The sequence below is a fragment of the Musa acuminata genome, chromosome BXJ3-6, assembly GCF_036884655.1.
Source record: "Musa acuminata AAA Group cultivar baxijiao chromosome BXJ3-6, Cavendish_Baxijiao_AAA, whole genome shotgun sequence".
NCBI classification, from domain to species: Eukaryota; Viridiplantae; Streptophyta; class Magnoliopsida; order Zingiberales; family Musaceae; genus Musa; species Musa acuminata.
Genome location: NC_088354.1, coordinates 16,472,893 through 16,544,981, shown reverse-complemented (window position 1 = coordinate 16,544,981; position 72,089 = coordinate 16,472,893). Strand labels below are relative to the sequence as shown.

General features: G+C 35.5%; 3 protein-coding genes and 1 long non-coding RNA gene across 12 annotated transcripts; 2 read left to right on the top strand and 2 right to left on the bottom strand.

The window, feature by feature from the left end:
- The first annotated feature begins 6,038 nt into the window (after positions 1–6,038).
- LOC135584707 (RNA pseudouridine synthase 7-like) lies at positions 6,039–22,155 on the top strand. Of its 6 annotated transcripts, none has more exons than XM_065153322.1 (13): positions 6,039–6,209; positions 6,321–6,364; positions 6,453–6,530; positions 6,806–6,906; positions 7,550–7,637; positions 8,593–8,653; positions 8,820–8,902; positions 11,310–11,375; positions 17,028–17,084; positions 18,593–18,718; positions 20,530–20,765; positions 21,438–21,556; positions 21,654–22,155. In XM_065153322.1, the coding sequence occupies exons 1-12, from the start codon at positions 6,095–6,097 to the stop codon at positions 21,538–21,540; spliced, it is 1,158 nt and encodes a 385-aa protein (XP_065009394.1). In that variant the 5' UTR covers positions 6,039–6,094; the 3' UTR covers positions 21,541–21,556; positions 21,654–22,155. The 6 variants fall into 6 exon arrangements, with proteins under 6 accessions (XP_065009394.1, XP_065009393.1, XP_065009391.1 ...); XM_065153321.1 differs by having other exon boundaries at positions 6,040–6,209; positions 8,593–8,671; positions 21,869–22,155; XM_065153319.1 differs by having other exon boundaries at positions 6,040–6,209; positions 8,593–8,671; positions 21,633–22,155.
- Positions 22,156–29,763: 7,608 nt separating this feature from the next.
- Positions 29,764–36,863, top strand: LOC135641250 (serine/threonine-protein kinase PBS1-like). The gene is made up of 5 exons (XM_065156494.1): positions 29,764–30,147; positions 30,575–30,780; positions 31,039–31,228; positions 33,730–34,121; positions 36,146–36,863. Exons 1-5 carry the CDS (start codon positions 30,027–30,029, stop codon positions 36,629–36,631), a joined length of 1,395 nt encoding a protein of 464 aa, XP_065012566.1. The 5' UTR covers positions 29,764–30,026; the 3' UTR covers positions 36,632–36,863.
- A 1,129-nt stretch (positions 36,864–37,992) lies between these two features.
- LOC135639976 (uncharacterized) lies at positions 37,993–39,976 on the bottom strand. Its single transcript, XR_010497119.1, has 2 exons — positions 39,750–39,976; positions 37,993–38,386 (listed from the first exon to the last, which is right to left on the bottom strand). It is a non-coding gene; the product is annotated as an uncharacterized LOC135639976 (long non-coding RNA).
- A 2,014-nt stretch (positions 39,977–41,990) lies between these two features.
- Positions 41,991–44,063, bottom strand: LOC103988645 (NAC domain-containing protein 83). Of its 4 annotated transcripts, XR_010497682.1 has the most exons (5): positions 43,611–44,062; positions 43,235–43,527; positions 42,928–43,168; positions 42,484–42,674; positions 41,991–42,324 (listed from the first exon to the last, which is right to left on the bottom strand). XR_010497682.1 is itself a non-coding variant. In XM_065156495.1 (4 exons), exons 1-3 carry the CDS (start codon positions 43,792–43,794, stop codon positions 42,929–42,931), a joined length of 717 nt encoding a protein of 238 aa, XP_065012567.1. In that variant the 5' UTR covers positions 43,795–44,062; the 3' UTR covers positions 42,389–42,674; position 42,928. The 4 variants fall into 4 exon arrangements, 3 of the variants coding, with proteins under 3 accessions (XP_065012568.1, XP_065012567.1, XP_009405516.2); XM_065156495.1 differs by lacking the exon at positions 41,991–42,324 and having other exon boundaries at positions 42,389–42,674; XM_065156496.1 differs by lacking the exons at positions 41,991–42,324; positions 42,928–43,168 and having other exon boundaries at positions 42,386–42,674; positions 43,611–44,063.
- Positions 44,064–72,089: the final 28,026 nt, after the last annotated feature.

Sequence of the window (72,089 nt, the reverse complement as noted above, 5' to 3'; positions counted from 1 at the left end):
GAATGATGCATGTTTTTATTTGACATAAATGAAAAAGGCATGCTTCTATGAAATCAATCTTATGAATTGAATCACTAAAACGAAGAAAGCTTTCTCCTTTGAAAAATTTCTCTACTTTATCGATTTTTCAAAGAGAGATTAATGAATTTATCTATGTTTATTTTTGAATCTCTTGAAAATAATTTTGATTTGACGATTTGAATTTGAATAAGCTTTATCTTGATTTCTTGGAATTACTTGAGATTTTTTTTTCAAGATATCTTCTTTATACTCCTATGATTTTTCTTGGTATTTTACTAAAGAGGAGATTTTCTATATGAATCATAAGATTTCTTATGCATGAATTGAAATCTTTTTCTCCCATCTTAATGATCTCCTATGCAATAAAATGTTTTATGACTTATGAAATCATGCTTGATGAAATTATGTAATGATGATTTGAGATCATGCTTAGTTAGTTTATCTGTCGAAATTATGCATGATGATTCTTGCGATTTATGGATTATCGATTTTTACCATAATGAAAGTGACTTTTTCGATTTTAAAAATGATGCATATTTTTGTTTGATAAAAAGATAAAGGCATACTTGTACAAAACTAACAACTTAAAATAAAACATCTCTATCTTATGTTTCTTTTTGCTATTTATAAAAATAAGAGATTTGATGAAATAAATCATGTCTTATGGCATTCATGATTTGATATTAATATCTTTCATTTTTTATGATTAAAATAATGATAGAAACATTGATGATATGAATGCATGAAATACTCATGATATTGTTTTGATACTCTAAAATGATATAAATTTACTAGTTTATGAGTATCATGTATGACATAATGATTGATTTATTTTTAATATCATGCATAGAGTAAGGATGATATGTAAAGTTTTAAAATTGTGCATGTTGTAAATTGAAACTATAATGATGTACAAGCATATTGAAATAATGATTGAAACATTGATGTAATTATGAATGATGATTTGATATTATGCATGCAATACTTCAACTTATGATAATGATGCATGCAATGATAAAATATTCATGATAAAAAATTATTTTGACATTTATAACTTAATTTTTCATCTTTGTTATTTATCCTTTATCATGATTTAAAAATTATTGTAAAGGGAAAAAGAGATACAAAATTATATTCTTTCCTTCTTTTTGACAATGACAAAGGGGGAGATAGCTAGCTTACGCAAGTCTAGGAAGATGCTAAAACTTGCTTACTTGCTTGCACATCTAAAGAGAAGATGCAAACGTACTTCATGTAGCTTGCTTCATGTAAAACATTGTATCTTGCTAGCTTGTTATCTTGCATTATTTTTTAAAAACTTGCTAGCCTTCATACTTCAAAGAGAAGTAACACTTGCCAAATTGCTAGCTTGAATGTTGTAAAATAATGTAAAATTTTGCTAACTTACACTTTACAAAGGAAGCAAAAATGATACTTCTCAAAAGAGAAGAAAGAGCTTGCTATCTTGAACATCACTATCTTGCCAATCTCAAGAAGCAAAACTTGCAACTTGCACATTTTAATAGGAAGCAAGAATCGCTAGCTTACACACTTCAACAAGAAAGCTATCTTGTATTTTCTTTCGAAATTTTTGATAGCTTGTATATTGTAAACTTGCTACCTTACTACCTTGCATATCTAAAACTTGATAGCTTGCATAATGTAACACTTGCTAAATTTTCTAGCTTATAAATTGTATGATGATAAAACTTGATATTATATTTTTTATGCAATGATTTGAACTTGGATGTTTAAAAACACTTGCTAGTTGCACTTCTCCTTTTCGTTGATGACAAAGGGGGAGAAGTATGATGCTATGCATAAGTTTATGATAACATGTTACTTGGATTTTTGAATCCAAGAGTCTCTATCAATATGGCATATTGATAGGGGGAGTTTGTTTAAACTCTAGGAGTTTGTTTAAACTCCGTCATCAATTGGTTATCATCATAAAAAAGGGGAAGATTGTTGAATCTCAAATTTTGATAATAAAATCAATTCATAAGTATTTATGAATTGATCTGTGTTTTGAGTGACGATGGATGCTTCGATTAGGATGAGACAATTAAAGCAGGAAGAATCATGTTGGGCCGGTGGAACATGTCAGAAGATTGGACGTCAAGCCGGAGGATCGATCGAAGTATCGACAGAAGGCTTCGGGTCATGGATTTGGACATTAGACCAAGAAGAGCAGATATTGCACCAAGAATATCGGAGTTGCGGAGTCAACTGGCCGATTGGGCAGTAGGCCGCAAGAGAGGATGATGCGCCGAAGAATCGGACAAAACGTTGATGGACCAATGACATACCGGATAACATGATTCAAACTTAGTAATAATTGTCTAGATCGAAGTATGTTTTTACATATGTAGGATTAACTACAATAGCAAGACATAAAGCAAAATGAAGTCCCGGAGTCAAAAACATTATTTCGTTGGGAGTTTGAGAGTTCATCGGAAGTCCAAATGTTCGCTGGAAGTTCTGCTGAAACCAACCGAGAAGTCCACGAGCTTGCTAAAGAAGCTTGTCAGAACTCGCCAAGAAGATCATCGTGAAGTCCAGGAGCTTGCCGAGAGTCCGCCGGAACATTGCCGAGAGATCGTTAGAAGTTCGCCGGAAGAAACTAAACTTATGGACTTGTTTAGCTCAGGAAATGTCTTAGAATTCGTAGTTAGCACATAATTGGGATTGAAATTGGGCCAACCCAATTAGGGGCTAGTTGGGCCCATGTAAGAACTGTGTTGGGCCCAATGAAAAGGCTCAAATAGTGACCTAAGAGGTGGCACTATCATGGCATAGTCTCCGAGACTGTGTCAGGCTGTGGTACCACCCAGACATAGCCTTCGAGAGGCTATAGCAGTGGTACTACTAGTCTGGGCAATGATACTGCCCAGCACAACCTCCCAGGCAGTGGTACCGCCCAATGCAGTGTTAGTGTCAAACTGACACTGGTGGTGGTACCGCCCAGCATAGGCGGTGGTACTGCTCGAACCTAGGAAACCCGAGATTAGATGTTTTTAGGCTCCAAGTTTGAATCAACTTGAGGCCTATAAATACCCCTCTCATCCCTGGTTAAACTACACAAGACTTGAGAGTAAAAATAGAAAGAAACGCTATTGCAATCTTGTGTGAACTCCTCTCAAAAGTTCTAAGTGTTAGAATAGTTTGAGAGAGGAGTCAGTGGGGGTGTAAAGGTTATCTCCTAAACCCGATAAAAGGAGAATCGAGTTGTAAAAGGTGGTTAGTCTTCGCTTATTGAAGGAAGATCGATAGTGGATGTCGGTGGCCTCGACGGAAGAGGAATCGATAGAGTGGATGTAGGTCACGACGACCGAACCACTATAAAAATCTGGTTTACTTTACTTTGAGTAATTTACTTTAAACTGCAAACTACCTTCTCATTACTTGCTATGCTCTTCTTATTGCTTTCAAAGTTAAGCATTTCCGAAATCGGTTTTATCGTACGAAATGAAGAAATTTTCGTAACCGACGTGATTTTTATCGCTGCACTAATTCACCCCCCCTCTTAGTGCTGACTCTTTTCCTAATATGAGTATGGGCGGTACCACTACCTAGATCGACGGTACCACCACCTGACATAGTCTCGAAGACTATGCCACCAACGGTTCCACTTGTCGGGTCACTATTTGGGCCTTTCACTTGGCCCAACATAACCCAAACATGGGCCTAATTGGCCCCTAATTGAGTTGGCTCAGTTCCAACCCAATTACGTCTAAAACCTACTTCAATCTATACAATTATTATAAAGCTAAATCAAATGTTGTCTAGCATGTCATTGGTTCATCGACGCTTCGTTTGAATCTTCGACGCATCGTCCTCTCTTGCAACCTATTGCCCAATCGGCTAGTTGACCTCTACAACTCCGATTTTCTTAGCGTAATTACTCATCTTGGCCCGATGCCCGAACCTATGGCCCAAAGCCTTCTATCGATACGTCGATCGATCATCCGGCTCGACGTCCAATCTTTTGACATATTCCACTTCGACACAACATGATTCTTTCTGCTTTAATTGTCTCTATCTGATCGAAGCTTCCTACGTCACTCAATGCGAATATCAGATCATAAACATATCAATTGGTTTTATCATCAAAATTCGAGATTCAATATCCAATCGAAAGGAGCCCTTATTAAACATAAGTATGTTATGTTTATCGTTAACAGAAAAAATTAAAAAATAAAATTACAATGGAAAAAATAAAAAAGAAATTTTTTGCCAAATTTTGAATGTAATATAATCATGATTTAAAAATAGTTTAAGTGGAAAGCTGAAAAGGTTTTGGCATAAATCATTTTAAAAAATATTAGGTGATGAATTTGAGAGTCAAGTAGAATTAAAGAAAATTTTGGAATAATTAGATACCATGTTCACACAACTTATGTTTAAAAAATATCATAAACGTGGAATATTAATTTAATTATAGACACAGTTATTACATATTTGTGTTAGTACTATCCATAAATGCTTTTCAAGCCTTTATCATAATATCATATTAAATGTAAGATTATTCGGTCAATGAATGTTGTTGCCTTGATTCCATTACCATTTTGAAAATTTATCATACGTTTTTATTGGTCATTATAATAAATATATTTCAATCCTATTAGTTTTTAATATAATATTAATTTATAATTTTGATTTGGAAATCATTTATCTTTTTAAAATCATATGAATTTAATTATGTTTACCATCGCTATTTCTTATATTTTTATTATTTTTAATTTGTGATATTTATTCTTTTATCTTAAAATCAATTTTATGATTTTTGGTTTCAGTGGGCTAATAATTTTTTACTTTGAATCAATTTTGAACCAAATCTAAAAGTGAAACAAACAATGAACGGGAATAATCTGACGTATCAGAGGAATTTTGATTTTTTTTTTTTTTAAGGATAAGTGGTGAAATCGAAAGGGGGATTTTTCTTTAAAAAAAACCTTCTTTTTTGTGTTTCCCATCCCAAATGGTGCCTCTAATTGAATAAGACTTAAAATACCTCTCACCAACTCGAATGATGCTTTTCATACTAATTTGTTTCATTAATTTTTTTTGTCAGCCTTAAACCAATTATAGTATTTTTATTTGGCTCATTTATAGTATTTTTTTAATGACATTAAAATATTTTTATTAAGGTGATGAAAATATTATAAGGTAATTAAAAAAATACTACAAGTGATATTATATTGTGTCTTTTTAATTATCATTACTTGTGAACTATAATGATATTATATTTTTAAGTTGGTAGTTGGTTTAGTTGAGGTTAGGAGTCCATTACAATGTTTTCAAGTAGGTTTTATAGTATTATTTTTTGTGGTGGCAAAATCACTATATCAGACAAATTTTTTATTCCTATTTAGATGATATTTTTTCCTAAGTTATTATAAATAATATTTGAATCTTAATATATTAAATAGATTCTAGTATGTTTTGATTTTATTTTTGCTCATTTATAGTGCTTTTCAATAATAATATTATTATTTGTGTTGAGAAAATAAAAATATTATAAAATTATTAAAAAAATACTGTAAGCGATATGATATTGTCTCTTTGGTTGTCATTGTTAACAAACCATTATAGTATTAAATTTTTAGCCTTAGAATTGATTTAGTTGAGATTATAAGTTTCCTTGTATTATTTATATTTTTAAGTGAACTTTAGTTTTTGTGTAGCTAAAAAAAAATCCATTGGAGTTGGTGAGTTTAATTATTATTTTCAATATAAACACAATTTAATTAAAAACAGAGATATTTTAGAAAAAAAGAGAGAAAAAAAAGAGCTTTTTTAAGAAAATCGCCCAATCAAAATTTGATTCAAGATCTTGCTATTATTATAGGAAGATATAGTAAAAAGAAAATGATCTTATAAATAAAATGAAGCGAAAAATAAAAAATGCATTTTACCCGAAAATAAAAGGGAAAAAAACAACACGTGGGTATTTTCCAATGAGAAATTTTCCATAGCTCCAACGGTAAAAAAAATGTTGGACCGTCGGAACCGGTTATGTGGGTGGTGGCCGACACCCGATACTGGCTGTGCACAGCCAGGGGGATGAGTCATGAGCGGTAGCGGGAAGCGAAAGCGAGACGACGGCGAAGAGGCGGGGATGGAGGCGATCGTGTGGCAAACCCCAGCCAATCCTCCCGAGCCCCGCGATTACATCTTCCGCAACGGTAAACCTTAATCCCCATCTTCACCTAAACCCTAATCTGGCTTTTCTTTCTCTCTTCTTTTTCTCTCTTGCTGAAATAGCCAACTTAATAAAATGGTGAACTACGTTCCAGGAAGGCGGTACGTGAGGCCCTACTACTTCGAGTTCATCTCCCACGTAATCAGATTGATTCCTGTCCCCTTTTGTTTGCTTCGTTCATGTCGATGTTTCATGCGAGTTTGCGTTGACGTCTATGTTTATGTAGGCTAAGAAAAGATGGGCCGGAAAGACCATTGTTGATCTTTTCGCCGAAGAGTTCAAAGGACGTTCTTATGACTACTATGTAAGAGTGACGCTTCCTTTTTCCTTCTTCTCCCTTTCCCAGTTCTAGTCTTGTTGATTACGAAAAGTTCAATCTTTTTGTGCTCTCGTGCTTGGAAAGGCACTGCGTTTCGGATTTGACTGGAAAATTTATGTTTTCCCTCTTCTTTTTCATTTGTTGATTAGGCTTCGTTGCTTTCTTTTGTGGAGCTTGATTAGTTTGGACTTAATTTTTGGTTGGTTGAGTGTGTGCTCTGCTCTCTGCTATTTTCTTAGGTTCTCTGTTGCTTTTGGTAGGTCAGTGCTGTGAGGTGTGGAAGAATCCGAGTGGATGACAAGATGGTTCACACATCATATGTTGTTCAGTCATCTCAAAAGATCAGCCACTTTCTTCATAGGTGTGCCTGCTTGGTAGTAGTTTAAAGAACATACTTATTTTACTTAATTGTTCATGCCTCAGTTTCTCGTTGCATTTTATTTTGGTCACATTGTCTGGAGGCTAAAAGAAAGGAGAGGAGCAATTCTGAGCTTCACTTTTTAACTCATGAATGAGGTGAAAAAGGTGCTGCAGAATCAATTCCCAGTAAAAGAAAAAAAAAACAATTGGAAGATTGCAATAGTCAGCAAAAAATAGGAGAAACAATGAGACAATAGAAGCAAGCAAATCAAATTATGTGCTTAGAAGATATTGCAACCATATTCTATGACCAATTTCCCTTGATTTAAGATGAATGCTTTGTACTGATCATAACTTTGATACAATATGATGGTTTATGCTGCACTGTATGATAAGCTTCAATAGTCAGTTTTGGGGCTGATTTTCACCTAGACTAACAGAAACTTAGAACTGGAAGAGATGTAAAAATAATTAAGACAGATGGAGATAAAAAGATGAGATAGGTTTGGCCGTGCAAAGGCTTAGTTAAGCTCTTTGTCATGGGTTGCCTTTTTTTCTTGTTAGTTGCTCCAAGAAGAAACTCAACATTTTGTTTTGTCATATTTTCACAATCTAGCATTTAGAGAGAGAATTTACTCATGTAGGCATGAACCACCAGTATTGGCTGGAGATGTGTTGGTCCTGCAGAATGAAGCTGATATATTGACAGTCTACAAGCCAGCATCTGTTCCAGTAAGTATGTCTGGTGCTGCAAACTTTTCTTGATGAAAATTTTTTAACACAATGTGGTAGCATTGTGATAGATAGTTTTCCAACATTTTCCCTGTGTAGTCCTTTTATATGAATTATCTTACTGTACCTATATAGGATAATATTTTCCACCCTATTTTATTTTAGAGCAATTAATTATTTGGTCTTGTGTTCTAAAGTAATATAAATATGAGTTTACTTATATGAATCTGAGGTGTAGTTAGGAGAGATAAAGCAAAAGATATACATGATATGCCTGTCATCAATTATAAATTCTCTGTTAAAGATGCATCCATGAATCATAACTGTCATGAGATCCAGATGCTTTATTGGCACGAAGAATTTTTGCCTCTGCATATTGCAGCAAGGGTCTGTTTTCGCCATTTATCACCTTGTTTTCTACTAATGGAGGCGTCAGAATACCATGATCTATTTCGATTTATCTTCCTAAAGTTCTGCTTCTTATTAATAACGAATAAAGCAATTGTAAAAATTGCATTTCTGAAGTTATCATATAAAGTTAAATACAATTAATTATTTGCTCTTGTTTTTAAAAAGTTTCTAGGTGCTTCGAATAATATTATTTGTAAGTTTATTTACCTTAATTGTAGGTCTAGATAGGAGGAATGAAACAAAATATATGAATGACATGAATGATAGGCTTGTTGTAAAAGTATAAATTTTCAGTTAAAGTTGCATTTATGACTCAGAAATGTCACAGAAACTAGATGCTTTATTGGATTGAACAATCTTTGCTGTTCCATCTTGCAGCAAGATTCTGTTTTTATTATTTATCACTTTGTTTTCTACTTCTGTAGGAGTCAGAAAACTATGAGGTTTTTGGAGTTATCTTCCTAAAGTTCTGTTTATTGATTACCAATAGTTTGACTGCCAAAACAATTGCAGGAAATTTATTTCTGAAGGTGATTATGTGCAGGTGCATCCATGTGGTCAATATCGTAAGAACACTGTTGTTGGCATTCTGCAGGCTGAGCATGGTTTGGCACCTTTATACCGTATCCTGTAATTGAAGATTTTATATTGTTTGTGTACAAATTTGATTTGCAATCCTCTTCAGTGTTGTATATAGCTCCATGGTTATGTTATTTTTGTGAGCTAATTCTATATTTCTGTCTTCCTTGACTTGCTAACTTATTTTGACAGCTGTGCATCGGCTAGATCGTCTTGTTTCTGGTCTTCTTATCTTTGCAAAAAGTGCTGACAAAGCAGACTTCTTAAGACAGCAGGTGCTCTGTAGAGCTTTATTGTTTTCTTTAATGATTCTTAGAAAAAAAACACAACTTCTTATCTTTGGAGTTGTGACATAAATTAGAATTTGAACTATTTAATGTTCTTTTACCTATGAAGCACAGGTTCCTTGAAATGCTTCCGTTGTTTGTCTCATGACTTCGATACTGACATTTGTGAGATACTTTCTGACACATGCTGGGTAGTTCAGAACATACCGCTTGTGTATATGTAGGACATGTGAATCTTTTGCATAAGGTTTTAGAAAGTGTTGAATGTATACGTGCAACTTGGACTTTTGAACTTGCTAATTGATGCTATATGTTATGCTGCTCAACCTTATCATCTTTCCTAACATACCTGACATGGCATGGGTGCTGGTGTTGGATTTGCATCAAACTCAGCTGATAATCATATTGAGTCATCCAAAAATGGGTCAACTATGTTAATTAAGTCCAAGATATTTTAATTCTGGTCAATGTCTTGCAAGTCAATAATGAGAAGTGGTCGGGTCTTGCAACAGTGCCTTGGCCCTCTGCCTTTGCTGTGCTGCTATCACTGTCACTTTGTTGTCTCCACCATTGATTTGTGCAGTCGACCATTGTTATTGCAGCCATAACCAGAGAGAAAGAGGTGACTGCAATAAATTTGTGAATAGGTGACTGCAATTATTTGTGCCTCAGGGACATGAAGATATTTGAAATCTGATGAAGCCCCATCCAAGATATCTTCTAAACTGTATCTTACAATATGCATCTTGGTTGTCCATTGAAAAAAATAGATAACAAGCCATGAGAAGAGAGAAGGAAACAAAAGAGGAGATACAAGAGAACAAAAATTAGAAACAATAAAAAGTATATGCTATGTTTAGATTAAAGTACTGTAACTTCAGAAATATTCAAATATATATATATATATATATATATATATATATATATATATATATATATATATATATATAAAATAGCAAAATATTTTTCATAATTTTAAGTGTTCTAATAATTGTATATGATCATTTTATATTCTCTAAATATTTTAAAACATACAATTCTATACATTTTAATTTGGTCTTATTTTGGTCCATATCTTAAATTTGAACTTCTTTAATTGTATTTTTGCATGCTTAATTACAATGATAGTCATGTCAGACATTGAGATCTCTTAACTATATGACACTTGTATCTGAGTTTTGGCAAAATAGGTTATATGTTTGTGTCTGAAGTTTTATTAACAACTGCTACTTCTAATAAGTTCCCTATATGATGCTTATAGATTGTTTATGTAATAGAAAGCACAAAATCATATTAGCATATGAAAATATAGACATATTTACCATGTGTGCTACTTCTGTAAGATGTCATTGGAGGTATATCTGTTTTAGTTGTCCCATGTTTGTATGTGTGTTATATATCCTCTTATCTTTCTTGTTTACTTGTATATGTATCATACCAACTATTTATTCCAAGTTCAGTACTAGTATGTTCATAACTAATTGAACTCTAGAGTTAGTGTTCAAACTTATTTTATCACTTAATCAGTTAGACAATCAATAAGCAACTTCCAAACAGAAATATCGATTATGTTTCAACAGGCCAATCTTAACCTCTTTCTGCACTATCACGTTGGCCCATGGATGTGTTATTTTTAGTTGCCTGATATGTAATTTGGGTGCCATTAACATGTTTTCAAACCATTTCTTAGAGTTCTCTACTCTGAAATTGAAAGGCTAGCTTTCAATTGGGCTCAGCTACATTTCACCTTTAAATTTTCTTTACTATTTAGATGGTGTTTGGGACTTTAGCAAAGGTTGATGGTCAAATTGTTTTTTTGCAGGTTTTGGATCTAACATGTATTTCACCTTTATTATGCAGATATTTGTATACATGCTGGAAATTACTTGCAGATGATGTTTCACAATTATCCTCCTTGAATGTGTTGCTTTTGCATTTTGACTGTTGAGTTCCTTTTTTCATTTCTAGGTCTCATATAAGCATCCATGTGAGTTTGGTTGGTTTTTGGACCTAACAGGATGATATTGAAGTTATTATGAATGATTAAGATGTTAAAAATCAAACTAATTATCCTCGCTGGGAGCATTATTTTCTGTGTTTTAATAGCCAACTTCCCTTTTTTTCCCTTGAGGTGTGTCAAAAGATTCCATATGACTTTGGGATTTCCTGTTGAACCTAACATGGTGATGGTGAAGTTATTATGCATGAATGGTCAGGCTAATTCCTTAAGTTTTTCTTAGGTGGAATATGTAACCTAATCTTGTTATCATTTTTACCATCATAATCAACTCTTAATTGATATGAAATTACAAACTAGGCATTGTTAAGAACACGTTACACCTTTATTTAAAATGTTTCTCTCTTTTAATATTTAACAATGTTGATTCTGCTGCAGGTTGAGGCTGGGTTGCTGCAAAAAGAGTATATTGCTAAGGTTATTGGGGTATTTCCTGAGAAAGAGGTACCTAATACTTTACTATCAAAATGAGATACCATTATTGATATTGACAACTTAGGTCACAATCCTCTGCTTCATCAAGGGTGTTAAGATATAACCTTTTCTTTTCTTATTATCATATGCCTGTTGCTTGAATCTAATGTGTTCTCTATTATTGTGATTTCCAATATTTTATGATGTATTAAGCAAGGTTCGTTGTACCGTACCGTACCGGCATTTCGACCCGAGCTCGGTACGGTATGGTACGGTGTACCGAGCGGTACACTGAGGTGTACCGAGCGGTACACCTGATTTCACTGATTTAACCCTCCGAAAATACTTGAAAATTAAAAAAAAAGTTAGGATAGGGTTTTCAAGATACGAATAAATATAATAATAGTATAAGTTTAGGTAAGAATAGTATCACGGATCTTTTTCGGGCTTTGAGGTAGTCTTGTTCGAGGTTCGTATTTCAGCCCGTTATAGATTGAAATATCTACAGAAAAATAAGTTGAATTGTTAGATTATTTTGTTACAATATAAACTCTAAAATTCAAATGAATTAAATAATCACATATCTAGATATACCTGATTGTTGATTCTACCACCAAAATGAACAACGGGCCTCCACGGGTGGTGGATCGGGGTCCTCGATCCGATACATATCAATATGATACGTTTGTTGGACCCAATCATAAAATTGATCCCATGACATAGTGTATTGATACACCGTATGCCATTGATGCTTCAATGTGGTGCTGATCGTAGATTGATCGTCATGAATCATATTTGTCCGAGGCAGCTCTTAAGGCATATATTGGTGTTGTTCTGTATCATGCTGTTGCTCAGAGAAGGATGACCAATTATCACTATACTGTTGTTGCCCGTATGATTCTCCATAATACGATGGCTATGAATACGATGAGCCTCTTTCTGTGTCTATATCATGTATGCTCTATCGCATTTGTTCATATTCATCCACTACCTTCCCCTTCCCCTTCCCCTTCCGCGCATAAACTTAACCAGTACCTTGTTGAGTTCCATGATCTGTGTAAAATATTACTCCTCAGTCCATTCACCACCCTCAAGTTGCGTAGACGAGACCAACGATTGCCCGACATCACCGCCATCATCTGTCGAGGCACTACTGTCCGTGTTGTTGTCATGTCTCTGGACCGAGCGAGAAAGAGAATGTGATTGTGAAGGTGTCTCGTCGCCCGACTTGATTCTTTCCAACGATGCTACTGCCTTCCCTTTTGCCTTTGCACGTTAGGCGGACGAGTGTGACCGTTGGGTGTCGGTATTTCCTCGAGCAGTTTGACTCCTACTATGTTGTAATCGAGGGGGATTTTTCACCTGTTGGGGTTGTGCTTCTTCTTCTTCTATTGTCTCGGTGATAAAACGTGAAGGATGCTGAGGATCTCCCGCCTCATCAAGTAGAGGATCCTCTTGGTTCTCTGCTGCTTCAACCCAATCTAACATTAGCTCTGAATGAATCAATGCAAACGTTGACTAATTACGTTCGCAACCACTAGATGTTGTTGTCTGTAAAAGTACACGAACGGTAACCTTCCTTAAATGTGGTGCATCGCCTCCAAATTGTAGCCACCACTCGAGTGCAAAAAGATATAAATAAGATTTTATTAGCATAACAAATAATTAACATTAAATATAATTGATAATCAATATGCATAACTTTTCCTTACCAGGATCCATAGTGTAATGGCACGATACAGCTACAACGTTGGAGAATGAACCAACTGTTTCTCGAAATAATCGACCCTCCATAAGAGCATCGGCTGCCTCGGTAGTGTTTGGCAAGAGTCGATATATAACATTTCGTAGTGTCGTTAGGAAATTATTTTGCGTTCCGAGAGCATATCGATATTGAATTACCGGGTTTAGATAATACGCTGCAAAACATAATTTTGTTAGTATGATTTTTTATTATCTAAATAATAATAAATTAAATTATTCTGAATATGAATTTACCTGCATTATGGATATCTTGATCCATATGAACTTCGGTCCGACGATCAATGATTCGTACATATTGGTCGACTTTAAAATCATATTTGAATGCTTTCCTGACCTCCTCTCTTGCTGAAATCAGCATATATTTAAGATACGGCATCTGTGGACGCTTGTCCATATCGACCTTACGGAGGACAATATAAAGTGGTTCTACACCTTTTATGATTTCTGCTATAGTCTCCCAAAATCTAGAGGAAAGAATGACCTTTTCTATCTTCTTTCCATCGCTCAATTTGGAATATCTGGATTTAGACCACTCTTGTGAGCTAGCCATTGCCTTCAAGCCATGCTTTTTTTGTTATAATGACTTTAATGCAATAAAATTGGTAGCAAACCAAGTAATTCTAAGTCGAAGTATCTTATCGTTTACATACTTTTGCATTAATGCGTGGACCCAATGATGATTATATATAAACTTTGTAATTGATTATGCTCGAGCTACACATTTCTTGACCGCATCCAACTCACCAATATCCTTCAGCATTAGATCTATGCAATGAGCTGCACATGGAGTCCAAAACAAAGTTTTTCTTTTTTCCATCAATTGTAAACCGGCCTTTTTGAAATTCGCTCCATTGTCGATTATTATTTGGACAATATATTGTGGTCCAATCTCCTCTACCATAGTGTCCATTAAGCTCTTAATGTAGTTTGCATCTTGGATCTTTTCAGAAGCATTAACGGACTTATGAAACACCACTCTTCTATTGCAATAAACAAGAAAGTTGATGATACTCATTCTTGTTGGTCCTGTCCAACTGTCACACATCAATGTCACCCCATATTCGTCCCATTGCCTCTTGAAGGATTTGATCCAATCCTTTAGTTCTGCCACCTCCTTATCTAAGTACACGCCGTAAATCTCCTTCGGTGTTGGAGGTTGGATCCCCGTACTAGACTTTTGAATAGAAGAGACCATGCTCTGATAATATGGACCTTGGGCTGTGTTGGCTGGAATCCTATGAAAGTTGATTCATTTTGAGATTGCCTTCCCAATATCCTTTTTTTTTTCTTTTGTGTATGCATCGTCAATCCGTGTTTGTTTCGCTGTTTGTGGGGGATAGGCTTGCGGATCAATATCAACAATATTTGGTGCGGACCTCCTGCCAAGATCTCTCATAAAACCACGAAGTCCACCATACCTCATGCTACTAGTTCGGCCTAACTGAGAAGGAGCAGTTGGTTGCCTCATGTTGGTTGACCTCTGGATTCCACTACCACTGCCATGCTCCAATTGTGAGTCAGGTCATCGATGTCTCATTGCTTCATCGACCGTATACTGATGCTCCAATGATGCACGAATCCCAACTGTGAGATCCGGGTCGACTTCATCGCCGTAACCCTCATACTGATCATAAACTGGTTCCTGTGTAGCCCTTTGATATTCTTCCTCAACTCTTGTCTTCTATTTTAATGTATCTTCCTTTGCTTGTTTAAGCTTGTTTTGAAATAATTTACGGATCTCCGTTGGAACATTCTTGCATTTTACAACATCAGGATACCCACCAGCCAAATGCATTTTCACTCGAGTTATTCCTCCACCCTTGCCAATGTAGTCACAATAAATACATTGCCAATGATGATGGTTTCCATCTAGCTTTCGGGTATGAACCCATGCATCATCATGTGGCTGTTCCTTTGGTGTCATGATCCTAGCAAATTTAAATCAAATAAACTATAAAGTATAAACATATTAAATTAACCAAATATCGATCATAAATCACTAATCGCAATATTAAGTAATTTTATTAAAACATAATTAATCATATTTTATCATCATAAATATGTTATATTCATAAATGAAGTATTAAAATCATTAGATACACTAATTACGTGATTAACATAGTTAATTTTTCACTAATTACTTCTCTTTCAACACTATAAATATGACAAACACCCTAATAGGTATTAAAGATATTGGATTGACATAAAAACGAACAAATTTCGATTAAATCATCATTAAAATGACTAATCATAGTATTAAATAACTTTAATAAAACATAATTAAACTTATTTTACCATCATATATATGTTAAACACATAAAAGAAACATTAAATTTATAATTTTAATCCAATATTATTCGAATTATGATAAAATCATCATTTATCTACACTAATTATACGATTAATATAGCTAATTTTTTCACTAATTACTTCTCTTTTACCACTATAAACATGACAAATACCTTAATAGGTATTAAAGACATTGAATTGATATAAAATCGAACAATTTTGATTAAATCATCATTAAAATGACTAATCGTAGCATTAAATAACTTTAATAAAACTTAATTAAACTTATTTTACTATCATAAATATTATTCAATATTTACTATGCATGGAACACACTAATCATAATCTTAAATATCTTAATTACTCTCTAATTAAAGAAAACGAATACATATCTCTTGATTAGAAAGTTCTTCCTCTTAATCTTCCCAAATTAGCTTCGATTGAATTCACGAATCGTTGTTTTATGGAGTTTAGGAGAGAAAAAAAAAGTTTGAGAGAGAGTTTAAGAGAGTCTAATGAAATAGGGGAGAGAAGAATGGTTTAAATAGGAGGAGAAAGGGCTCCAACGGTCAATTTGATTGTTGGAGCACTGTAGCACTGCTATAGTGTGGTAACGATCGATTTCGATCGTTACCGAGTGGTACCGGGCAGTAACGGTCGAAATCGACCGTTACCAAGTGGTGCCGGGTGATAACGGTCGAAATTTTGACCGTTACCGCCCAATATTACCCCGTATCGTCCGATACAGGGTTTTTTTGGCGTACCACCCGGTAGCGGGCGGTCCGCGTACTGGTAGCCTGTCGGACCGGTACATACTGCCCGGTACGGGCGGTACGATCAGTATGGCTTGGTATGAAGTAACTATAGTTCCCGTTTAGTTTTTCTAGATAACTACCTTATAGAAGTAGATTTCGTTTAAGTTTTTTTACCCAGTTTTAGTGAGATCTTTACTTCCAGCCCCGGTTGATGGGGTATTTCATGGATGAATTTGTTTACACCTACAATATGTGTATGCATCACAATCTTATGTTACACATTGAAGGTGACTTTTTTGCATATGATTGGTCACTGCAAACTACAAATGTTCTGCAAACAGTCAGAAAGTAAAAGTATGCCGCAGGGGTCATGTCCCCTGTTCTTATATCATGATGGCATAGTTACACATGAGTTAGTGTATTATAAGAATGATGGGTGTGTTTATTGAATATTTCTGCATAAATATGCAGGGGCCAATTAATTGCACAAACATTTTGCAAGGGTCATTTTCTAAAGTTTAAATAGAAATAGGTGGCAGGCATCATGTTCCCTGGTCTGTATCATGTTGAACTGCATATGATTGTCAACATGTTATATTTTGGGCCTTCCAATGCTCTGATTGACAGAACTGGTCTTGACTCGACTCTAACTTAAACATTGGTTTCTGTTTCTTTTTGCATTGTAAGTAGCTTGATAAGCTTGAAAGCCTCAAACAACTATAATTGAATTACCTTAGAGAAAGGATTTTGTTCTTTGATGATTTCTTATATCAGGACCCTTCATTATAGGAATAGGAATCCTTAGTTGCTATCCTTTTTATGTCATTAGTACCAATATTCACTTTTTAATTGGATCATTTTTTTTCTCTTCCAGGTAGTTATTGATGCAAATATTTGCTATAACGCACGTGAAGGGAGGAGCTTTGTGGAGGTATGGAAATATTATTTTCTGTATAATAGTTTTGTTTGACCCTGTACATTCTTTTTGTTTGATCTGATGTCCATCGAATTCTGTGCTGTAGTGCACATTCACTGAATCACTGGTCATTGTAAGCTCTTTGTTTGTGTTTCTTTTGATTGCTGATACCATATAGTTTTTGACATAGTACAATACTTCCAAATTGATTTTTTATAGTAGCAGTTAATAGATAATTAAATAATTATCTACTTAACTTAATTAGACAATTAAATAAACAAGTAAACTCAATATATTGAATACTAAGATTATTTATCAGTTTGTTCATCTTTATTAGTCCTTAATAAAACGAATAAAAAGCAATTGATATGCATTTTGCTAGCATTGTTGATTGTGCACAAAGTGTTTGTTATTGTTTTCATAGAAACATGATATGTAAACAAAAATGACGTGGGTTCTTTTTCATTGAGATTCAAATAAATAATGTGGATATGCAATCCAATTTTTTAAGCAAGAATATTGGTATGGATATAACTGACACATATGTTTAAGGTTAAAGTGAAACTTTATATAATGGGGTATAATAAGGAGAATGCAGAAGATAGCCATGGAGAGGATAGCAATGGAGAAGATGGCTGGACAAAGGAGAGCAATCAAAGGAAGAGGAGTGGATCAAGGGGAGACCTCGTCAGAGAGAATAGCAATCGATGGTAGGAGAGAGGCTGAAGGAAGATAAATAGAGTGTGAGAGAAGACCAAAGGGAAAGGGGTGATTGGAGGAAGAGGAGGCGGAGATAGAACCTTTGAGAGGAGGGGTGGAGAGAGAATGGTAGCTGGAGGGAGATGAAGTAGAGAGAGGGAAATGAGAGCGGAGGGGATGGAGAGAGAGGGTGGTTGAATGGAGAGAAGATGGACAAAGGACATTGGAGATGAGGGGCGGGAAAGGGGGTGGTCAGAGGGAGAGGAGGGGTGGAGAGGATGGACAGCTGGAGGGAGATGCAGAAGCGGAGAGGTGGGGATACAGGAGAGGAGGGCATGGAGAGGAGACAAGAGGGAGATGAGGGGCAGAGAGGATGGGGAAGGGGTGGAAAGAGGGTGGTTGGGTGAAAAGGTGCACTTCCTTTCTCCCCTCAATTCTAATTTGAAATTGACGTATATATGCTCCAAATAATAAGAAATGTTTAAGTGGAGGGTATCTTAGTAATCTTTATCATGCTGTCAAAATTGAGCAATTTTATTTAACTTGGCCGGCTTGAGCAAAATTATCCACGAACGGGGTGGGCCAGCTTTTCCATTTGGCTCTTTTAATGAAATTGATGCAATAAGTTGAGTGGACCAGTCAGTGGTCTGGTTCTAAGTTTTCTATTACGTTTCTAGCCACACTTTTTGTACTTTTGTATCTTTTATAGTTTCTAGATTGTGCCTTGTGAATGATCGTTCAGTGCTCTGGTTTCACTTTCATTTTAACTAAAACAGTGCCATTGTTAATAGAAATTTCAAATGTCGTAATATTCTATTGTGCAGATTAATGAGAGTTGCATTGATAAAGCCTTCAAAGGAAAGACTGCATGCACAAAGTTTACTCGGATTAATACCAATGGAAAGTACAGTCTAGTTTTGTGTAAACCAGTCACCGGACGCACTCATCAGGTACAGGGTGTTTTGTTCAATGAATAGGATTTTCTTCTCATTGATAACTGAAATCTGGTATATGTATACCTTTCTGGATGCTATTTAAAGAAGTTTCTTAACATTCCCACAAGCATGATTTTTTGTTTCTTTTGTGGCTGATAATTTTGTAAAAAACTTGTTATGAGAATATTATGTAGCTATTTGATATTCTCCTTTGACCATTTTTTTCTATTTGGTTTGATCCAGTTCTAGGTTTAGATTTTTGGTTCCCAGTTTCTAGCATTTTCAATGTATTTATTGGATTAGAAGTAGAAACAAGAAAACAGCTTGAGGTGGTGTTACCTAGATTCCTGGATAGTTGCTTAGTTTAAGCAAAACACAACCCACAGCAAAAGTAAGCAGTTTAAAAATAACTGTCTTGCCCAAAAAGCTTCCAAACACAACCAAAGAGCAGCCTAGATCTTGATTACACTGAAGAATGCGACCCTTCACCTCCATTATTCAAGATATACAACTGCACAGGAATATCAGAACAGCAGGGAATAGACTCTGATTCCTGTCCTTCCTTTCGCCTACAATGTCCAACCATGCATAGTACAAGCATTTAATTCTAATAAGCATGCTGTCAAAATGTATATGTATATATGTGATGGAGAACTCTAGGTTTATAAAGGATTTTAGAAGAGTTTATTCTTGGCAAAGAAATCTGCAAAAAATCATGAAATAGCTGGCCTAGAAAGAGTTGTGTAAAAAAATGAAGAGTCTTTTGGTCTTTTTAGGTGATGACTTTGGTACCTTTGTATTAAGTGCACTTTTTTTTTCTTCTCAGCTGTGATAAGTTTTTTAAAGCTATTTAGTTCTCTTAGAAGTTGCATTTTGGGTTTTCAAAAGACATACAATTTCCTAGAAGTCAAAGGAGGAAGTCTTGGAGGTTATTCTTGGGGATCACTATCTTCATTGATTGTATTCATTATTGTACTAAGGTTCCTAAACCCCTATAAATAGTGGAATTTATCAATGGATAAAACAGTTCAGATTTGAATAAACTTGCATCTCCTCTCTTGGAGTCTCAGACACTCCTCTCTTGCTCTTTTGCTCTCTCTTTCCTCTTCTTTCTGTTCTATATCAATATGCTGGAAGAGAACCTTTTATGAAGTCCGTATGCATATATATGAAGGTCATGCACAATAGACCCCAACAAAGTCTGTTGCTTTTAATTCTCCTCTGTCCAGCATCTCCACCATGATTTGGTTGATCCTGGCCTCCCTCTAAATATAAAAGGGTTCATAAACAAACTCCAAATTTGCTTGTACTGTAAATTGTTCTACATTTGACAGTGTTAGTCTACTTCATATTTTCTCTAGCTAATAGCAATTTTAACTGACAATTATTTATTTATTTCGAAATGAAATTCTCAGTGATGAATCACAGCCATTGACTTTCAAGCAATTTAAATTGTTGTTTTGCTTTAAACAGGGTTGCTGTTTTTTGTGATCTTATCATGTATCTTTTGAAGCTACAACATTATTCCCCCACTGTGACTTCACTATCTGTGCATTACCATAGTTCTAGGCATGCTTGTGTTCTTACATACTTGGTGATACATTTCAAACTTATTACCGAGATAAATAAATAGCAAATGCCTGTGATTTTGCCTGAGATGGTGGCAAGTATCTATAACATATGTCAGTGATGGTTAAATGTCCATTTCTTTTTTCAAGCAAGGAACCTTCTTGTTTCACAACTTTCTTTCTGTCATATTTATGCATCTTTTGTGTTTCAATTTAAGATATTTATGTGATTGTCTACTCAATTTTGTAATCATGCAGATACGTGTGCATCTCCAATGTGCAGGCCATCCTATAGCTAATGACATGCTATACCGTTCTGAGGATGTTCCTTCCCGTTCTGCTAATGGAGTTGGAGCTGATAGAGCTGCCTCAGGGACATGCAAGCCACCAATGTCTAATTCTCATAAAGATTATTCCTTTGCTGAAGATTCTGCCAGTGAAGAATTCAGTATCGATCCTATGTGCACTAATTGTCCAAATTTGCCTCCCAAGGGGTATGGTTTCTCTCATTATATCGGCCATTGCAATATTTTTGTTCCTCGTGTCTGTTGTTCTCTTATTTATATGACGCCTACTAGAATGTATGGTTATTTGGTATGATAATTTAATTTAGATTCTTCAGCAACATGCATGATGTTTAGGAATAACATTTGGTCATCTAGATTTGATTAAGTCCTATTCTCGAATGTTGCATCTGCTATAAATCAACAGAAGTTTAATGAAATGGTAACTACTAAAATATGGATGCAAACAGTCTTACAAAAGTAAATTAGAGAACACCCTGGGTCTTGCTATGAAGCAAGAACTAATCTGACACGCTAATTTTATTCAAATGTGATGTTATTGGAAAAGATGGCCAACAGAAGCAAAGATTAACAAATACTAGTTACTTTGTCGGCAACTGAAAATTGATTTAAAGTATTGTGCTCCCATGCCATAAGTTCTGTCAGCTGATCTGAGCACATGTTGATTCTTTGGTGCTCTCCCTGAGTCTTTTTAACAAATTGCAATTGTGTTATATTAGATCAATTTTCATTTACTAATCCTATATTACCAATTACATTGCAAATGATTTCCCTTTCAAGATTTTGCTGGTCTGCATTTGATTATCTGAATGCTCTTTGTTTTGGCCTTGTTGATGTCTTCTTCATATACGTCTCTTACAGGTATGATGAAGATGAGGAAGGTATATGGCTCCATTGTGTCCGGTATTCGGGACCTGGTTGGAGTTACGAATGCCCTTATCCTGATTGGGCTCATCTCTGCTGATTAATTGGGTTATTAGGTGCATAATCTGTCACATAGCATTCGTTATTTCATCAGTTGCCTTATTGCATCATTCTCGTATAGTTTATCTGCAGATCAATTTTCTAATCTCGCAGCTTGGAGTCCCCGTGGACCGGTCTTGCTGAGCCGATGACATTTTTATGTCTTGGGAGGAATGACCACTGCGAACTATGGAAGCGTTTCTCCGATATTCTTATTTATTTTTCCATAATATGTCAACGGATTAGCATACTGTTTGATCTCTCTCTCTCTCTCTCTCTCTCTCTCTCTCTCGTTTTCTCCAAAACATTGTATGTTTGGGTGCTCGCAGATAGACTCAGGAATGCAACCCGACAAGAAGTTGTGCGCGACATCAAGCTGCTCGAGGCTGGCAATGTCTCGATTCATTGGGCTCATGAGCTTGCCAAGACTCCTCGACGTTATCTCGCATGCAAATAGATTGTCACCCTTCCATGCAAGTAATATAACCGAAGGTGGTGAACTCCCAAATCTTCTAAACTATGATTCTTAAAGCATCTCCGATTTTTGTATTCAAGTCTTAGATACAAATTGGAACAATGCTGTGCAATAAAAAAAGGCTTGAAAGTGTTTCGGCTATTTGCATGGTTTCTAAATCAGCAACATCTTTCAAAAACATCAGCACTCATTATCACTCCAAATCGTCGTCTGTTTCACTTATTTCAATGTTAACATTAAACCTGTTGGCTTTGACTCAACGTGACCCTTTGCTGCTCCTATTGAGCCTACGATGTTTTAGTTGTAGAATGTCAGGACCAAGGTCTGCAATATCGAATTGTACCGTTTGGTACGGGTAGTATGTATCGATTCAACAGGCTATTGGTATATGGATCGTTCGCTATCGGGTGGTACGTTTAAAAAAATCTCGTATCGGACGATACAGGGTAATATTGGGCAGTAACGATCAAAATTTTGATCGTTACCGTTCGGCACAACTCGGTAACGGTTGATTTCGATCGTTATCGCTCGATACAACTCGGTAACGGTCGATTGCACTATAGTAGTATTGCACTATAGTAGTATTACAGTGCTTTCCAATGGTCAATTTTACCATTGGAGTTTTTTCTCATTCTATTTAAGTCATTCTTCACTCCCTTATTTCATTATACTCTCTTAAATTCTTTCTCAAACCTTTTTTTTTTCTCCTAAACTCTATAAAACAACGATTTGTGAATTAATCAAAATTTGGGAAGATTAAGAGGAAGAACTTTCTAATCAAGAGGTATGTATTCATTTTCTTTAATTAGAGAGTAATTAAGATATTTAAGATTATGATTAGTATGTTTCATGCATATTAAATATTGAATAATATTTATGATAGTAAAATAAGTTTTATTAAGTTTTATTAAAGTTATTTAATATTGTGATTAGTTATTTTAATGTTGATTTAATCAAAATTTGTTCGATTTTATATCAATTCAATGGCTTTAATACCTATTAGGGTATTTGTCATCTTTATAGTGTTGAAAGAGAAGTAATTAGTGAAAAATTAACTATGTTAATCATATAATTAGTGTAGATAAATGATGATTTTATCATAATTTAAATCATATTGGATTAAAATTACATATTTAATGTTTCTTTTATGTGTTTTACATATATATGATAGTAAAATAAGTTTAATTATGTTTTATTAAAGTTATTTAATACTGTGATTAGTCATTTTAATGATTATTTAATCAAAATTTATTCGATTTTATGTCAATCCAATATCTTTAATACCTATTAGGGTGTTTGTCATGTTTATAGTATTGAAAGAGAAGTAATTAGTAAAAAATTAACTATGTTAATCGTGTAATTAGTGTATTTAATGATTTTAATACTTATTTTATGCATGTAACATATTTACGATGATAAAATATGATTAGTTATGTTTTAATAAAATTATTTAATGTTACGATTAGTGATTTATGATCGATATTTGATCAATTTAATATGTTTATATTTTATAGTTTATTTGATTTAAATTTGGTAGGATCATGGTACCAAAGGAACAACCACATGATGATGCATGGGTTCATTCCCGAAAGATAGATGAAAATCGTCATCATTGGTAATGTATTTATTGTGATTACATTGGCAAGGGTGGAGGAATAACTCAGGTGAAAATGCATTTGGCTGGTGGGTATCCTGATATTGCAAAATGCAAAAATGTTTCAACGGAGATCCGTAAATTATTTCAAAGCAAGCTTAAATAAGCAAAGGAAGATAAATTAAAAAAGAATGCAAGAGTTGAGAAAGAATATCATAGGGCTACATAGGAACCAGTTTATGATTAGTATGAGGGTTGCGGCGATCAAATCGACCCGGATCTCACAGTTGAGATTCGTGCATCATTGGAGCATCAATATATGGTCGATGAAGCAATGAGGCATCGACGACCTGACTCACAATTGGAGCATGGCAGTGGTAGTGGAATCTAGAGGTCAACCAACATGAGGCAACCAATTGCTCCTTCTCAGTTCGGCCGAACTAATAGCATGAGGTATGGTGGACTCCATGGTTTTATGAGAGGTCTTGGCAGGAGGTCCACACCAGATATTGTTGATATTGATCTGCAAGCCTATCCCCTACAAACAACGAAACAAACACGGATTGATGATACACACACAAAAGAAAAACAACTGGATATTGGGAAGGCAATCTCAAAATGGTTCAACTTCCATAGGATTTCAGCCAACACAGCCCAAGGTCCATATTACCAGAGTATGGTCTCTTCTATTCAAAAGTCTGGCACGGGGATCCAACCTCCAACACCAAAGGAGATTTACGGCGTGTACTTAGATAAGGAGGTTGCAGAACTAAAGGATTGGATCAAATCCTTCAAGAGGCAATGGAACGAATATGGGGTGACATTGATGTGTGACAGTTGGACAGGATCAACAAGAATGAGTATCATAAACTTTCTTATTTATTGCAATAGAAGAGTGGTGTTTCATAAGTCCGTTAATGCTTCTGAAAAGATCCAAGATATAAACTACATTGAGAGCTTGATAGACACTATGGTAGAGAAGATTAGACCATAGTATGTTATCCAAAAAATAATCGACAATGGAGCAAATTTCAAAAAGGCCAGTTTGTAATTGATGGAAAAAAGAAAAATTTTATTTTAGACTCCATGTGTAGCTTATTGCATAGATCTAATGCTGAAGGATATTGGTGAGTTGGATGCGGTCAAGAAATGTGTAGCTCTTGCACAATCAATTACAAAGTTTATATATAATCATTATTAGATCCACGTTTTAATGCAAAAGTATGTAAATGGTGAGATACTTCGACCTGGAATTACTCGGTTTGCTATCAATTTTATTGCATTAAAGTTATTACAGCAAAAAAGGTATGGCTTGAAAGCAATGGTTACCTCACAAGAGTGGTCTGAATTGAGCGATGGAAAGAAAATAGAAAAGTCCATTCTTTCCTCTAGATTTTGGGAGACTACGACAGAAATCATAAAAGGTGTGGAACCGCTTTATATTGTCCTCCGTAAGGTCGATATGGACAAGCGTCCACAGATGTCGTATCTTAAATATATGCTGATTTCAACAAAAAAGGAGGTCACGAAAGCATTTAAAGATGATTTTAAGGCCGACCAATACGTACGAATCATTGATCGTCGGACCGAAGTTCATATGGATCAAGATATCCACAATGCAGGTAAATTCATATTCAAAATAATTTAATTTATTATTATTTAGATAATAAAAAAATCATATTAACAAAATTATGTGTTGCAGCGTATTATCTAAACCCGACAATTCAATATCGATGTGCTCTTGGAACACAAAATAATTTTCTAATGATGTTACGAAATGTTATATATCGGCTCTTGCCAAACACTACTAAGGCAACCGATGCTCTTATGGAGGGTCGATTATTTCGAGAAACAGTTGGTTCATTCTTCGACATTGTAGCTGTATTGTGTCGTTACACTATGGATCCTAGTGAGGAAAAGTTATGCATATTGATTATTAATTATATTTAATATTAATTATTTATTATGCTAATAAAATCTTATTTATATCTTTTTGCAGTCGAGTGATGACTATAATTTGGAGGGGATGCACCACATTTAAGGAAGGTTGCCATTCGTGTACTTTCACGGACAATAACATCTAGTGGTTGCGAACGTAATTGGTCAATGTTTGCATTAATTCATACGAAGGTCCACAACAGACTCTCCTATAGACGGTTACAGAAACTAGTATATGTCCATTATAACATGCGGCTAAAATTACGATGTGCTGAGTTGGATAAGGAGCTAGAGAAACCAGATATTGATCTTATTGACCTCCAATTCTACAACAAAGATTCGGAGCCAATGTTAGACTAGGTTGAAGTAGCAGAGAACTAAGAGGATCCTCTACTTGATGAGGTAGGAGATCCTCAGCGTCCTTCACGTTTTATCACCGAGGCAATAGAAGAAGAAGAAACACAACCCCAACAAGTAGAAAATCCCCCTCGATTATAAGTGGTAGGAGTCAAACCGCTCGAGGAACTACCGACACCCAATGGTCACACTCGTCCGCCCAACATGCAAAGGCAAAGGAGAAGGCAGTAGCATCAATTGCATCGTTGGAAAGAATCGAGTCGGGTGACGAGACATCTTCACAATCACATTCAGCAACTCGCTCGGTCCAGAGACATGACAACAACACGGACAGCAGTGCCTCGACAGATGATGGCGGTGATGTCGGGCAATCGTTGGTCTCGTCTACACAACTTGAGGGTGGTGAATGGACTGAGGAGCAATATTTTACACATGCCACTCAAGATTCAGATCATAGAACTCGACAAGATACTGGTCAAGTTTATGTGCGGAAGGGGAAGGGGAAGGTAGTGGATGAATATGAACAAATGTGACAGAGCATACATGATATAGACACAGAAAGAAGCTCATCGTATTCACAGCCATCGTATTATGGAGAATCATACGGGCAACAATAGTATGGTGATAGTTGGTCATCCTTCTCTGAGCAACAGTATGATACATAACAGCAGATTAGTAGCGAAAGTAGAAGCTCTGACATTCACCAATATATGCCTCAAGAGCTGTCTTGGACAAATATGATTCATGACGATCAATCTACGATTAGCACCACATTGATGCATCAATGATATACAGTGTATCAATACACTATGTCATGGGATCAATTTCATGATTGGGTCCAACAAATGTATCATATTGATATGCAGATGTATCGGATCGAGGACCTCGATCCACCACCTGTGGAGGCCCGTCGTTCGTTTTGGTGGTAGAATCAATAATCAGGTATATCTATGTATGTGATTATTTAATTTATTTAAATTTTAGAGTTTATATTGTAACAAAATAGTCTAATAATTCAAATAATTTTTTTATAGATATTTCAATCTATAACGGGCTGAAATATGAACCTCGAACAAGACTACTTCAAAGCCCAAAAAAGATATGTGATATTATTCTTACCTAACTTATATTGATTTTGCTAAACTTATACTATTACTATATTCATTTGTAACTTGAAAATCCTATTCTAATTTTTTTTTATTTTCAGGTATTTTCAGAGGGTTTAACGGACTGAAATCAGGTGTACCGTTCGGTACACTTGAGTGTACCTCTCGGTACACTGTACCGTATTGTACCGAGAGTCTAGATCGAAACATCGATACGGTACGATATTGTGAACCTTGGTTGGGACAACCACAAATCCTTGTTGCATCTGTGACCACAAATGTCTTCTGCGTCAATAATAGATCTTTGTTGGCAACTAAGGAATCTTGTTAAGGATCTTAAAGAATTAACTAATCTTTACTTACAATACAAAAACATATTATTTAGCTAATCCCTCTTTCTATAGGCAGTTGAATGAATGAAGTTCTGCAATTGGTACGACTGCATGTCGAAGTAGTAACGAAATTATATATTTTTGTTGTCTAGACTTGGAAAAGTTGACCGATGCCTTTTCGTTTTCTCGGTTTAAACTGTAGGTGAAATCGAAAGCAAAGTTGATTGACATGTTTTTTCTTGAGCTAATCAACACATTAGTGTTTTGTTGATGCTAATAATATATGTATAATGTCGCTGTGACACTCATATGAGACCATGTTTGTGACGGTGATAAGAGTGGAAGTCGTGTGCTCAAATTGGTGTTGGAATACATCAATGCATCTGCGTTCATACTTCACGTGAACATGCTCGTTGGAAACACGCGCATGAAAGGGATGCTGTCGTATTTTGTTTTATTGGACTAAGACACAAGCAACTTTATTGTGACTGAGGTGACAGATCCAGACTTACCACTAACCTAAAAGAGAAGATATTTGATCCAATCACCAAGAAAGCTCATGCAGAAGAAATCAAATCAATTTAATGTTGAACATTCTTTTTATCTCCTGTCATTAAGAATTGCACACCCCACAATTTCCTAGCAATCATCTCTACTCGCATTCACATTGATGTCAAATTGCCCCACCAACCATGTGGCATTGTCCCCTCAAAACTACATGTTTCCATGGTTGAAATCAGTGTTCCAAGTAATGTGGCTTTAGCTATTTTAGAGAGAGAGAACATGAGGCTTGGTAAAAAAATGTTGGTACGTTGCACCTCTATCTTAATTTTACTATATAAAAGTGGCCAATGACTTGACATTATAATCGGATTAATACTATTCTTCTGTATCTTCTCCAAAACATGAACTCCTTGCAGAAAAGTGTGGGTGAGGGTGATGTATCAATCCTTGGATCAGTCACCTCTTATTTCTTGTTATAATTAGATAGTTTTTACTAATCTTTTATGGCCTAGTTTGAGTATGAAATAAATTGATAATGTCTATACGATGGCTGAATTAAGCAGCAGAATCATCTTCACAATTAAAAGGCTACCCTAATCAATGCGAATACGATGCAATAATAATGGAAAACAAAATCCTATAGGTTCTTTAGAACCACATTTTATAATAGTTTGACTGATTGATTGATTCTTAATGCTAGAGACAACAAGACCTTTGATCCTCCATTTCTTGGTTTGACGCAAACGGACTCGTATCATTTCATTATAATTAATAAAGATTTTTTTTGAAAAATCAATATATTAAAAGTGGATGTTGATTCGCGTTGTGTCATTCACTAGATTGAATTATCCTTCAAAAAGATTAATTTTTGGCCTTTAGACAACATTAACACTCCTTTCTTTGCCTTGTTTCAAAAGATGATTCGTATTTTTTTTTGCATTATTGGTTAACATTTTGATTGAGTAAATATTAAGAGTCCCCTTAATTATTTTTTGGAACTCTACAGTGAATAAAAAGTCACATCTACTATGAACATTGTTATGTTTGTTTCCAAAGTGAAATGCTGAAAATATGGTGGCTTTAAAATAAAATACTATGTGTAGAATCTATAAAATATAATATGCTATAATTAAATAAAATAAAATTTGGGCAAATTCTTGAAAATAACTCATATTTTTGAAAAAAATCCTAATTAGTGACCCAACTTTCAATTTTTTTTAAATAATGATATTATCCTTGTCGGTCATTATCTTCTCTTAGCATTGTCGCTTTCACTGGACCCACCCCTGTGCATCTCGTCCTCGTTTTTCTCACTCATGACATAGGTGACCATTGACCCATGTCGTCCTAGCCCTCTTATTTTTGAACTCATTGAACTCACCCTTGTCTCCATGATTTTAGCTGTCTTCGCTTGTGTCTCCATCACTTGTCGCTTGCGTCGTAAGCAAGAATGGCAAGAGCAAGACATATAAGGGTGAGTCCAAATAGACAAAGACGAAAGGAGTTAGGATGACAAGATCAACAATCTCTTATGCTATAGACGAGAATAACGAGAGTGAAACACACAGGGGTAAGTTTGATAAGATAGTGGAAGTAGTAGGGATGAATGCGATGATAGGATCCCCGAAGATAAAAATAAAATAATATTTTTATGTAAAAAAAAAAGACAATGGTAAGTCAAGACGTTATGCGAGAATTTCTCAGATATTTTTTCGAAAATTCGTCCATAAAAATTACATACTACGTATACAATACAAATATACGTCCGTCAATTTCCATGTGCATTCCCCTGACATGTACTGTTCCACGCGTCAGAGAATTTACATCCACTTTCCATATTACAAACAGTACTCGTAATGTATATTTATTCGCGCATTAATTATATGAATATAAATATGGAGTGCGATACATGCGTCTGAAGCCGATGCGTTAGGCGGCTCCTCCACCTTCCCCCCCCCTTTGCCTCCGCGCTGAAGTCTCACACCCACAGCCTAAAGGAATTAACACCTTCTTTCTTCGGATCATCTCGATTGGATCTGAAGAACGAGAATTCCGACAGAGTTTGATGCCAGGAAGCTTTTGATGCGGTGATTGCGTCGAAATTGAGCGGTAATCGAGTGATCTCGATGAGAAATCCCATCTTTTGTGGTCGTTGTTGAGCAAGTCTGGATCTTGGGCGACATGGGTTGCTTCCCGTGCTTCGAATCGGAGGAGGCAGCGCAGCTCAGTCACGTGAATGATTGCGACCGCAAGAGAGAGGAGCAGCCCATGGTGGCGCCCCCCGTCGAAAAGTTGTCCTCTGGTAAGTTTTAGGCCCTCCGTCTATGAGATGTTGCTCCTAGGGGATCTGATCCGTATCCGAAGAGTTCTGCATCTGATATCTTTCCGATCTCTGAGCTGGATGTCGGGAAATATGATTTAGATGACTCGGTAGTTTTGTCATCTCTCGTGGTTTTGCCATCTTCCGGGATACTCGTTTTCTGCTTCAACTATAAAGATGGATACTTGAACCAGATGAAATTCGTCATATTCTTTTCCTCTCCTCTAGATGTTTATTAGGTGTGTGATTTTTCTAATGGTTGGGTTTGCCTTGGAGATCTTTGTTGAGTCGGATCTCGTCTATTTCGAAGTCATTGAGTTCCACTTGATGAGATGACACATTTCAGAACCTATGGCGTACCTCGAAATCTGCTTATTTTAATTTTCCTGACTGATTCATGACTTTGCAGGGGATGATAGAATACGGACCAGAAACGATGTGAATGTAAAAAAGGAATCACTGGGTCCCAAGGAGGGGTCTAATTTTGCTATTTCGGCACACACTTTCACGTTTCGTGAGCTTTCGTCTGCAACAGGTAATTTTAGAGCAGAGTCATTGCTCGGGGAAGGAGGATTTGGACGGGTCTACAGAGGTCGTCTGGAAACTACTGGTCAGGTACTCTTTCAAATGTGAAGATTTTTGTTTGTGAGTTAGTCAATTTTGATCTGCTTCTTTCTGCTGGAGTATTGATTAAGGCTTCATTAACCTGTGTCAAGCTTCACAGTAGTTTTGAAGTTGGTATTTTCACACTATGTAACATGATAAGAAACATGAAATATGGATTTAGTTGCATAGAGCTAGTGTTTCTTTGGCATTGAGATTGTAGCTGTACCTCTTTATATTATGGGGATGGATGTCTGGGTGTGCCTGCAGGTTGTGGCTGTAAAACAACTCGACAGAAATGGACTCCAAGGAAATAGGGAGTTCCTAGTGGAGGTCCTTATGCTTAGCATGTTGCATCACCCCAACCTTGTGAATCTAATTGGTTATTGTGCTGATGGAGACCAACGGCTTCTTGTCTATGAGTATATGTCCATGGGATCATTGGAAGATCATCTACATGGTACGATCTCTATATGCTGACATGGTAGTCTTAGTTGATTCATCATAAAGTGTGGGTCTTCTTTTGTTTCCTTCAGAACAATACTCTTTGTTTGGATTACTTTTGGCTACATCAATTGTCACATTCTTAGGCTAAGTTGCTAATCTCTCTTGGATGATTTATCTTTTTCTTCTACTTATTTGTGTGAATTTGAAGATGCCTAGATTCATGAGTCATCCCATAAAGGGCGTATCCAGTGCATGAGGCTTCCGCTAATGCGGGGTGTGGGAAAGAATGTTTATAGGGCCTTATAGCGTGGAGAAGCTTTATTCAGACTTGCTTCTAAGTTGATGAGATTCTTAGTCCCTTTTATAAGCTTCTTGAGTTTATAGGCATTTTCTTTCCTTAACATGCTTGTTTTTGGTCCTTATTGGCATGGGGAATGAAATGGATGTCCCGGCTAAACCTAAATACAGGTTGCAGCTTCCATATGCAATTATGTATAACTTTAGGGATGTCATTTCTTCATTTACTCTTCACTTTTAAAATGAACATTTATAATTATATAATTAGTTAGTAATTATATTTTATAACTTCTAGGGATATAATTTCTTCATTTGTTGGGTCTGCATTTTGTAGTTTTATATTACAAAAACTAGTGTTAGGTAGGTACTATAAAACTTCATTTTCAGAACTTAACTTCTATCAGAAGATTTTCTTCTTACGTAGGAGAGCCATTGCTTATAAGGACCACAGAATCTATCTCAAGTGTGACTACATTGTGATGATGCTTCACTTGAATTTCTCTCAATATATTATTGTGACTTATCATATGTATACTGAACATGGGATGAACATATTATTTCCTAAAATTAGGCATAATTTTTTTGTTCCTTTATGTTTGTTATTTTCTATGTGAATTATCATAACGGGCAATAATAATCTTATTCATGCATTGATTTTGTTATTATTGTAATATCCATGGCTTCTTTTAATACAAGGAATTTTACGTCCTTGCAATGGTGGTTCCCAAATGGATTGTATAAAAAAAATTTAGTTCAAATGGTGTATAGGGATTCTGTAACTTGCATTTCCATTTTCTACTTGATTGCAAAGAGATATTTCAAATTTCAGAGTTTTTATTGTTTTCATACATGGTTTACGCTCTATTATCATTTTGGTGGATTAAGAAATTAGCAACTGATAAATTTAAATTACTATGATAATACTAGCTCACCTTTTGTCATTGATTCTTCTCTGTATAACTATACTACTTTATTGCTTCTTGACACAAGAAATGAAATTGGCTTTCCTTCAATTTTTAGGTTGTTAAATATTTCCAATTGTTTCCACGAGTGCGGTTTGACCATTTAACAGTTGACATATGACTTGTCAGCTTAACCTAATTTAACCTAGTCAAAGTAGGTTATAGTAGTCTACACTGTCATTATCCAGTCTAAGAGTCCTAAATCAGTTCAAACTTGTCAGATCACCTCTAGATCACACAATATTTTAGACAGTTCAGAGAAGTACTCCTAGAAGTTTAGTACTCATTGAGGCATGGATGAGAGCTGGAGACATTAATAGCTTAGATAATCAGCTGTCTCCTTTTTCTTAGTTCAATTGGGACTCAATGAAGGATTGGTTATTCGCTGTATAATCCTAGACGTAGTAAAACTAGAACTAGATCAGGTTATAAGAGTCTATTGGCAGGTGATTTTGTAGCCCAAAAGGGATAGAATTAGTATTAGCCATGCTAAATTCTCCTTTTCTTATCTCTACTTCTCTCTTTTGAATCTCATTTTTGAACTTTTCTCCATATTCTCTTCCTTTGAGTATACTATTTTTCCTTAAAAGAAGGTGTTCGGAGAGAAGAGCCCCTTTGTCAGACCTGTGGCCATTGTACAGGGGAATCCTTCCCCTACCTAGGTGGTTAGTGGTTATGGAGGATATTGTCTACAATGATCTAGTAGCGATGTAGCAACTAGGATTTGGCATAGGTGCCTAGGATGGTAGGTGGCTAGGATGGCAATGTTGGTTCAGGTGGCAATGGTGACAGTGGTCGGTCCATGTGGCTGGGTTGACAATGCTGGTTTAGATGGTTAGGAGAACAAGGCTTGTCATGCATCAGGTATATCAGAGCTGGTTTCACATGAGATCTACTAGGGCTGGTTATGCATCGGCCTGGTCAGGGATTGTCATCCACGTGTCAAGGTGGGAGAGGCCTGTTGTTATTCCCCCATATCAATTGGCCATCATTATGGTATGAGACTAGGATATCTGAGTGTCATATTGCATATTTGCTTGACTTTGTTACACGACATTGGGATGAGTTATCTGGTTGATCATGATCGAGCTGCTTTATTGTGTTTTACCACCAGGCTGCATTATTGTTGAATGGTTTTATGATCGATTTACTTTATTTCTGAGCTATTTTATGAACGAGTTGCTTTATTGTTGAGCAGCAAGCTATTTGACAGCTAGAGATATTGTTATTAACCAACCTATTCAATTATCTTCAGACCTTCCACCTGATAAGGAACCACTTGACTGGAATACAAGGATGAAGATTGCAGCTGGTGCAGCCAAGGGATTGGAGTACCTCCATAACAAAGCCAGCCCTCCAGTTATATACCGAGATTTGAAATCCTCCAACATACTATTAGATAAGGGCTTCCACCCAAAGCTCTCTGATTTTGGGCTTGCAAAGCTTGGTCCAGTTGGTGACAAATCTCATGTCTCAACAAGGGTGATGGGAACTTACGGATATTGTGCTCCAGAATATGCCATGACTGGACAATTAACAGTTAAATCTGACATTTACAGCTTTGGAGTTGTATTATTGGAGTTGATTACTGGACGGAAGGCTGTTGAAACTACCAAATCACATGCGGAACAAAATCTTGTTTCATGGGTAAGCTTATTAAGTGTGGTTTTTTAGGGAATATTTGATCTTTCATGTCATAGTGTTTTAGAGGAAATGCTATTCCTGTTTTACTCCAGTGCTTTTCCACTTCATTTATCTTATATATGCAGTCTGTAGTACAGCTAGAGTGTGGAGTGTCTGGACACTTCTGCTCAATATTAAATGGTTCAACTGTTTCTTCCTAGTAAAACTGAGACAGCCATGTGATGAGATGGTCTAGTCACCTGAGTTCATTTATAGTATTATATTTTGATATCAAAAATATTTTAAGAAAGCATGTATTTTGTTAGTTGTTTGTATATGATAAAAGTTTAGGTGCTTAGCATGTTATTGTTGATTTATTTGAATGATAGAACGATGTTCATTTATAGTATTATACTTCATGCGCATTTAGGATTGAATCATTTAATTTTACTTCATCGTGCAAATGTGTAGCGAGTGATGTGAAAGCATATGACTGACTATTTGATGCTTATAAATTGTATAAGTTTCAAGAAAAATGGTTTCTTTCACAATAGACTTAATATTATATTAAGGATTTCAAGGGTAGTAAATATTTGAAATGGTGTAGGGATGCCTTTAAATCTGTCAAGACAAAGACAATAAAATAGTATAAATTATATCTAGTAGTAGCCTTAGTGAGAGGAATATTGAATTAAAAAATAAAATGATTTTCATGGTACAATGTGTGCAAAGATTATATGTAATCATCTTATGAGAAATGTACCTTGGATTATATGTAATAATCTTATATGTAAATGGTGGTCCAACATATTGGATATAGTTTAATTCCACCAGGGATCTTATCTATAAGATGGCCTTGGGTTTAGTACATTTCTTAGCAAAATAACTATTTTATTTTCTTAATTATAAGTGACGTATCTAGGTAAAAGAACTTATTATAAAAATGTGTAATGAATAGAAGATTAAACTAAAAGTAAAAGATGAATATGGATATGTGGTCACACTTAGACATGACAATACTAGATGTATTAATATAATTGATATATTAGAATGACATGATAGATATAGATCATATATGAGTTGCTGTATTTTTCTTTTAATTTTGTGGGGTGTGGTTTTCTTATCATCTTGATGTAAAAGATGACATATTTGATTCAGCCTTACTTGCCTTGTCCTATAATGGAGACTCCTTGTATTATCGAGTATTTATAATACTCATCACCTCTGTCCCCTCTGCAGATGAACCTAATAGAGTAAATATTATTGATCCAGTTTTAGATATTCCTACCAGTGATCCTTATCTTTATGCAGAAGATGATGTGGTAAGACTGGTTCCAATGGGCAGGTACAATGCAGAATTAATTTGAGTGTTACAAAATTGTCAGATAGAGAATTTTATAATATATGATTTCATTCATTTCATAGTCCCTTAAATTTGTTAGATGTAGTATTTTGAATTTTCTTTTTATGTTGGTGTAATATGGTGTCTTCCACTATTATTAATGATATCACTTTTGGTTATAGTTTATGAGATATGATTTCACATTAGATGACCATGAGTTTTACTGGTTCGGAGAGATGTAATTGGAGTTAGACTAGTTTAATTCATGGATAATATGTGGCATCTACGTTGCACCTAGTTTTGGAAAAGGACAATGATATCATAGTGGACCTAATATTAGGTATGATAAGAAACTCTTAAGTAATTCACTGATAGGATCAAATCACATCACAGCATGGAAGTCAACTACTGGACTAAGCCTCACATAATTAATTAGTCTGATTTTTAATATGTTTGGCATTATATCTGATACAAAGTCATAAAGTGAGGGAGATCATACACGCCAGTTTATTGGATGTTGGAGGAGAATGAAGTTTGGTTTATAGAGCTAAATGTGTCTATGGCTTATATATTTTGGTCGAGTGATTCATACCGTCAAGTGATCCATTCAGTTACTACATCTCAAAATTTTCAAAATATCCATGAAAACTATTACATTACATTTCCAGTGCATTTCAAAATATCACATATATGTGCGTTCTTACAGGCTCGTCCTATGTTCAATGACCGAAGGAAACTACCAAGTCTGGCCGATCCAAAGCTACAGGGTCGATATCCCATGCGTGGGGTCTATCAAGCTCTTGCTGTGGCATCTATGTGCATCCAAGAAGAAGCTGCCTCTCGTCCTGCCATTGCTGATGTTGTCACTGCTCTGTCCTATTTGGCATCCCAAGCATATGATCCTGGTACATGTCCCACATCTAACAATAGACCTGGTGGTGAAAGAAGAAACAGGAGTGCTGATGAGGGAGGTGGAAGAACGCCAGCTCTGAACAGTGATGCAGAAACTGCCCATAATTGGCAAATGAATGGTGAGAACACTTCAAAAGAGACAAGTGCAAACGTGAGGCAGGGCTTTGACCGGGAACGAGCTTTGGCAGAAGCAAAGATATGGGGGGAGAACTGGCGAGAGAAGACGCAAGCTAAAGCTAATGCAGAGGAAAACTTTCATGTCGCAAGTGCAATCGGATAGGGAATTTGGCAGAAAGCTTCTCTACCCATTTTTTTGTGTATAAAGAGTGTTAGAGTTGTGGGTCCTGGTTTCCTTCCTTTGAAGATCTTTCTTTTCCGTCATTCTTAGGAGATGTGAATGGTAACTGGGGACCTGGTATGCTGCTTGTAAAATAAAAGGAGTATTTATGAGGTGGAAGAAAACTATACATCGTCAACTTTCTACATAATAAATTTCCTGAATGGATTTTGCATTCTTTGTTGCAGTACTATGGGGTTTGTATCTGACTCAGCTTTGGATGATGAATAGTTAAGAGACTTCTCTATTTTTTTCTTTTTATGATGAAGCAATTGCAGTTGTTTGATCTTTTTGCTGCAGGTCTGCTTTCACCATAAGAAATATTTCGTGTTTATGATGATTTCTTGTGCAGAGATGTTTAGAAATATTTCATGTCTCCACGAGAAGTCCTCCCAAAGCTTAGAAGCATCCGTTGTAGTTGGGAGGCCGGAACAGATCTCTATGATGCAAAGCAAAGAATCTGTTCTTCTGTGACACACTGATACAATTTCTACTGGTGATGCAATGTTTTGCCACACTCTTTCCATCTTTTCTCTATCTGTTACTTTCCAAAGAATAAGGTTTTCTACCCTTTCTTCTAATCTTTTTCTTGTTGCATCGGTCAAAAAGTAGCAAGTCCTGTAGGATAGCAAAAACTGGTTTGTATTGTTTGGTTAAGCTTTTCTCTTTTTTTTTGTCATCTTTGCACTTAATCTTCCATAAATTGTCATCGTTTATGAATGACTATGATCGATTGATCGGTGAGCCGATGATGTCTTCTGCAACGGTAGTCGGAGAGAGTGTGAACGCATGTATCGAGGAAAAGTAGCCTAAATCACTAATTAGTACGTCAAAAGCCCAATCAATCCCTTATTTAAAAGCAAAAAACTATGGCTCCAAGTGAGCATTTTTTTTCCTGAAATAGCACTTTGTGTTTGTAGTTAATTTGCCCATTTTTGGTATTCTATTTTCAGATCTTCTGCACTGTTTTTTTTGCAGGGTATATATACACTTGTCCAATCTTTTCTCTCTGTCAATTCAGATAAAGTCAAGATTTATTTCTTTCTTTCATCTTAATATGCAGGGTCTTGTTATAAACATTATAAAAAAAACTCTAAGCATTTGATTCAAATTAAAATATCTCATTCTTAACCAAGTTCAAAAATCCACCAAAATCAATAATATATACATAATTCTCTATGGTAGTCTAACAAGATAAGTTCAAAAAAATTCTCCTCACACTGTGTGACAATTCCGAGGTGCATCAAGGACTCATCACACAATATTCAAACACAATAAGTTTAGCTGTTCAATGAGGCACTCCAGTGCAAAATCTATCATGTTAATTCAAAATATCTGAAGCTACAGGGAAGAAGTCCAAAACTTCAAATCACCTCTAACAAGAATCAAACAACCTAAAGAAACAATTAATCAGCTTGATGCTGATACCATATCATATATACAGTAATGAAAATGAATTAACGGATTCTGACTGCAATATAAACAATTAAACAAACTCCACTTTCCCTGTATGTATGGACTGAAGCTTTCTCATCATGAGCATGCTAATCTCCATGAAACGCTGAGCACAATTGGTAAGGCAAACTGATTCTTTTGTGAGCTGAACTTATTGCCGGGAGTCCCAGTGATGCACTTGCCCCAATATTGCTCCGTAAGTTCCCCGATCATCTTATTAATCATAGCTTTCTGATTCTCTTGCTACAGAGTAAAGCAAATCAGATGAAATGAATGAAAAATGGGGAATTACATTTTAAATTGGTTATCAAAATTCAGAACAAGTAAATGCAAATCAATAAGGTAAATCCCAACCCATCTTTTATTTAAATCAATATGAAACACACTAGAAAACGCACACTTTCATATTATGCATCAGCACAATTCAATCATCATATTTTATTCACTATCTTAATCAAACAGATAAAACAACCCCAAGAAATAGAAAACTAAAATACTAAACATGCTAATCCATCAACCATTTATCTCCATTCCACACAATGTCACTAGCAAAATAGACTCCATCCGATCCTCTTGTTAGCTTTTGAACCTTGTAAAATACAGATGTGCTAAATCAGCTACTGAATGTGAGACTGCATCATTAAAAAAAAGCAAACTTTGCATGTCGAGCACAACTGAGCTTTTTTGAACAAAACCGCCAGCAAAGGAGGTCTGTCTTCTACAATTATCATTGTAATTCTTTCATTTACATTTCCACATGAAACAGAGGTAGGAAGCATACCTTCCATCTAAGTAAACTAAAAACACCCCTACTAATATATTCATGAGAGGATTAAGTGAAATCCATGGAGAGATTAAGTACAATTACTACAAATTTATCATTCGTATTTCAGAAGGTTATATAACTTGCAGACCGAATTGGAAGTCAAGCGAGAAAGCTGGTCAATGAACAAATGGGTGAACAAAGCACATAAAATGTGCGTATTCATTCGTATAAATACAAAATGAAAAAAGAAAAAGAAAGAAAAAGGTGACATCAACAACAATTTGTCAACTTTAGGTATCATGAAAATGGTCAGAAATCTCGTGTGGAAATGACCATCGCATCGACAGATGCTGCATTATCAAATATTTTCATCATTCCATTGTAGCACGAATTACAAAGTCCATGGATACACGAAGATCCAAACAGACATTAGAAGGAATTGTTCACGGAATCGAAATTAGATTTGATCCCCAAAAAAAAACCTGACTTTGTGACTCATGCGGTCGACATAAACAACAACGAAAAAACCCAAAAAGAAAAAAAAGAAGTTTTTTTTCTTCCTTTTCCCAATACCAATCCACGATCCACGAACAAAACCACGTCTGTCAACATCTAGTATCGCACATACGCCAAAAGGAAGACCAAGAAAAAAAATATTTATCTTTAACAAAATCAAACAATATGCATCATATAGAACCCCAACCATAACGTTAATTACTGCGAAAAAATTCATCTGACTATGACACAAAAAAAAAAAGAAAAAATATGACAAAAAAAATCAAGAAAGGGGAGGAGTATGAAGAAAGGGTATCATCGCGTGTTTCTAAGCTTGAGAAACACCTGCAACTCTTGCAAGCCGTCCATTGTGATCCCAAACAAAAAAAACGCTAAGAAAAAAAACCAATCAAACAAGATCAAGAGACGAAATCTTGGACCCTAGCATGATCTCTGCCAAACCAAGCAAAACCCCTCAAACCCTAATGTGTCGGCCGTGACACCGTGAAGGGGATACATATATATATATATATATATAGAGAGAGAGAGAGAGAGAGAGTCAGCGGGAGGGCTGCACGGAAAAACCTAACCGACCCGGAAACGTACGCTTGAAACGCTTTTGAACGCCTTCTATTGTCATTGCAGGCTTCGCCTTTGAGCTTTAGGCTTTGGGCTTTGGGCTTTGGGCCGGTTCATAAACAGACCAGCGGTACTCTTGAGATTACCTACATCTCCTGAAATGAGCAGCTTTCTTGCCCATCCTAACGCAGAATGTACAAAACCAATCTAACACACAAGTGCTTTGATGCCCCGAATACGAGAAGTCATAAGCTAAAATTATACTGCTAATGATAAATTAATTATATGATATTTAAAGTCAAATCATACAATATAGGCCGACTCTATCGGGCTAGATGCAATTTCCTTCACGAATCGGGGGCACTGATGTCAATCCGACTCACCTAGCGGTTGACTTAAGTTATTTTTGGGTGCCAACAACGACATGTGATACGGGGAAAGCCAAGTCAGCAATCTACAAACAATATTCTTTGGTTACTCTCTACAGTCGTACTGTGTATGTAATGTACATCACAGTCCACAAATCACATTTCCAATCAATATCATATGTATTCATTCCCCTTTGGAATTAGAATTGGCAGGTTTTGTTGTCCAGTTTGCATGGGGACTCACTCACGTAAGCAATTATGTTATCAGGCTTTGTCATCTTAGAGGATCTCTTCATGTTTTAAGGTTACCTATTGCGTGCCTCGTTCTTTTACGTGCTAAATTTGGAACCGTAAAATATGGGGATAGGAGTATGTTGTTCCTCCTCCCCGATTGTGCATGGAGACGGACATCTCTTTGGTGCCATAGACATATCAAAGGAATCACGATGCATAATCAAAATTGCCCCACCTATCTATCTATGGATAGTACAACCACAGTGGACGACGAGTGGATCTACAATCATGAACACCTAACTTCTTTTGACGCTAAGGGTCGGGTTGACAGACCTTTCGTGGCTGTTCTAAAGATGAGACCATGTGGTTGTGAAGTTCGACTATATCGAGATGTTGTAATGCGTCTTATTTTTTTAATGCACAGGCACAGGTCACCTAAACACATTATCGGTGCAAAGACATTGAATTGTCCACAGCCGTATATTCTTCCATCGTGTTATGTAATATATAATATAATATCGATACGTAATCAGTGAAGGTGTAAGTCTCATGGTAACTTGTGCTTTTTATAATGCTGGCAATAATGAAATGAATCATGACTTGGTTGTGCTTTGGTACCAAACCGCGTGGGCTGGCATTATAATCACATGGTCGGCTTTTGTTGTGTTTTAGACTTGTACTGTTCGTTAAGTTAGATCAATTATTCATGAGCTGGATTCCAGCAATCGAAAAGCTAGAAAGGACCACACATTTGATATTAGATAAGAACCATTGTTTATTTGATTTCTTATCTTATAATTTCCAAGGTTGCAGCTTCTGAATGGTTTTTGCTTGATCCCTAATTAATAAGGCCATGTCAGTAGTAACTTAACACTGCTTCCTCTCCGTGTAGGTTCATTGCTCCATGCTTCACTACAAGGTAGTAGTAGGATGTACTTGAATATATATTTTATATCGGTGCTCTCACTTTCTTTCTCAAACTTTCATACCGTCGTGATCAGGTTCTTCCATTTTGGTGTATCAAAGAAGACATTTCACACTTTGGAAATCGGATTTGATGTTGAACTGATTATAAAATCTCTGTCTACACTTCAACATTCCATCAAATTCTGTCAATATTAAGTTACCTTTACTTGGTTGTGAACATGTATCAACTCTGAATTCCTTGCTTCAGTCACTTCCATGTTGTGCCTCCACCTTCTACGGATTTGGAGCTTTATTAAGTACATCTGACTGCATGACCCACACGTTGATCATGTAGTGCTGCATCATAAGTGATACAACCAAATACCTGTCGACTCATTTATTGAGCAGTATCGCCTTTACACTGTGATACTTGGTGGAGGCATTCATGTCATGAGCTCCACAGGAATCATCTTTTATTACATAATGAACTGTATGAGTCGTAGCATGAGGAATGATTTCTATTGAATTCCATGGTGGAAAGACGTTTATAATTTTACTGCCGAGTGTCGCTAAAGCTTTAGCTTGTCTGATAATACCGTCCAAATCATCATCCATTTCTGATGAGGGGTTCGGCAACTTCCTCCTCACAGACCTTGGATAATTGGTAATTGTAATTGGTAATTGTAAGTGGTCCAGAAAAGACAGTCTCTGAGCAACCGAGACGCTTCACCATGCAAAGCACCAAAAAGCTTTGTTGGTACATGATACCATGGTCCCCAGATGCGCCATTCATGCATGCATGTCTCTTAGATCCATCAAGAAAGAGTTGAAACCTTGGAGATAGATATCATTGTGTAAGATGTGCTGTGAAGAAACAGAAAATTATATATTCTTGCTGGTAGACATATTTTCTTTGTGAGAAAAGAGTCCATAAGATAATATTAGTATGACATTCTTGTTCCAAATAAGAACTGCAGCTTAACAATGACTACCTTCATGGCGTAGGTTTCATTTTTTGATGCGATTTGGCCTTCTTTCTTGTCGAGTTAAACGATGGCTAGAGGCAGCATCTTATCCACAAACCTACCTGGACGTATGCCTCCCTTTCAGCTTTTGTTCTCTTTCTGCAGCATCACATCCTCCTTGTTGCATGTAAAGCCATCTGCCTTCGACAGCATCGTCTCTGCACACGCAACAGTACCAAGGCATTAAGTGTATTGTCTTCCTTGTCATGTTCACTCGACTTCCAGGATGTTACACAGAGTAAGAACGCAAGGATAAAGATTCGATCAATTATTGGAACATGTGGCTAGATCCAGGAAGAAGCACTAGGAGAGAAGATGGATACTTCAAATCCTAGAGTTAACAGCTCAAGTTTAATATCATCTGGTCTTCAAGGAAGGAAGTAAGAAGACTCTAAAATCCGATACAACAACCTCAGGGAGGTGAATTAGTTTCCTCTCCTCTGCTAGATTCATCAAACAGCTCTCTGACACAGCTCTTCTCAGGCGAAGAGGATGAAGATGGTGTCGGATCACCCTCTCTCTCGTCCATGAAATCTCTGAAATCAGTGACGTCGTTTGTAATGATGTCCTCCTCCTCGTCGACGACTATGGGGGCTCTTCTCCTCTTAAAAATGCGACAAAGCACCCAGTCTTGGCTTGGAATCATCAAACCCTGCATTATAGGAAATACATGATCTCCAACATATACTGCACATTGACTATGGCATTAGGATCTCACATGAGTTGAGTTCTTCCTCTGCGGGTAGACCAAGCTTCTGCCATCAGAGCCGGCCAGGCGATACTCATGCATCATCCAGTCGGTTGGAGAGCTGGTAGGAGGTTTTCCGCGGTAGAAGACCAAAACCCTTCTCATCCCCACCACTTGGTTGCACCCAGAAGCTACGATCTGCTTGTCCTTCCCCCTGGCCTTCCAGTAGCCGGATCTCGCCGCCCGGTTTGATCGCTTCCCATTGGGATATTTCGCCTCTCTACGGTTGAAGCAATACCTCTCATCGCCTTCCATTAATGCACCTACATATTGCAGCCACAGCTATCTCATCGCCATCACTCACATCAAATATACACAGGATATGGTGTTCTTGACACTTAATTACCAGGCAAGTTCCATGGATCGTACTTCCCGAGATCGATCTCAGGAATGATGGAAGCTGGCAATGGGCAGGAGAAGACCTTCCTCTTGAGGTACTGAACAACTAGGTCTTCATCAGTGGGATGGAACCTAAACCCAGGGGGCAGCCTGAGAGCTCCAAACCTTACAAGACTCGGCTTGTGACTCATTTACGTTGTAAGCACTTCCCTTGCTTCTCCTTCAGGAGAGCCGCCGCACGTTTGGGAGCATGGAAAAAGGGAAGAATCCGAGGAGAAGCAAAGGGGAGTGGTGAGGCGAGGATAACAGGAGGGGACACCAGTTTATAGAAAAGGTTGCGGAAAGAAGGCGACGGCCGGAGTAGCGTGGACCAGACTCAACCTATTGATGCAGTATAACGAAAAGACGATGTCGATGACAGAGACGGGGATGTTTACGTTTGCTTATCAACTGCACACAAGACCTCATCTCAAACACTTTCTAGATGATGATGATGATGCTTTGCAGAAGAATTATTTCCACGACCACATCAAGGCTACTATATTATGACAGTTGAGTTGGCAGTGGGCCCTTGTTTTTGCATCCTGCAGTGAACGATTCCTTCGATATGGTCGGATCGATGCATCTGTACTTTCTATTCGCAATATATATATATATATATATATATATATATATATGTATGTATATATATATATATATATATATATATATATATATATGTATGTATATATATATATATATGTATGTGTATATATATATATATGTATGTATATATATATATATATATGTAAAACTCAAGTTTAGAAATTTAATATACAAATTGAGATATATATTATTTTTCCCCAAAAATAATGTGATCTCAATTTAATTATAATGAAGGAGATAAGTTTTGTTGCTATTTTCTATTTAGAAAAAATCAGAAACTTAATTTATTCATAAGGCTGCTTCTAAGAATAATTGCAAAATTCATCAGTTCCTTTATGGTATGACTGATAAAATTTATAATATTAGCTCAGACAAATCTAAGATCAGTTCATAAAAATGCAGCTCCTCATGGACTCACATTTTGAGATTTTTTTTGGAATACTCATGCTGAAGAGATTTGCAATGGAAATTTATGCCTTCTTTCAGTTCACGGCAATCGAATTAAGTCAACGGTGAAAACTGGGATTTGCATCCTAAGGAACTGTTGTTCCCTGTGTCTCTTTTTGTTTGGCCACAACCCGTATCTCACTGAGAATAGGAGATACATTCATATTTAACTTTGACTTATAATTTCATGTGTGTCAGCTCAACGTTCCGTTGACATCACAGTATAAGAAAACAGAAGATATGAATTTACATATGATAAAAGATAAATATAAATAATAATTTTATGTTCGTTATATGTTTATGTTGTAATCCTTAATTAATCTATGATTTAAAGATTAATTACATATTTAAGTATATAATTTGAATATATGATTTTAGTATATGGTTGAGAAAAATCTCACCCACAAAATTTTATATAAATATACTTTAATAATACTATGCCTTACATAATACATTCTTCAATTTCTCATGATATGAAAGACTGTTTGTTTCAGGCTCTATCTCTCACTCTCTCTTTCTCCGTACTTTATTGATCTGTTAGTGATTGTTGTTCTTCATTCTTGCCCTCCCTGCTAATTACAAGTGCTATGTAATCTAATTATACGAGTGATGATATGTGTCATATGTTGCATAATTTTTTTTGTTATTATTGCTATGATATTTTATCACTTTATATTGATGATGAATATATTGTGATATCCCTGTATAATAGGAATTGAATTATTATGAGATCAATTTACCTTTAAATATAGACCTTAAATATTCTCGGTCATAAGTTACTCGAGAAGAACATTGAGATAATCGAACAGACCGTTGTACTATATACTTGTCCGGAGAGAGCTAGTCTCATAACTACTTGTGTGGGGACACTAGGAATATAGTATAGATGCTCATTGGAGAATGAGTTCACTAAATAATCCATTTACGAAATACTAATTGGTTAATGATACATCATCGTCAAACAACAATTATGTAGTCTCAATTGTGTGTTTCGTCCTTATACTTGAGACACTAATGATATATTGTTTGAGTACTTCATTCTTTAATATCAGACTTATAAGTCTAAAAGTTTCAAATCAAGTAAAGTCGGTCATCGGGAGTGGTAGCCAATCTGATAAAGGCAATTGAGTATCAATAGATGATAATCCACTCTCGATATCATGAGAGAAATATCTCATATGCTCTCATCAGACAAATCCATAGTCATAGTCAATTGGATAATGATAAATCTGATAAGCATGAGATTCGATTTGAGAGGAAAGAAGTTCTTGAGGAGAATCCGATTAGAGTGAGATTCAGATAGATTTCGTATGAGCTTGATAATATCATACTCGGTATATGATATCTGAGATATTAGATGGATAAGAGAACTATAGATATATGGTAATTGAGAGTAGATAGGTCTAATAGATTAGATCCTCCTATACTATATGAGGATTATGGCGTAGTGGCCTAGTATATCAAGAGTCGATGAGTTGAGTGAATTATTATAGAGATAATAATTTACTGAGTCAAAAGAAATTCTGATAGGTGCAACTCATAGCTAGTTTGATATTGGGCCTAAAGGGTCATATATATATGATGGATAACGTAACAAGTATAGGATTTGATATGAGATATCCAATAAGCCCCTATTTTATTGGATCCATTGGGTGAGGCTTAATAGGGCTTAGAGCGATTATTGGATAGAGATCCAATATCCATTAAGGTAGGATAATTAGATAGAGATCTAGTACCCATTCAAGTAGGATCCATTAGGATAAGTAAAGTGTTAGGATCGGAGCGGCACTAAGAGGGGGGGGGGTGAATTAGTGCAGCGGATTAAAACTTCGATTTTAATCAAAATCTTTCGTACATTAAGAACGAAACTTGAGAAATTTAACTTGAAGGTGTATTCTTAAAGTTGCGCAGCAAGAGTAATGAGGAACTAAAGCAGTAAGTAGATTTGCAGTAATGTAAATGACAATAATAAAAAGCAAACCAGAGATTACGCCGATTTTTAGAGTGGTTCGGTCAAATGACCTACTCCACTTGCGAGGCCCCTCTTCGATGAGGCTCCCACCTTCCACTAGCAAGTCTCTTGAAATGGAAGGGTAAACACCCCTCTTACAACCTTTTACAAGCAGCTCAACCTCTTACAAATTTTCAATAAGAAAGGAGGAGGAGAACTCTCTAGCAAATTGAAAACAAGACTTGCTAAGACTTTCTAAGACTTTTCTCTCAATAAAAAATGCTTCTCAAAAGTTGTAACCTTAGCCGAGATTTGAGAGGTATTTATAGGCCTCAAGAGGATTCAAATTTTGGGCTCCAAAATTTGAATTTTCTTAGGGTTTCCGGTGCTGGAGGTGCCACCGCCCAGCCAAGCGGTGCCACCGCCCAGCACTCGGGTGCTGGACGGTGCAACCGCCCAGCCAAGGAGGTGTCACCGCCCAGCTAGGCGGTGCCACCGCCTACAGTGTTTTCAGCCCAACTACAGTGTTTTCAGCCACTAGTTGGGCTTCAATCTTGGCTCTCTAGTTCGCTGGTTTAGCTTAATTTTTAGCCTAAACCAACTCTGACTTTGGGCCCAGTTGGCCCCTAACCAGGATATAGGATTATCTCTTAATCCTAATCCTAATTACAAGTGAATTACATAACAAAAACACATCCTAAGCAAGCTTTCAACCGCGAACGTCGAGTCTTGTTTCGGCGAGCTTTCCGACGAACTTCTTCCGACGGACTCCCATCAAGCTCCCGATCTTGTGATGACTTTAACGAGTAACCGAGCCTTCTCGGTGATCTCCGTGAACCTCCGACGATCTCTTCGGCGAACTTCCGATAGGTTCCTGATTTCTTCTCGGTTGGTTCCGGCAGCATCTCCGACGATTCTTCGGACTCTTAAACGTCCATCGATCTTGACTCCGATATTCTTGCTTTGTGTTTTCTGGTTATCGTAGTTAATCCTGCACACTTAACTCAATAATATGGATTAGATCAATTAACCCATCAATTGATTTCATCATCAAAATCCGAGATTCAACAATCTCCCCCTTTTTGATGATGACAATCAATTGATGACGGAGTTAAACATAACTCCCCCTATCTATATGCCATATTATGAGAAGATGAAAACACTTGAATTTCATCCATTGAATTCAAGCATAAACCGATAAGTTCTAACCGTAGAGCTTATCGTTATTCTCATTAAGCAATAGTAAATGCGAAACTTCGATGAAAATCATAAGTCAAATGATATGGGACAATTTTTACTACGATAGGAGATAAAGATTTTCAACATGAATTTCATGATATCGATGTAAGGCATGCTTTCAATATGATCAATCAATCTTGTGATATTCTCAAGGATTTTGCAAGGCATATTTTGTCATGCTATTAAGAATGATATAAGTCATCACTTTTCTCCCCCTTTGTCATCAACAAAAAGGAAAATGAGACTTGAAGCACATATTTTGTCATACAACGATTTTATCATTGAAAATTAAGTATGCAAAAATATTTACGCAGAGTTCATTTTAGAGGAAAATTCAGCATGCATTCATATTATCTAATCTCTTCTTTCTATGAATAATAGAAATTGTAGATGTATAAGAGAGAGATTGGGATAAAAAAATTCAAGTAGTAATTTCACGAAGTCAAGATCATAATTCGAATACAAACTCATTCAAATCGTCAAATTCATGAAAATCTCAACATTACTTTTTAATCATCACATAAGGCATTTAAAGAATTTTTGAAACATAGGAGAATGATGAATTTAAGCATACAATGTTTCAATCAAATTCAAGTCATGAATGCCAATACTTTCATATTTGTAAGTATCAATTCATGAATGCCAAAAGATATTATTTGTGATTCCAATTTTGCAAGATCAAGATTATGATTTAGATAAAACTTATTTAAATCAAATAGCTAACTTGAAATTCATAATCAAGTCATCGAAGTCGATTTCGAGATTTCACAACATGTCATATGGAATTTGAAGGAGAATGAGAGATGGAAAGAAGATGAAAAATTTTACGGAAAATCCAATCAAACAAGTTTATTGTTTAGGGACAATTTAACATACCTAATTCCCTTCTAATGAATTCAAATTGGTCTTCATTCAAGGCTTTTGTGAATATATCTGCTAATTGATGCTTTGTGTCAATGAATTCTAGAACAACATTATTGTTAAGGACATGATCGCGTATGAAATGATGCCTAACGTCGATGTGCTTAGTTCTAGAATGCTGAATTGGATTTTTAGTAAGGCATATGGCACTAGTATTATCGCATTTTATGGGAATATTTTCAAGGTGAATTCCATAGTCTTCTAATGTATTTTTCATCCAAATTACTTGTGCACAACATGCACTTGCAGCAATGTATTCGGCTTCCGCCGTAGATAGTGCAACTGAATTTTGTTTCTTGGAAGTCCAAGAAACAAGTGCATGTCCTAAAAATTGGCATGTTCCGGATGTACTTTTTCTATCTATCCTGCATCCGCCAAAATCGGCATCTGCATAAGCTATTAGATCAAATTTTTCAGATTTTGGATACCACAATCCTAAATTTCGAGTTCCTTTAAGATACCTAAATATTCTTTTAACACTCTTAAGATGAGATAATTTAGGATTAGATTGAAACCTAGCGCAAAGTCCTACACTAAACATAATATCCGGTCTAGTCGCAGTGAGGTAGAGTAGACTACCTATCATTCCCCTATATGTTTTTTGATCGAAACTTTCACCATTTTCATCCATATCTAACTTAGTCGCAGTACTCATAGGGGTGTTTATTGCTTTTGAATTATCCATGTTAAATCGTTTTAACAATTCTAATGTATATTTGGATTGGTTAAGAAATATACCATCACTAAGTTGTTTGATTTGTAATCCCAAAAAGAAAGTTAATTCACCCATTAAACTCATTTCAAATTCAAGACTCATACATTTGGCAAATGATTCACATAGTGATTCATCCGAAGAGCCAAACACAATATCGTCAACATAAATTTGCACAATAAGAAAATTATTTTCAAAATGTTTAATAAACAATGTAGTATCAACCTTGCCTTTGGTAAAATTATTTAAAATAAGAAAGGAACTAAGCCTTTCATACCAAGCTCTAGGAGCTTGTTTTAAGCCATAGAGAGCTTTAGTCAATTTGAATACATGATTAGGAAGAAGAGAATTTTCAAATCCGGGAGGTTGTTCGACAAATACTTCTTCGGAAATAAAACCATTCAAGAAAGCACTTTTAACATCCATTTGAAATAGTTTAAAATTATTACTACTAGCATAGGCAAGGAGCATCCTTATGGCTTCTAATCGAGCCACGGGAGCGAAGGTTTCTTCGTAATCGATACCTTCTTCTTGGTTGAAACCTTTGGCCACTAATCTAACCTTGTTTCTAACCACGATACCATTTTCGTCTTGCTTGTTTCTAAAGACCCACTTAGTACCTATGACTAAGTGGTCACTTGGTCTATGAACAAGCTTCCATACCTCATTCCTCTCAAATTGGTTCAATTCTTCTTGCATTGCAATGATCCAAAAATCATCTTTTAAGGCTTCGTCAATGTATTTAGGTTCAATTTGAGAAAGGAAAGCGGCGTTAGCACAGAAATTTTTGAAAGAAGAACGAGTTTGAACCCCTTTTGATGTATCTCCTATAATTTGCTCTTTTGGATGAGCATCTACATACTTCCATTCTTTTGGTAAAGAAATTTCGGAAGAAGATGCATTCAAATGGCTATTTTGAGGAGAGGGTTCATTTAAATTCAAATTATCAAAACCAAGATCATCATCAAAATCATTTTTCTTTAAATCAGAAATTTCATTAAAAACTACATGAATAGACTCTTCAATTACTAAAGTTCTTTTATTAAAAACCCGAAAAGCTTTAGAAACGGAAGAGTAACCAAGAAAGATGCCTTCATCGGATTTAGCATCAAATTTTCCTAAAGCATCCCTTTCATTTAAAATAAAGCATTTACAACCAAAAACTTTAAAATAGGAGATGTTTGGTTTTTTGTTATTCCATAATTCATAGGGAGTTTTGGATAAGGATGGTCTTATTAGGACTCTATTCATGATGTAGCAAGCCGTATTTACGGCTTCGGCCCAAAAGTACTTAGGTAAACTATGTTCATTCAACATAGTTCTTGCCATTTCTTGTAGGTTTCTATTTTTCCTTTCAACTACTCCATTTTGTTGAGGATTTCTTGGAGTTGAGAAGTTGTGATTGTACCCATTACTTTCGCAAAAATTTTGAAAGTCAAGGTTTTGGAATTCACCACCGTGATCACTCCGAATTGATGAAATCATGAAGCCTTTTTCGTTTTGAGTGAGTTTATAAAATTTAGAGAAACACTTGAAGCAATCACTTTTGTGAGCTAAGAAATAGGTCCAAGTGTATCTAGAGTAGTCATCCACAATCACAAAAGCATATTTGCTTCCACCTAGACTTGTTGTATCAATTGGTCCAAATAGGTCCAAATGGATCAATTGTAATGGTCTAGTAGTGCTAATTTGATTTTTTGGTTTGAAGCTTATTTTTATTTGTTTGCCTAGTTGACATGCATCGCATACTTTGTCCTTAATAAACTTTATATTTGGAATTCCTCGTACTAATTCTTGAGATGAGATCTTAGATATTGTTTTCATGCTTGCATGGCCTAATCTCCTATGCCAAAGCCAAGCATCATCATTTATGACGGAGAAGCACATTTCATTACTTAGTTCATCAAGATTGATGGTATAGACATTATTTTGTTTTAAAGCAATCATAGTCATGTTATGATTTGGTTTTTCAATAATGCACATATTTGATTCAAATCTAACGATGTAACCTTTATCGCATAGTTGACTAATACTCAAGAGATTATGTTTCAATCCATCAACTAGTAAGACATCATCAATGGAAAAATTAAATTTGTTACCAATAGTTCCCTTGCCAATGATTTTGCCCTTATTGTTGTCTCCGAAGGTAACGTACCCTTCTTCTTTGCTAGTGAGCATAGAGAAATGAGATGGATCTCCAGTCATATGTCTTGAGCATCCACTATCGAGATACCATCTCTTGCTCCTAGCTTGTGGGTTTGTCTACAAAAGAGGATGATTTTTAGGTACCCATTTGATTTTGGGTGCCTCAAAAATTGACCCACTAACTTTGTTATTTATGATTGAATTCTTTATAGTTCCTTTAGGAACCCATATTAATTTTTGTGAACTAATTTTCCTAAATGGGCATTTGTAGGCAATATGTCCGGATTTGCAACAAAAGTTACATTTCATATAAGAGGAAACATGTAATGTAGGTCCTTTTATGAAAGTGGTAGGATTTTGATGTAATCCTTTTACAAATCCAATTCCATTTCTATTTGCGATGTGACCCTTGTGTGCAAGGATCATATCTAATCCTTTGCTACCAACCTTAAACTTGTTTAAGGTTTCCTTAAGAAGCAAATTTTTATTTTTTATTGCTTCTAAGTGCTCACACTTAGAGCATGGAGGAGTTTGAAGACTATCAAACTTATCTTGTAGCAAAGCATGCTCTTTCTTTAAGATACTTAACTTCTTGCTAACAGCTCTACATTCATCAAATAATTCATGAAAAGCGATAGATAGTTCTTCAAAAGATAACTCTTCATTAAATAAATCACATACCTCTTCTCCTAACGCCATTAGCGCGTAATGAGCAACTTGCTCGGTGTTGGACTCCTCTTCTTCGGATGCGCTTGAATCATCCCACGTTGCCTTGAACGCCTTCTTCTTCGATGTTCTCTTTTTGGCTTGAGGACAATCGTTCTTGTAGTGTCCCGGTTTTTTGCATTCATAGCAAATCACTTGGTCCTTCTTTTGTTCAAATTTGTTTTTAAATTTGTTCTTTCTTAAGTATTTCTTAAATTTTTGAGTCAAAAGTGCAATGTCATTGTCACTGTCCTCATCACTTGATGTTCCTTTCAAATGGTCTTCTTGTGATTTGAGTGCCATATCCTTCTTGTTCTTTGGAAGGGGGTTCTCGAGCTCGTCATGAGCTTGACATGTCATTTCGTAGGTCATTAGAGACCCAATGAGTTCTTCAAGAGGGAATGCTTTAAGGTCTTTGGCCTCTTGAATGGCCGTAACTTTTGGATCCCAACTTTTAGGGAGGGATCTTAAGATTTTAGTTACTAGTTCAAAGTTAGTAAAATCTTTATCAAGAGCTTTGAGTCCATTGATGACATCCGTAAACCGGGTGTACATGTCTCCGATGGACTCACTTGGTTTCATTCGGAAAAGTTCGTAAGAGTGCACAAGGATGTTGATTTTGGACTCTTTCACTCGGCTAGTGCCTTCATGAGTGACCTCAAGAGTTCTCCAAATATCAAAAGCCGAATCACACATTGAAACACGATTAAATTCGTTTTTGTCTAGTGCACAAAACAAGGCATTCATAGCCTTTGCATTTAAAGCAAAAACCTTCTTCTCCGATTCATCCCATTCGCTCATCGGAAGAGAAGATTTTTGAAATCCATTCTCGACAATAGACCAAAGCTCAAAGTCCATAGAAATGAGGAAGATTCTCATGCGAGTCTTCCAATATGTGTAATCCGACCCATTACACAAAGGTGGTCGTGCAATAGAATGGCCCTCTTGCATGCCGAGTAAGCCATCTCTCTTGGGTATTAAACCAAATATGAGAGATAACCTTGCTCTGATACCACTTGTTAGGATCGGAGCGGCACTAAGAGGGGGGGGGTGAATTAGTGCAGCGGATTAAAACTTCGATTTTAATCAAAATCTTTCGTACGTTAAGAACAAAACTTGAGAAATTTAACTTGAAGGCGTATTCTTAAAGTTGCGCAGCAAGAGTAATGAGGAACTAAAGCAGTAAGTAGATTTGCAGTAATGTAAATGACAATAATAAAAAGCAAACCAGAGATTACGCCGATTTTTAGAGTGGTTCGGTCAAATGACCTACTCCACTTGCGAGGCCCCTCTTCGATGAGGCTCCCACCTTCCACTAGCAAGTCTCTTGAAATGGAAGGGTAAACACCCCTCTTACAACCTTTTACAAGCAGCTCAACCTCTTACAAATTTTCAATAAGAAAGGAGGAGGAGAACTCTCTAGCAAATTGAAAACAAGACTTGCTAAGACTTTCTAAGACTTTTCTCTCAATCAAAAATGCTTCTCAAAAGTTGTAACCTTAGCTGAGATTTGAGGGGTATTTATAGGCCTCAAGAGGATTCAAATTTTGGGCTCCAAAATTTGAATTTTCTTAGGGTTTCCGGTGCTGGAGGTGCCACCGCCCAGCCAAGCGGTGCCACCGCCCAGCACTCGGGTGCTGGACGGTGCAACCGCCCAGCTAGGCGGTGCCACCGCCTACAGTGTTTTCAGCCCAACTACAGTGTTTTCAGCCACTAGTTGGGCTTCAATCTTGGCTCTCTAGTTCGCTGGTTTAGCTTAATTTTTAGCCTAAACCAACTCTGACTTTGGGCCCAGTTGGCCCCTAACCAGGATATAGGATTATCTCTTAATCCTAATCCTAATTACAAGTGAACTACATAACAAAAATACATCCTAAGCAAGCTTTCAACCGCGAACGTCGAGTCTTGTTTCAGCGAGCTTTCCGACGAACTTCTTCCGACGGACTCCCATCAAGCTCCCGATCTTGTGATGACTTTAACGAGTAGCCGAGCCTTCTCGGTGATCTCCGTGAACCTCCGACGATCTCTTCGGCGAACTTCCGATAGGTTCCCGATTTCTTCTCGGTTGGTTCCGGCAGCATCTCCGACGATTCTTCGGACTCTTAAACGTCCATCGATCTTGACTCCGGTATTCTTGCTTTGTGTTTTCTGGTTATCGTAGTTAATCTTGCACACTTAACTCAATAATATGGATTAGATCAATTAACCCATCAATTGATTTCATCATCAAAATCCGAGATTCAACATAAAGAGGGCTTTTTATATATAGGAGTTGGGGCTTAAAGGGATCATATAGGCTAGACCCCTATTGCTGCCACCTCCTTTATCTCCTCCTTACCCCTTCCTCCAACTAACTATCCCCTCCTAGTACAAGAGGACAATAAGAGGGACCGATCCCTCAGTTGTTGCGGTGTGGTAGTGCACAAACGTGAGGAAAGAATGTACTGTGTGGATCACTACTAGAGAGGAGTTTGTGAAAACTCCTTCATCCATGGATTGAGATATATAGATTTGGAGATATACGATTTGTTAGGAAACCACAAAAAAACATTACATGCACAATAGAAAAATAAAACAAAAATCAGTTTCCCAAAAGAATCATATTTGATTGTCATACAAAGATTAGGAGTGAAAAACTCATAAAACTAAAAACTACGTAACATATGTGAGACGTTTTCATCTAGGGGAGATCGTATATCCCCAATTGATAGATCTCAATCCATGGATATAGGAGCTCTCATAAAATCCTCTCTAATGGTGATCCACACGATGGATGAAGCGGCGATGCACCTCCTCTCACGATGCATTCTTTCCTTACTTTCATACACCACCATGTAGTAGCAAACACAAGAAGGGGCCGACCCTTCTTGTTGTTCTCATGCCCTTAATAGGGCTGATGGTAGGGGAGGAAAGGGAGGAAGGATAATAGGAGGTGGGTGGCCAAATAGTCTAGCTCATGACCCTTTGGTCCCTCTCCTATGTTATATCCTAGATTTTGATGATGAAATCAATTGATAAATTTACGATATAATCTATGCATTGAGTAAAGTAATACATGACTAACTTCGTTCATGAAAAGACGAAACAATTAAAGCAGTAGAATCAAAAGTTGGGTTAGAGTCAAAGTTTGAGCATCGGACCAAAAGAATTGGACGTTGTGCCAAGATCAAACGTTGTGAAAGTCAACATGCCGATGGATCGGGCGATATGCTGAAGGTTCGGATGATGCATCGAAAGTTTGCCAGGAGTTCGAATGAACTAATTACATGTTAGACAACTTAGATTTCATGTCTCAAATTATTTAAGTCTTAATTATTGTAGTTAGGTCTTAATTGTCATAGTCAGATCATAAATTGAGTCAGCTTTGGGTGTAACACTATTAACTCAATTAGGGGCCTATTGGGCTTGATATGGGGTTGAGTTGGGCTCAATGGGAGGCACACTCATTGACCCAGAGTTAGGTTAAGCAGTGGCACCGCCAGACTAAGTGGTAGAACCGCCTATAAGCTAGAACGTACGAAGTGTACATTTTTCGAAAAACCCGACGGTAGTGTCGTAGTGCCAGGCAATAGTACCATCCAGACTGGCGATAGAACTACCAATACATAGTCTCCCATATGTCAGGTAGTAGTACCACCCAATATAGGCGGTGGTACCGTGAGTATCCTTGAAACTGGAGATGTGATACTTTTTAGCTCTATTTTTGAAGCCATTTGGGGCTTGTAAATACCCCACTCTTTTCTATTTCAGGAAGCACAAAAAGAAAACCTAGTGATTTTGTGTTATAAAGTTTTGAAAAGTGCTAAGTGTTCCTCTCATCCTCTTTAAGTTTTGGGATTATTCTAAGAGAGGTGTGAGACTTGTAAAGGTTTTCTATCATATCCTGGATTATTATTATTATTTTTTATATATCTTTCCACACATTTAGGCCAAATAGATAAACATCACTTTATTCATCATTCATAAATATTTATTACAATTTATTTATTACAATCAATTTATTCATCGAATCATAAATAAAAAAAGTAAACATAGTGATGTTAACTTTAAGAATCATCCAAGTAGCTCTACCTAGCGGTAGAGGAAGGTCCGCTCTCCATTGGAATCCGATTTAGTACTAGAGGGAGGCTGCTCTGAAAATCGAAAACAAAAAAAATTCAGTAACGCTGAGTAGGAACCCCAAAAGTCAACTCAAAATGTATACATGATCAAAATTCAATCAATCATCCCATTGGCGTATATCAAGTACCCAAAGGAGCACTCCCCCAACAGCGGATGGAGAGGCTTTATCCTACGGGATGAGTTTGTGTTCTCCCAACAGCGGATGGAGACAAACTCATATCACACTCCCAACAGCGGATGGAGTGGTGTCCCACACCCGCCAAAGTGGGGGCACGTTCCTCCCAACAGCGGATGGAGGAACCGTCCAGCCGCCACGTCTGACGACCCGCTAATCCCCGAAGGGAATCGCCCTACCTGCTCTCGGCAGGAAAATAATATAATCTCACACTGGTCATGTCCATTTCGAGATGAAATAACATATTTAAAACGTCTCTTTCAAATATCATCAATATCAAATAATATAAATTAGCCCTCAATTGACTTGAACTCTAGTTTAATCGATTCAATTGAACTCGATTTACTAGAGCCTAACTGAACTGATCTTTAATCCTTATTTAACTAGTTTGGAACCACCCTAGACCAGTATAATTTAGACTGGATTAAGTTCAATTTAGGTTAAACTAACTTGAATAAGTCAATCAATTCGGAATCACCTTGAATTGATCTAACTAATCAAGTCTAATTTAGTTCAATCAATATTTAGGCTCAAGTTCGACAATAATATTAGGCTAGATTGAGCCAGTCCATCTACTGGTCATATGCATTATACATGATTGATCATGCATTACACAAAACTGGCCCAGCCCTGGCCCATGGACTAGTCATGTGCGTCGCAGGTGATCGCCCATAATGGTTGGGCTGGGGTAGCCTACGGGCCAAGGCCTGACCCGTGGGTTGGGCCTGGCCTGTGAGCAATTTCATTCCAATTAATATCTAATTTCATATCATAGCATATACCCATTAACAATATAACTAAAAACATAATAATACCTTAAAAGATAGATGAGGAGAAAAGCTTTAATACAAGGAAATAACATTCTAAATTTGACTAGAAATCATAAGACATTAAAAGAGGGACCGGGAGATAAGTTTTAATACAAGGAAATAACATTTTAAATTCAAATAAAAATCATGTTTTCAACACATATAAAATTTCAACATATTCTAGTCATATTTTAAATCATTCAGAATAATATATTTTAAATTTCAGATCAAATAATATCAAAAAGGATTTTAGATAACATATTCTAATCTAACAAGATTTTAATTCAGATAAGATTGAAGATAAACTGTAATATAGGAAATATCATATAAAATAAATATATTTTTAACATATTTAACTCTACAATAAAAACCTTAATCATGGGTCAAAGAATATTATGAAAACTTTAACTAATTACTTTAATACAAAAATTTTGACATTTAAAGAATTGATACATATTTTTCAAACTATAAAACTTTCAATATTTAAAGAATCAAAATAAAAGCTAAAACTTTTAAATTTAAGAAAGGTAGGGAAACTACCTCTTGTTAACAGGGTGTAACTCCTCGTTCCTCCCGCTGTCAGGCTCGACTAGGTGAGGAACAAAGGAGAGAAATCCCTCCCTTTAAATAGGAGGAGGTGAGCCTCTATTAAGGGAAATTAATTTTAATTTTTATATTTATTTAATATAAATTATTTTCATTTAATATACTAACAAATATGATATCATCATATTTGGAATACTTACTAGTTATTTTCTTAATTCATATCAACAAACAAGGAAGTAGATTAAGATTTCCTTAAATTATAATAACAAGTAAGGAAAGAAAATCAATTCCTAACTTAAATATTTGATGTGATTATATTTTCTCCTAAACATGTGAAAAGAAGAAAAGAGTTGTAAGAGTGTAGTTGGTCTTCGCCTATTGAAAGAAGATCGTTAGTGAACACTGATGGCCTCGATGGAAGAGGAATCGGGAGTGGATGTAGGTCGTGACGATCAAACCACTATAAACTCAGTTTGCATTTACTTTCTGCTTTTTATTGTCATTATTTATTAATTTAATTGTTTCCTACTCTCACTTGCTCTCTAAGTTTAAATGCTTTTCGATACTGGCTTTATCGAATAAAATTTTTAAATCGATGTTTTTATCAAAAGTACTAATTCACCCTCCCTCTTAGTGCTGAAATAGTCCTAACAGTTGATATCAAAGTCAAGTTCTTCTCAATTGGTTTAACACATAAGAGAATAGCTTTTATCGGTAATCTAAAGGGTCACTCTATCACTCGTCCTCCTATGTACAATGAGACGGACTATGAGGATTTTTCTAATTTCTATGGACTTTGATTTATGGAATATTCTAGAATATGGTTTTCAAAAATCCTCTAGAGCAATGAATGAATGAATGAAATGATCTAGAGAAAAAAATTATTTTCTTTAAATGCGAAAGCTATGCTTTATTTTATGCTTTAGACAAAAATAAATTTAATCGTATTTCTATATATGAAACTGCAAATAACATTTGGCATATACTCGAAGTTACATATGAGGGCACAAGTAGAGTTAAAGAGTCAAAATCAATCTTTTGATACATAGTTTTGAAATATTTTGAATGAAACCAAGTGAAACTATTGGAAACATGTACACCCATTTTATGGATATCATCGATGGTTTGAAATCACTTGGTAAAAGTTTTTCGAATCTTAAACTTGTTAATAAAATTTTATGATCTCTTCCTAAAAACTAGGATACAAAATAACTGCTATTCAAGAAGCAAAGGACTTGAACTATTTTCCACTTGAAAAACTCATAGGATCATTAATGACCTATGAAATGATGTACAAGGCATATGATGAACATAATGAATATGAGAACAAACTTTCAAAGAATAAGAAGGATATGATACTTAGTGTAACCGTTATTATTAAATATCTAATTTAATAATAATATAATTGTTCTCATTATGATTCATAATTCATTATCATGAATTTCTTCATTTATTATGATTTAAATGATTTCAGTTTTTTATTCTTTATACATGAAACCGTTATTATTAAATTAAATATTTAATATCATTAAAGTTCTTCATTATGGTCCAAACGTTACAAATTTGAATTAATTCTTGAACGTTATGATTTGGTGATAATGAATGTTCTTGATGGGAGAACATCTATATATATGAGGATTTTGGTCCCTGGGCTCAATCATCTCTTTGAAGCGAAAGGCTTTCCTACACCATCTAAAGCGAGAGTTCTGAGCCGAGAAGTACCAAAGTTCAAGAAGAAACCTCTGTAGAAATTCTTGACGACAATGGCTGGAGGTACGCTATTTCGTTTCCGCATTAGTTTTATTGCATTTCTATTACAATGATTTAGAAACACAAGTTGGTTTCAGTGATTTCTAACATTTGGTATCAGAGCCTTTTGACCTCTGCCTTGATACGAAAGAGTTTTCATTTTTTTATGCCATGAAAATGATTTGATCTTGGTTTCTTCTTGGAAACTTCTTGATATATTTTATTGAAAATCATAAGGAAATATCATTTTCAACATTTTAGTTGATAAAATGCTCATATTATGTATGCATATTTAGTTATATTAAATTATGCTTATGAACAAATTTTTTATGTTTAAAATGTCTAGTGATCCATATAATCTTAATTAATTAAGAATTAGCCACAGCATCCTTAATTAATTAAAATTATATATAAAGTTAAAATAAGGATCACATAAGTAATTAGACATCATATTGTGATTGATTATATTTCATATAATAATTATTATCCCACAAGATCTTTTATTATATTTAATATAATTAATCAGGATAAAATATCAGATTATTTTCATAATTTATCCACAGGGATTATGAATTGGAATATAATTTGATAGTTTTATCATAAAGACCATATGAATCTATTTGAATTAAGAATTTAGCCCATAGACAATTTTTATGTCATGAGATTCATATTTTTGGCATGTTTCACATTGGTAAAACATGTAATTTAGTCTATTAAGCTTCAAATTTTGACATAAGCATGTTTGATTTTATGCAGTTTCTCAAACTGTTAATTTCTCTGATATTCGATGTGATATTCTTGAACTTAATGGTGATAACTATAAGATATGGAAGGAGAGGGTTCTCCTCCATTTAGGGTGGATGGATATCGATTATGCTATCAGGAAAGACGAACCACCTATAGTCACTAATACCAGCACTCCAACTGAGATCACGTTATATGAGCGATGGGAGCGATCCAATCGGCTCAGCGTGATGTTTATCAAAACTAAGATGACTGCTGGCATACGTGGTTCTGTTGACCAGCATGAAAATGTCCGAGACTTGCTAAAAGCTATTGATGAACAATTCGTCACTTCGGATAAGGCACTAGCAAGTACCCCCTTATTATGAAATTTTCATCCCTTAGACTCACCAACATAAAGGGTGTGCGTGAGCACATAATGCAAATGCGAGATATTGCGGCTCAACTTAAGAAGGTTAATATGTCAGAATCCTTCGTGGTGCACTATATTATGAACACCCTTCCACCTTAATATAGCCCTTTTAAAATTTCATACAATACACATAAGGATAAATGGTCAATTAATGAATTAATGACCATGTGTGTTCAAGAAGAAGAGAGGCTAGTGATGGAATTGGGTGAGAGTGCATTGGTAGTAACCACTCGAGGGAAAAACAAAATTGACAAACATAAAGCTCATCAGCAAAAGGTAAAATACCACCCCAAGCTGATATCAAGAAAGAAGTAAGGTGTTTCTTTTGTAAAAGAAAGGGACACATGAAGAAGGAATGCACGAAATTCCAACAATGGCTTGAAAAGAAAGGTAAACCAACCTCATATGTATGTTATGAATCTAATATGGTCAATGTTAATATTAACACCTAGTGGATTGACTCTGGATCAATAATCCATATTGCAAACTCTTTGCAGGGTATGTAAAACCTAAGGAAGCCAGTGGGAAGTGAGTAAAGCATCTTATCAGGAAATAAGATGGGCTCACATGTGGAAGCAATTGGAACATGCATTTTAACTTTAAGTAGTGGTTTTGTTTTAAAATTGGAAAGAACATTTTATGTACTAAGTTTCTCACGAAACTTAATTTCTGTTTCCAGACTCGTACCATTTGGGTATTCCTTTAATTTTAAAGACACATCATTTCGTTTATTACATAAATATGATTGTATTGGGAATGGTATTTTGTCTGATGGTCTTTACCGTATTTTATTACAAAATGATAATACTCAAAGTTCAATGCATGTTCACGCTGGCATTAAGAGGTGTAATATTAATGAGGACTCCTCTATATTATGGCATCGGAGATTAGAACATATCTCCATAGAGAGAATTAAGAGATTAGTTAAAGATGTGGTACTTAGTACTCTTGATTTTACTAATTTTAAGACTTGTGTGGACTGTATTAAGGGAAAGTAGACCAATAAGTCCAAAAAGGGTACTAATAGGAGTTCAGACTTATTAGAGATAATTCATACTGATATATGTTGTCCAAACATGGACATACATGGTCAGAAATATTTCATCTCCTTTATAGATGATTACTCACGATATATGTATATATATTTGCTTCATAACAAAAATGAAGCATTGGATGCCTTCAAAGTCTTTAAGGCTGAAGTTGAGAACCAATGTGGTAAGCAAATTAAAATTGTGAGATCAGATCGGGGTGGAGAATATTATGGTAGATATACTGAAAATGGACAAGCACCTGGTCCTTTTGCTAAGTTTCTTCAAGAACATGGGATTATTGCCCAATACACTATGCCTGGTTCTCCAGACCAGAATGGTGTTGCAGAAAGAAGAAACCGAACATTATTAGACATGGTGCGGAGTATGCTTAGCAACTCCAGTCTTCCTAAGTTCTTATGGACTGAAGCACTAAAGATGGCTGTGTATATATTAAACCGAGTTCCAACCAAGGTTGTCCAAAAGACACCATTTGAATTATGGAAAGGTTGGAAACCGAGTCTGCGACATATGCGCATTTGGGGATGTCTGTCTGAAGTCAGGATATATAATCCACAAGAGAAGAAACTGGACCCGAGGACTGTTAGTGGGTATTTCATTGGATATGCCGAAAAGTCCAAAGGTTACAGGTTCTATTGTCCATCTCACACAACTAGGATTGTGGAATCAAGAAACGCTAAATTTCTTGAGGATGATGTGATTAGTGGGAGCGATCATTTCAGGAACATAGTTTCCGCACATGATCATATAGAATCTCAACCTTCCACATCAAATGATAGATTGGTTATAGTTCATAGCACCCCTCAAGTACAAACTAGTGCTGAACAACCAATCATTGAAATTCCATAAGTTGTTGATAGTATTCTAATAGATCAAGCAGTTCAGGAATTACAACAAGCTCTTGAACAACTAGTTGAACCACAAGTTCCTCAAGGAACCATTGGTACAACATTATGAAGATCTACTAGAAATAAAAGATCAGCAATTCCTAGTGATTATGTTGTATATCTACAAGAATCTGATTATAATATTGGAGCCAAAAATGATCCTGAAACATTTTCACAAGCCATGAGTTGCAAAGAATCAAATTTATGGTATGATGCCATGAAAGAAGAGATGAATTCCATGATGAGTAATGGAGTTTGGGATCTTGTAGAGTTGCCTAATGAAGCAAAGGCTATTGGTTGCAAATGGGTCTTTAAAACTAAGAAAGATTCGTTAGGCAACATTAAGAGTTACAAGGCAAGACTTGTTGCAAAGGGATTTACTCAAAAAGAGGGAATCGATTATACGGAGACGTTTTCTCCTGTATCTAAGAAAGATTCTCTACGTATAATTTTGGCATTAGTTGCTCATTTTGACCTTGAATTGCAACAAATGGATGTGAAAACGACATTTCTTATAGAGATCTAGAGGAAGAGGTTTATATGAAACAACCTGAAGGTTTCTCCTCTAGTGTTAGTGAGCACTTGGTTTGCAAGCTTAGGAAGTCTATATACGGCTTAAAACAAGCCTCCCGCCAATGGTATTTTAAATTTCATGAAGTGATTTCTTCATTCAGATTTGTTGAAAATCCCATGGATCAATGCATATACCAGAAGGTTAGTGGGAGTAAAATATGTTTCCTTGTTTTATACGTAGATGATATTTTGCTTGCAACCAACGATAATGGTTTGCTGCATGAGGTGAAACTATTCTTTTCTAAAAATTTTGACATGAAGGATATGGGTGAAGCATCTTATGTCATTGGCATTAAGATCTATAGAGATAGACCTCGAGGCATTTTAGGTCTATCACAAGAAACCTATATTGATAAACTTTTAGAAAGATTTCGGATGAAGGATTGTTCACCAAGTGTTGCTCCCATTGTGAAAGGTGATAGGTTCAATTTGAACCAATGCCCAAAGAACAACTTTGAAAGGGAATCAATGAAAAACATCCCATATGCTTCTGTCGTAGGAAGCCTTATGTATGCTCAGGTCTGTACTAGACCTGATATTGCATTTATTGTGGGGATGCTAGGTCGATATCAAAGTAATCCAGGTATGGACCACTAGAGAGCTGCAAAGAAAGTGATGAGGTATCTACAAGGAACCAAAGATTACATGCTTATGTATAGATATACAGACAATCTGGATGTGATTGGTTACTCAGATTCAGACTTCGCTGGTTGTGTTGATTCTCGTAAATCAACATCAGGATATATTTTTATGATGGCCGGTGGAGCTATTTCTTGGAGAAGCGCTAAGCAGACCTTGACTGCTACTTCTACTATGGAAGCTGAGTTTGTCTCCTGTTTTGAGGCTACTTCACATGGTGTAAGGATTAAGAGTTTCATTTCTGGGCTTAGAATCATGGATTCTATTTCTAAGCCATTAAGAATTTTCTGTGACAATTCAACTGCTGTCTTTATGGCTAAAAACAATAAAAGTGGAAGTCGAAGTAAACACATCGACATTAAGTATCTAGCCATAAGAGAACGTGTAAAGGAAAAGAAAGTGATCATTGAGCATATTAGCACTGAATTAATGATTGCTGATCCTTTGACTAAAGGCATGCCACCTCTGAAATTCAAGGATCATGTAGAGAAAATTGGACTTGGTTCCACTTTGTAATGATATTGAAACTCTTATATATTATGTAATTTTCTCATTCATGTGCACATTATTTTGAGAAAATATATTGTTACTGGACCAAGAATAAACATAAGGTTTATTCATTAAGTAATATTACTATATTAAGAAACTAAATACATCGTGATACATGGATGATAATACTCGCTTTTAGAGAACTTATCGCTATGATTCGTGTATTTATTTCTTAAGAAAGTTGTTCAAGAAAAAATAATTCAAATTATTAAGATAAACGTATGGACCAAGTGGGAGAATGTAACCGTTATTATTAAATATCTAATTTAATAATAATATAACTGTTCTCATTATGATTCATAATTCATTATCATGAATTTCTTCATTTATTATGATTTAAATGATTTCAGTTTTTTATTCTTTATACATGAAACCGTTATTATTAAATTAAATATTTAATATCATTAAAGTTCTTCATTATGGTCCAAACGTTACAAATTTGAATTAATTCTTGAACGTTATAATTTGGTGATAATGAATGTTCTTGATGGGAGAACATCTATATATATGAGGACTTTGGTCCCTGGGCTCAATCATCTCTTTGAAGCGAAAGGCTTTCCTACACCATCTAAAGCGAGAGTTCTGAGCTGAGAAGTACCAAAGTTCAAGAAGAAACCTCTGTAGAAATTCTTGACGACAATGGCTGGAGGTACACTATTTCATTTCCGCATTAGTTTTATTGTGTTTCTATTACAATGATTTAGAAACACAAGTTGGTTTCAGTGATATCTAACACTTAGAACTAAAGAAGACCACTCGAGCAAAAGCTCTAGTGACGATGAGGACTTGACACTTCTAACAAGAAAACTTAAAAAATTCATAAGAAGAAATAAAACAAATCTTATAAAATAAGATACTAAGAATAAAAACGAACTAAAAAAGGACACAATCATCTGCTCTGATTGTAAAAAGTCAGGACACTTCAAAAGTAAATGTCCTCAATTGAAGAAAATATTGAATATCGGATTTTGATGATGAAATCAATTGGTAAATTGTTTGATCTAATCTATATGTTGAGAAAAGTGTGTAGGATTAACTATGATAGCGATCAAGGCATAAAGCAAAATGAAGTGTCAGAATCAAGATCGAGAATTCATTGGGAGTTCGAGAGTTTATCGGGAGTCCGAAGGTTTATTGGAAGTGCCACCAGAATTGACCAAGAAGTCCAGGAGCTTACCGAAGAAGCTTGTTGGAACTCGCTAAAAAGATCATTGTGAAGTCCAGGAGCTTGCCAGGAGTCCACTGGAAGATTGGCGAGAGATCATCGAAAGTCCGCTAGAAGATCGCCGGAAGCTCATTGGAAGCCGGAAGCTCGCTTGAAGATCGCCGGAAGCTTGCTGGAAGAAACGTAGACTTACTAGACTTATATAATTAGGGTTAGGATTAGAATGTAATCCCACTAACTTAGTTAAGGGCCAATTGGACCCAAAATAAGGCTGAGTTAGGCATCGGATGGAAGGCCCACTCAACCACTTAGATCCTTACCAGGCGGTGGCACCGCCTAGGGTGGGCTGTGGTGTTAGGATCAAGAGCGGCACTAAGAAGGGGGGGGGGGGGGGGGGGGGGGGGTTTGTTAGTGTAGTGGAAAAAGTCATCGGTTTTATAAAATATTCGTTCGTTGAGAACTAATCTCGAAAGTTGCTTGACTTTAGAGTTAAATGAACTAGCAATTAACTTAGATAGTAATGCCAGTAATGAAAAGCATAATAGAAAAGTAATGCCACTATAAAATATACGAGAATTTATAGTGGTTCAATCATTGTGACCTACATCCACTTCCGATTCCTCTATCAAGGTCACTAGTGTCCATTAATGATCTTCCTTCAATGGACAAAGACAAACCATCCTTTTATAGCTCTCTTCTCCTTTTCACAGGTTTAGGAGACAACCCTTACAAGCCTCACACCTCTCTTGAATGATCACAATACTAGAAAGGGAGGAGGAGGACGTTTTACACTTTTACAATATTTTCACACCCCAAGAATTTAAAATTTTGTTCATACTTTTATGCCCTTTATGCAGAAAAGAACAAGATATTTATAGGCCCTAATGGCTTCAGAATTGGAGCCAAAAAGTGTCATATCCCTAGATTTCAGGGTACTGACAATACCACTACCATTATTCGATGGTATTACTGCCTAATACTCTGACATTGGGTGGTACCATCGCCCAGTTTGGGTAGTACGACCACCTAATAGGGGTGATACTACCGCTTGGCAACATTAACTACCGACGGTACCATCGTCCAATCTAGGTGGTACCACCGCCTAGACCACTTGGGAGACTAAGTCACCAGGTGATGCCACCGTCGGTTGTGACTTCAAGTGCTGAATGAGCTGTTCAACCGGCAAAACATTCAAACATTTACGACAAGATACATTTATCTCAAATATGTCAATTTGTCATTAATTTACCATATTTCTCCCCCTTTGTCATCAATAAAAAGGAGAACCATTCAACAATGCAAGTGTGGTAAATAAAATTAAGCAAGTTTCACACCAATTTATCTAAGCCATAAAGGAAGGTAAGAAAAAAGTTTTCATGATAACCTTTTTGGATAAACTAATATTTTTACTCAAGGGTTTTTTTGGTTCTTGTTTAGATGTACAAGTCTCTTTCTTCTTTGTCATAAAAATAAGAAGAAGAGGAAGAAAGATAATGAAAGAATCTATTAAGAACCAAATTTATGAAATGATTTGAACCAAGTCAAATTCAAAACAATAAATGAGTTTCATTAAATCATGCTTCAATTTTACCAAAATAAAGGGATTCATGAAAAGGATCAAGATATCTATATAAAATCAAATCGCCATTCTTGCGAGTAATCATCGCACACTAAAAGTTCATAAAATTCATCTTTCATGAGAAGAGTAAGAAATAATCTATGGGAGAGAAGCATCACAAATAAAACTTCATAAATCAAATATGTTTCTCATTAAAAATTCACATGAGTGAAATCCGTGAGAGATATATTTGTCAATGAATTCCATGAGTGAAGCGACTAAGTGTATGAAAAATCATTAAGTTTGTATGAAATAAATTTTGATACCTAGTAGATTGACATGCCAGATTTCATGAAAAGCCTTATATACGAAATGAAATAATTTCATAAAAGCCTTTTAAAAAAAATCGAGAAAGTCCGGAAAAGAAATATAACAAACTCATGCATTCTGATAATTGAACATCCCTAACTCTCTTATAATAAAATCAAATTATTCTTCATTTAAAGGTTTTGTATAGATATCGACTAATTAATGTTTCATATTAATAAACTCTAAAGATATATCATGTTTATTAACATGATCTCTTATGAAATGATGCATAATGTCAATATGTTTAGTTCTAGAGTGTTGAATAGGATTTTTTGTTAAATATATTACACTCGTGTTATCATATTTTATAGGAATGTTTTTAAAGTGAATCTTATAATCTTCTAATATATATTTCATCCAAGCAACTTGTGCACAACATATACTAGCCGCTATGTATTCAGCTTCGATTGTAGATAGTGTAACCAAGTTTTATTTCTTAGAAGACCAAGAGACAAGTACATGACCTAAGAATTGACATGTTCCGGATGTGCTTTTTCTATTTATTCTACATATAGAAAAATCCGTACCAGCATAAATAATTAGTTCAAAGTTTTTAGATTTTAGATACTATAATCCTATATTAGTGGTTCCTTTAAGATATCTAAGAATTCTTTTAACTACTTTAAGATAAGATAACTTAGGAGTAAATTGAAACCTAGCATAAAGTCCTATACTAAACATGATGTCCGGTCTAATTGATGAGGTATAGTAAACTATCTATCATACCCCTATAAGCTTTTTGATCAAAGCTTTCTCCAATTTCGTTATTGTCTAACTTAGTGGAGGTACTCATAGGAGTATTGATAGCATTTGAACTATCTATATTAAACTATTTTAGCAATTCTAATGCATATTTTGTTTAACTAAGAAAAATACCATCACTAAGTTGTTTGCTTTGTAAGCCTAAAAAGAAAGTTAGTTCACCCATTAAACTCATTTCAAACTCTTGGCTCATACTCTTGGTAAACGATTCGCATAATGATTCATTTATAGAATAAAAAATAATATCATCAACATAAATTTGAATAACAAAATTTTTTTTTTCAAAATTTTTAATAAATAGTGTAGTATCCACCTTGCCTTTAAAGAAATTATTTTGGATAAGAAAGTAACTAAGTCTCTCATATCAAGACCTTGGGGCTTGTTTTAATCTATAGAGAACTTTAGTCAATTTAATTATCATTCTCAAATCCGGGAGGTTGTTCAACATAAACTTCTTCGGAAATAAAGCCATTAAGAAAAGCACTTTTGACATCCATTTAAAATAACTTAAAATTATTACAATCAGCATAGGCAAGGAGCATCCTTATGACTTCTAATCATGCTATAGGAGCGAAGGTTTCATCATAATCTATACCTTCTTCTTAGTTGAAACATTTAGCCACTAATCTAGCCTTATTTCTAACAACAATATTAAATTCATCTTGTTTGTTTTTAAAAACTCATTTAGTACCAATAACTAAATGGTTATTTGGCCTCGGAACAAGCTTTCACGTCTCATTTATCTCAAATTGGTTCAACTCTTCTTGCATTGTGATAACCCATGAATCATCTTTCAAGGCCTCATCAATATATTTAGGTTCAATTTAAGAAAGAAAAGCAGCGTTGACATAAAAAAATTTAAGAGAGAACAAGTTTGAATCCCTTTTGATATGTCTCATATGATTATCTCCTTAGGATGAGCATCTACATACTTCTATTCCTTGGGTAAGGATGTTTCGGAAGAAGATATATCCAAATTGCTAGTTGGAGGAGAGGGTTCATTTAAATTCAAAACATCAAAATTAAGATCATCATCAAACTTATTTTTCTTAAATTTAATAACTTCATTAAAGATAATATGAATAGACTCTTCTATAACCAAAGTTCTTTTGTTAAAGATACGAAAGGCTTTAGAAATAGAAGAGTAGCCAAGAAAAATTCCTTCATCGAATTTTGCATCAAACTTTTCTAAGGTATCTTTTTCATTCAAGATAAAACATTTATAACCAAAAACTTTAAAATATGAAACGTTGGGTTTTTTATTATTTCAGGAGTTTTGGAAAGTAATGGTCTTACTAGAACCTTATTCATGACATAGCATGCCGTATTAACAGCTTCGGCCCAAAAATATTTGGGTAGGCTATGTTCGTTCAACATGGTTCTTGTCATTTCTTGTAAATTTTTATTTTTTCTTTCTACTACTCCATTTTGTTGAGAATTTCTCAGAGTAGAGAAATTATAGTTATATCCATTAGATTCACAAAAAAATTTTAAAATTACGGTTTTGAAATTCGCTACCATAATCACTCCGAATTGATGAAATCATAAAGCCTTTTTCATTTTGAATAAGTTTATAAAATTTAGAAAAATACCTAAAGTAATCACTTTTGTGTGACAAGAAGTATGTCTAAGTGTATCTACTATAATCGTCGATAATTATAAAAGCGTATTTGCTACCTCCTAAGCTTGATGCATCAATTGATCCAAACAAATCCATATGGATCAATTGCAATGGTCTAGAGGTGCTTATATGATTCTTTGGTTTGAAACTACCTTTTATTTGTTTTCCTAATTGACATGCATCACATACATTATCTTTAACAAACTTAATATTAGGAATACTTCTTACAAGTTCTTTGGATGAGATTTGAGAGATTAATTTCATGCTAGCATGACCTAATCTCCTATGTCAAAGCCAAACATCATCATTCAAAATCAAAAAATATATTTCATTACAAAGAGCATCAATATCAATAGTGTATACATTATTTTAATTTAGAGAAATTATAGATGTGTTTTAATGTGATTTTTCAATAATGCAAGCATTGGATTCAAATATAATGATGTATCCTTTATCACATAATTGACTAATACTCAAAAGATTATACTTTAAGTCATCAACCAACAACACATCTTTAATTAAAAAGTTGTATTTGTTATCTATAGTTCTTTTACCAATAATTTTACCCTTGTTGTTATCTCCGAAGGTGATATACCCTTCGTCTAGACTAGTGAGCTTAAAGAATTGAGATAGATATCCGATCATGTGCCTTGAGCATCCACTATCAAGGTACCATCTCTTGCTCCGTGATGGTAAAAATTTCTTTAAAAAAATGATTTTTAGGTATTCATTTGACCTTAGGTGCCTCAAAAATCGATCTACTCAACTTATCGTTTTGTATAGAGCTTTTTACGATTCCTTAAGAACCCAAATCAATTTGTGTGGACTACATCTCTTAAACGGACATTTATAAGCAACATGTCTGAGTTTACAACAAAAGTTGCATTTGATGCGGGGTGATACATGTAATGTAAGGCCTTTAACAAAGATGGTTGGATTTTGGTGAGAACTGCTCATAAATCTGATTCTGCCTCTTCTATGAACATGACCCTTATTGGCAAGGATCATGTTCAAGGACTTGCTACCAACATCAAATTTTTCTAAGATTTCATGTAGTTGTAAATTTTCCTTTTTAAGCATTTCTAATTCATCACATTTTGTGCAAAGAGCTAAACTATCATCATGTTCAATTTTTAATCTATCAAAATCCTTAACAAGAGAAGCATGCTCCTTTTTTAATAGTTTATACTTTTTACTAACTAATTACATTCATCAAATAATTCATGAAAAGTACTTAAAAGCTTATCGAAAGATAAATTTGTATGTAATGAACTGCTTACCTTATCTCCGATAGCTATTAGTGCATAGTTAGCGATCTCCTTGTTGCTTTATTCTTCGCCTTCGGAATCGCTCGAGTCATCCCATGTTGCTTTGAGCGTATTCTTCTTCTTTGGTTGCTTCTTCTTTACTTGGGGACATTCACTTTTAAAATGTCCCGGCTTCTTACATTCGTAGCATATAACTTGTTCTTTCTTGAGTTTAATTTTATTTTTGTATCATTTTTTTAATTTATTTTTTTTTATGAATTTTTTGAACCTTTTTGTCAAAAGTGAGTCATCATCATAATCCTCATCACTTGAACTTTCTTTCAAGTGGTCTTAATGAGTTCTTAGTGTCATATCCTTCTTGTTCTTTGGAAGGTTGTTCTCAAGCTCTTCATGAGCATTGCAAGTCATCTTATAGGTCATTAGTGACCCAATAAGTTCTTCAAGAGGGAAGTTATTTAAATCCTTGGCCTCTTGAATGACCCTTACTTTAGGGTCCCAACTCTTTGGAAGGGATTTTAAGATTTTATTAATAAGTTAAAAGTTTAAAAAATATTTGCCAAGAGCTTTTAAACTATTGACGACATCCGTAAAATGGGTGTATATGTCAACAATAGTTTCACTTAGATTCATCCGAAATAATTTATAAGTATGAACTAAAAGATTTATTTTCGACTCCTTTACTCTACTAGTGCTTTCATGAGTGATTTCGAGTGTGTGTCAAATA

What these genes read in the sequence shown, in the direction of transcription:
- LOC135641250 (XM_065156494.1), top strand. Translation starts at nt 30,027, where the DNA reads ATGGGTTGCTTCCCGTGCTTCGAATCGGAGGAGGCAGCGCAGCTCAGT. An exon ending in CGTCGAAAAGTTGTCCTCTG is followed by an intron (nt 30,148 to 30,574) that starts GTAAGTTTTAGG and finishes ATGACTTTGCAG; the next exon opens with GGGATGATAGAATACGGACC. An exon ending in ATTGGAAGATCATCTACATG is followed by an intron (nt 31,229 to 33,729) that starts GTACGATCTCTA and finishes AATTATCTTCAG; the next exon opens with ACCTTCCACCTGATAAGGAA.
- LOC103988645 (XM_065156495.1), bottom strand. Translation starts at nt 43,794, where the DNA reads ATGAGTCACAAGCCGAGTCTTGTAAGGTTTGGAGCTCTCAGGCTGCCC. An exon ending in CGATCCATGGAACTTGCCTG is followed by an intron (nt 43,528 to 43,610) that starts GTAATTAAGTGT and finishes TGCAATATGTAG; the next exon opens with GTGCATTAATGGAAGGCGAT. An exon ending in AGAGGAAGAACTCAACTCAT is followed by an intron (nt 43,169 to 43,234) that starts GTGAGATCCTAA and finishes CCTATAATGCAG; the next exon opens with GGTTTGATGATTCCAAGCCA.
- LOC135584707 (XM_065153321.1), top strand. Translation starts at nt 6,095, where the DNA reads ATGAGCGGTAGCGGGAAGCGAAAGCGAGACGACGGCGAAGAGGCGGGG. An exon ending in GACGTTCTTATGACTACTAT is followed by an intron (nt 6,531 to 6,805) that starts GTAAGAGTGACG and finishes TGCTTTTGGTAG; the next exon opens with GTCAGTGCTGTGAGGTGTGG. An exon ending in TCACCGGACGCACTCATCAG is followed by an intron (nt 18,719 to 20,529) that starts GTACAGGGTGTT and finishes GTAATCATGCAG; the next exon opens with ATACGTGTGCATCTCCAATG.